Source organism: Rutidosis leptorrhynchoides, chromosome 2, assembly GCF_046630445.1.
Source record: "Rutidosis leptorrhynchoides isolate AG116_Rl617_1_P2 chromosome 2, CSIRO_AGI_Rlap_v1, whole genome shotgun sequence".
Classification (NCBI taxonomy): domain Eukaryota; kingdom Viridiplantae; phylum Streptophyta; class Magnoliopsida; order Asterales; family Asteraceae; genus Rutidosis; species Rutidosis leptorrhynchoides.
Genome location: NC_092334.1, coordinates 539,086,996 through 539,159,084, shown reverse-complemented (window position 1 = coordinate 539,159,084; position 72,089 = coordinate 539,086,996). Strand labels below are relative to the sequence as shown.

At 33.6% G+C, this 72,089-nt stretch overlaps 2 protein-coding genes and 1 long non-coding RNA gene across 3 annotated transcripts; 1 reads left to right on the top strand and 2 right to left on the bottom strand.

The window, feature by feature from the left end:
• Window positions 1-35,500: 35,500 nt before the first annotated feature.
• On the bottom strand, window positions 35,501-36,052 carry LOC139889634 (uncharacterized). The gene has a single exon (XM_071872574.1). It carries the CDS (start codon window positions 36,050-36,052, stop codon window positions 35,501-35,503), a length of 552 nt encoding a protein of 183 aa, XP_071728675.1.
• An 8,504-nt stretch (window positions 36,053-44,556) lies between these two features.
• LOC139893012 (probable WRKY transcription factor 54) lies at window positions 44,557-46,576 on the bottom strand. The gene is made up of 3 exons (XM_071876145.1): window positions 46,197-46,576; window positions 45,763-45,864; window positions 44,557-45,257 (listed from the first exon to the last, which is right to left on the bottom strand). Exons 1-3 carry the CDS (start codon window positions 46,505-46,507, stop codon window positions 44,813-44,815), a joined length of 858 nt encoding a protein of 285 aa, XP_071732246.1. The 5' UTR covers window positions 46,508-46,576; the 3' UTR covers window positions 44,557-44,812.
• A 21,252-nt stretch (window positions 46,577-67,828) lies between these two features.
• LOC139893011 (uncharacterized) lies at window positions 67,829-71,795 on the top strand. The gene is made up of 2 exons (XR_011774308.1): window positions 67,829-68,316; window positions 70,076-71,795. It is a non-coding gene; the product is annotated as an uncharacterized lncRNA (long non-coding RNA).
• Window positions 71,796-72,089: the final 294 nt, after the last annotated feature.

Below are 72,089 nucleotides of genomic sequence, written 5' to 3'. Positions count from 1 at the left end.
AAGTTTTCCGGAATAACCCTTTACCGGTGTTTGCAAAATATTTTTGTGGGTTTGGTGGGTTTCAGATTTGAAAATTTTAGCTCAAAACTTATGATTTTGTGTCACCCACTTGCTAACCTTGTATTTGGAAAGCAACACGTCCAGTTTACTTGTCCCGTATATTAACTTTCGGTAAACTACCGTCCGGTTGTAAAGGAAAGCGTTGAACAAGCAACTGTTAAGGCAATGTCCCCTGACATGCTTTTAATTATGGTCTATAATGTGTCGGATGCAATTACTATCCTTGGTAGGAGCAATAGTAAAGCTCACCCTTATAATTTTTCGGCCTGGCACAAGGTCCTGTCTTTGACTACTATGCAACCACCGTTCTTACGGTTGACACCCGATTTAGTTCAGGTGACCTAATGAATTCCAGGTGAATTCCTAGGATTTTACGTTCAATGGTAATGAACGCATTGAAAATATGGTTTTCAGAAAACAAATCGGTTTGTAATTTTTATCAAAATATTTTCTCGTTCAAGCTCGAGTTTAGATATCATTGAATTCCATGAGTTTGAATTCTCAATCTTTAAGGTCAATCTCTAGGATTGAGTAATATCAGTCTTAAAAGCTGATTTTTAATCTTTAAGGAGATTATCCTTTCTGGGGATCTGATTCATTAGTTTTATCCAGCTAATTTGCATGGTGCCCCCCCATTGTACGAGATAAATCCTTCTCATGGTTAGGATAAATCTGACCACTTGGCGACCCTGTTTAATGCTGAGGTCCGTGGATTTCCTGCTGATTTTAGTGATGACTTTTCTAGATTTTTCGTCAACCTACAGCTGGTCTGGACGACAACTTCATGACCTAAATCAAGAAGCGCGTTTCTTTTTCGGAAGACTTTACTTCCTTTTAATGATGGAATTGATTCATCGTGTAGATCCATCTCTTCTTTTCTTTCATCGGGTAAAACAGTTTAGTTTAGTCCAAAGCAAAAGTATTTTCAGTTATTTGTTACAGATATATGTGACATATGTTTAAGATAACTTGGTAAATTTTCCCACACTTGGCTTTTATTTTCCTTTTTATCGTCCTCTATTCCATTTTAAATGAATTTTAACATTTTGGTTTATTTCTCAATTTATGTCCTTTCCGAGGTAACAATAATTTCGGTGTTAAAACCTAGTTTTATCGTTCATAAATATGTATAAACATGATTTTGAGTTCATTTAATTGAAAATTTTTTAAAAATTTTACTAGAATTGGGTAGTCAGTATATAAGACTAGGGCTGTTCTTTATTATCAGAGAGCACTAGATTCTAATACAACTACTACTTTACTAGTATTTCTAATGGTAACCAAATGTTTAAGATAAAAATTTTAAAATCCGAAATAATTTAACCCCTTCCCACACTTAAGATCTTGCAATGCCCTCATTTGCAAGAAATCAGTAACAATTTATATTATTGAGGGTGATTTGTGTGAAAATGATTAAATTTTACCAAATTTTCCAAACATATTGGCGTTTTTTTGCTGAATGATAAATGGTGCACATCATTTGTTCATTCCGTCTTGTTGTTATTTCACATATATTTTGCATCTTGTCGTCAAAATTAGTTGCTTTTGCTGAACTTAATGCCAGTCTTTGAAAATGCGTTGTTTTACCCTGTTGTGTACATAAGATAAACTGCAAACATATATACATATTTTTGAAGTTTGGTATATTACCCCACATTCAAAAATTATTAAAATCTAAGAATAAAAGTTAGACAATTATAAAAATGATTACAATATTAACAAAAGTATTAAACGTATCAATAATTACAAATTACAAAAAAAATAAAAAATAAGTATACTAGGGATGATACTGGTACCAATAGGGGTTCCAGGCATAACCATAGGTGCTATAGAATGCTTCGGCAGAGTTATACGTAGGATATGGTGGCTGCATCTCTATAGACCAAGGAGGGAAGATGGGTTTCGGTGTAGGAATATAGTTTCTACCTATATATTGGCAATGAGCTATGATTTAGTTCTGATGAACTTGCCAATCTTCAAATGCTCTCTGTCTAGCATTTTCGTATTCCTGAGAAGCTATAAACCTTTGCATTTCTTGCATCTCATTCCCCCCTCCTACATTACCTTGCTGTTGGTTTCTCTCCACCTGTGGATGTCTACCATGGTATTGTACTGCGGCGTTATTTTGCCTCTTCAAAACTTTCGCACCATGGTATACATTTAAACCTATAGTATCGCGGGGTTCCGGTTCTTCTACTAATAATCCCCCCGACTTATATCCACACCGAGATATTCACCAATCAAAGTAATAAAAATACCACCTCCTATTATGCTATGCGGTCGCATCCCCCGAACCATAGCTGATAAATAATAACCCACACAATATGGTATACTTACAGCGCTTTGTGGGTCTCGAATACACATATGGTAAAACAAATCTTGTTCATTTACCTTTTCCTTGTTTTTACCCCTTTGTGTAATCGAATTAGCTAAAAACCTATGAATCACTCTTAATTCGGCTCTATCTATATCCAAATAAGAGTAATTTCCCCCTTTGAAACGGTGATGGCTTGTCATTTGACTCCACACACCGTGTGTATCAAAATTTTCATCTATCTTTCTACCGTTTAGTATCAACCCTCTACAATCGGCAGACGCTAACTCCTCAGGCGTATATATACGTAAATCCTGAGCAATGTCCAGTAAAGACATGTGGCGCATCGAACCGCCTAACAAAAATCTAATAAAAGAACGATCGGTTAAACTAGCTACCCGATCATTCAACTCTATACTACACAAAAATTCTTCACACCATACTTTATATACAGGTCTACGCATGGTGAATAAGCGTACCCAGTCATTAAAAGAAGAATTACCATACCTCTGTACAAGTAATTCCCTAATTGGCCCGGCCAATTCTACAGCTTCTAAGGGTCCCCATTCTATGACCCTCAGTACCTCAACAACCTTAGAATGAAGAGTATGCAAACCCCTTTGATATTTTGGATAATCTATCCAAAGTCTGTCAAATCTCAGGTTCGGGTGCAATTCTTCCAAGTGCATATCAGAAAAGGTCATGACTGGATGAGGTATATCCTGCTTGTAGTAGTTATCCACCTCCTGTTGTTCCACATTCTCAGCAGGAGCATTGCGGGCTTGGGATGAAGATTCACCCCCTTTCAGTCTGCAAAACACATCAAACACAATTTTTGTGCATCCAAATATGCATTAGTGTCAGCAAAATCATCAATCAAAATAATTACAATGACATGATCAATTTATATCAAACTTAAGCTTATTTTCATATTTTTATCAAATCTACACTTTTTCAAATAAGCATATACGAAAATGTTCGCCAAGTTCATAAGCATTCAACTCAAATAACATGTCAAAATAATCATTACTAGCAATTAAATAAGTCTCAAATGGCATTATCTTTCAAAAATCAAGTTCATGAATTTTAGACTTGAAAAAGTCCACTTTAATTCTCAAAATCATGTTTAGGCTCAAAGTTTGAATCATTTAACTACCTAGACATGTTACACTACTTAATTTAGCAACAATTCATGACAAAAATCGGCCATAACCTGTTTATATCAAAAAGCCCCAAATTTGCTCAAGAACACAAACCCTAGATTACTCAAAATTTGAAGTTTATGGCTTCTAATCAAGTTAAACAGCATCAATCTAGGTTATACAAGCATAATACATAAACAATTTAAGCATAATTATACTAAAAAGCATCAAAATCAAATTGGGGAAAAAATTGCTCAAGAACACTAATTTCGGATTAAATGGTGTTTAGGTGTAGAAATTTACCGTTTTTCTTGAGTAATTCCTAGATACCATCCTTCTCAACATGATTTTAGTAAAAGATTTGGTGATTAAAGGTAAAAAATTGTGATTTTGGGGGTTTTTTTTCGGGTTTTTCGTGGGTTTTTTCGCTGTTCTTCGCAGTATTTTTGGGTGGGGGAGTGAACTGCTCTGTTTTTTTACATTTTATTTTTTTCTGGGTTTTGGTCCCTCCGCGACTCGCGGTGAAATACCCTTCAAACTCCGCGAGTCGCGGAGTTTGATATATTTTTTTTTTTTATAATCATTAACTTATAAAACAATTAAGTACTTAATTTTAAAATTTCGTTTCCTTTGTTATTTAGGACGAGGTCGTTTCGGATCGATGTCCTAGTCCGTCCCTCGACAAAATTTTAAAATTTGTCTTTTTGTAGCGATTGTTTTAAAAGCTAAGATTTTTGGGTTTTTTAATGTTTTTGGCATACTTTAAATTAATAAGATTAAAAATAATGATAATAAAAGTTCTCGTCCCTCCCTTGGGTAAAGCAATTTCGGTTCAAAGACCTAGTCTTCAACTTACGACGAATTTTAAAAATCATATTTTTAACTTAATGAAATAAAGTAAATTTTTGTTTTTAAATTCACACAATTTAAATATAAAATTCAAAATTTATATTAAAAATTCACACCAAAATTAAAATTTGAAATGCATAAAATTAAAAATTCATATTTTAAAAATTAAAAATTCACACCAAACTTAATTTAAAAATTCATATTATAAATTCATACCAAACTTATATAACCTTTTCAAATATTTACAATTTTAAATATATTGTTTTTACAAAGTTTACAATATTAATTTAAGATTTAAATATTAATTATAAAAACATGGTAAAAATAAAATTAAAAATCTTTTTGGCTTTTTATCCCACTTTAATCAATCAAATATTATCAAAAATATGCGCCCCTCTTTTCGGTAAAGTAATTTCGGTTCCAAGACCTAATTTAACTCATGACGAATTTTTGAAATATTTTGGGTTGATTGTTTAAAGATATTTATACCTTAAGAATAAACGTTAAATTTCGCAGTGATGTAATAAATTTTTGAATGATATCAATAATTTCGGTCGCCAAACCTAATTTTATTCAATACCAATTTAATACTTTTTAGCGAACAAATTAGCGTTTATTATCAAAAGGTTAATAATAAAAATAAAAATAAAAACTGTACAAATATACCTGTGAAATAGATTTCTTAGTTATATGATCTATCCCATTCATAAGATAGTCGGTTTAATTGGTTTTCCATGGCTACATAGGTGTAACCTCGAGCATTCAGTGTCTTTTCTTCTGAACATATGAACGGTCCGTCTCTGCATAAAGTAACAAATTCGGTATTTGAATAGGTTTGATTATTTGAACATTTACCTCCATGTGACCATTTTCCGCATTTGTGACATCTTTCTAGGTGTCGTGCTCTTCTTTTTGCTGCGGATTTTGATTTTCCTTTACCAAATTGTAACTTATTATCTTCGCATCTGGATTCTTTTCTAACTCCGTCCATTCTTTCTCTGATTACTGATACTATTTCACTCGGTAGTATGTCATTATTACGTTTAGTGATCAAAGCGTGTAGCATTAGACCATGGTTTAGTTCACAGGCAGTCTTCATTTTGTAAAAACCTAAAAAAATAAAAATTCAGAATGGGGGGAGAAGACTAGTTCTTTAGGGTCTGCTAGGGAAAGACCATTCGGGTTCCATTTTCGAGAACTACAAGAAAACAGACAATCTAACTCTAACAGAAATACATATTATCCTTTAAAGACTTGATTCTCCCCACACTTAGTTAGCTGTGGTGTCGAAATTGTGATTAACTTCGTTGTCGACTTCCATTGGTCCATGTATGTAATGTTTAACTCTGTGACCATTAACTTTAAATTCCATCCCATTTGAATTTATTAATTCTATCGTTCCATATGGGAAAACTCTTTTGACTATGAATGGTCCAGACCATCTTGATTTCAATTTTCCAGGAAATAGCTTGAATCGTGAATTGAAAAGAAGAACTCTGTCTCCTTCTTTAAATTCTTTTGAACTTCTGATTCTTTTATCATGCCATTTCTTCGTTCTTTCTTTATAGATTAACGAATTTTCGTATGCTTCATGTCTTAATTCTTCTAATTCGTTTAGTTGACTTAATCGTAGATGTCCGGCTTCATGTAAATCGAGATTACATGTTTTCAAAGCCCAAAATGCTTTGTGTTCAATTTCTACTGGAAGATGACATGCTTTTCCATAAACAAGTCTAAAAGGTGTGGTTCCAATTGGAGTTTTGTAGGCTGTTCTAAAAGCCCAGAGTGCATCCTCCAATTTAATGGACCATTCCTTCGGATTTGATCCTACGGTTTTATCTAGAATACGTTTTAAAGCTCGGTTGGTATTTTCAACTTGTCCACTTGTTTGTGGATGATATGCGGTGGAGATTTTATGAGTTACTCCATATCTTTTAAGAACTTTCTCAAGTTGATTATTACAGAAATGAGTACCCCGATCACTTATTAAAGCTTTCGGTGTTCCAAACCTTGCAAAAAGACGTTTTAAAAAGTTGACTACAACTCGTGCATCGTTAGTTGGGAGAGCTTGTGCTTCCGCCCATTTAGATACATAATCAATGGCTACGAGTATATATAGATTATTATGAGATTTTGGAAATGGACCCATAAAGTCAATACCCCAAATGTCAAATACTTCACATACTTGGATGACATTTTGTGGCATTTCATCACGTTGATTTATTTTTCCGGCCCTTTGACATGCATCACAGGATTTGCAAAGAAGGTGTGCGTCTTTGTAAATTGTTGGCCAATAGAATCCAGCATCATAAACTTTTCTTGCTGTTAGTTGAGGCCCATAATGCCCTCCTATTGGTCCTGTGTGACAATGGTTTAATATTTTACTAGCTTCATCTCCAAATACACATCGGCGTATTATTCCATTGGGACAACTTTTAAACAGATGTGGATCTTCCCAAAAATAGTGTTTTATATCACTGAAGAATTTCTTTCGTCTTTGGTACGATAATCCTTTTTCAAGGAATCCACATACTAAATAGTTTGCATAGTCTGCAAACCATGGGATTTCATTATAATCTATCTTCAATAGATATTCATCAGGAAAGTTGTCTTGTATGGCCGATTCATTTAGAACTTCTAACTCAGGATTTTCAAGACGAGAAAGATGATCAGCGGCGAGATTTTCTGCTCCTCTTTTATCTCGGATTTCAATATCAAACTCTTGTAAGAGTAAGATCCAACGGATTAATCTTGGTTTAGCATCTTGTTTTGAAAATAGGTATCTAAGAGCAGAATGATCGGTATAGACCACCGTTTTTGCAAGAACGAGATATGATCGAAATTTGTCAAAAGCAAAGACAATAGCAAGGAGTTCTTTTTCAGTAGTTGTATAGTTCGTTTGTGCTCCTTGTAACGTCTTACTAGCATAATATATAGGTTGAAATCGTTTTTCAATCCTTTGTCCTAAAACGGCTCCCATTGCAAAATCACTTGCATCGCACATTAGTTCAAATGGTAGATTCCAATTTAGTGTTATCATAATCGGCGCATTAGTTAGTTTTTCTTTAAGAATATTAAAAGATTTGATACACTCATCTGAAAAGATGAATGGAGCATCTTTTTCTAGGAGTTTATTCATAGGAGTGGCAATTTTAGAAAAATCTTTTATGAAACGTCGGTAAAAACCGGCATGCCCTAGAAAACTCCTAACTCCTCTAACATTGGTGGGATGTGGAAGTTTAGCAATTACATCTACTTTATCTCTATCCACTTCAATTCCTTCTTTTGAAATTTTATGTCCAAGAACGATGCCTTCTTTAACCATGAAATGGCATTTCTCCCAATTAAGAACTAGATTTGATTTTTCGCATCTAATTAGCATTCGTTCCAGATTAACTAGACATGATTTAAATGTATCACCGAAGACTAAAAAGTCATCCATGAATACTTCCATGCATTCTTCTATCATGTCATGAAAAATCGCCATCATACACCTTTGAAAGGTTGCAGGGGCGTTACAAAGTCCAAATGGCATGCGTTTGTAAGCAAAAGTACCATAAGGGCACGTGAATGTGGTTTTCTCTTGGTCCTCGGGTGCTATTGGAATTTGAAAATATCCGGAAAATCCATCTAGAAAACAATAGTAACTATTTCCGGCTAATCTTTCCAACATTTGATCAATAAAAGGTAAGGGAAAGTGATCTTTTCTGGTGGCGTCATTTAATTTTCTATAATCAATACACACACGCCATCCTGTTACAGTCCTAGTAGGAATAAGCTCATTTTTCTCATTTGTAATGACAGTAATGCCACCCTTCTTAGGCACGCATTGAACTGGGCTTACCCATGGACTATCAGAGATTGGATAAATTAAACCTGCATCTAGCAGTTTAATAATCTCTTTCTTAACTACATCTTGCATATTAGGATTTAGTCTTCGTTGGCGTTGCACATACGTTTTATGACCTTCTTCCATAAAGATTTTATGTGTGCAATACGAAGGACTTATTCCTTTAATATCATGAATCTTCCATGCAATAGCTGGTTTATGAGCTTTCAACACAGAAATGAGTTGTGATTTCTCATTTTCAGTAAGAGAAGACGATATTATTACAGGTAATTCAGATTCACCATGTAAATAAGCGTATTCCAAATGGTTTGGAAGTGGCTTTAACTCTAATTTCGGAGGTTCTTCTATCGATGATTTGTATCGATATCTGTCTTCTTCTTTTAGCATTTGAATTTCTTCTGTTGTTGGTTCATATCCATTAGCTATAAGTGTAGCTAACATTTCAGCTTCATCAATTGGTTCATTACCTTCTCCTAAAGAGCATTCTCCTGTTCCTTGTAATTCTGGAAATTCTTCTAATAATTCTGCATGTGCATCTATCGTTTGAATATAATAACATGTATCATCTGCAGATTGGGGTTGTTGCATTGCTCTATCAACTGAAAAGGTAACACTCTCATCCTCTATACTTAGGGTCAATTTCTTACCGAACACGTCTATCATTGCTTTAGCCGTGTTTAAGAATGGTCTTCCTAATATGAGAGGAACTTGAGAATCTTCTTCCATGTCCAGAACAACAAAATCTACTGGAAATACTAAAGTACCAACTTTAACTAGCATGTTCTCCATTATCCCTCTAGGATATTTTATTGATCTATCGGCTAGTTGTATGCTTATTCTGGTTGGTTTCAATTCTCCAAGGTCTAGTTTAGTGTATACTGAATACGGCATTAGATTTATACTAGCACCTAAGTCTGCCAATGCTTCTATTGAACTAAGACTACCCAGAAAACATGGAATTGTGAAACTTCCTAGATCAGATAGTTTTTCTGGTATCTTATTCAACAGCACTGCTGAACAATTAGCATTCATAGTAACAGCCGAGAGTTCTTCCATTTTCTTTCTATTTGAGATTAGATCTTTCAAGAATTTAGCATATCTAGGCATTCCTGAAATCACATCAATGAAAGGAAGATTTACATTTATCTGTTTAAACATATCCAAGAATTTGGATTGCTGGGCTTCAAGTTTCTCTTTCTTCATTTTACTCGGATAAGGAAGTGGTGGTTGGTATGGTTTAACATAAGGTTTAGCCTTAACTGTATTATCTTCATTAACCTTCTCAACTACCGGTTCTTTTTCCTTATCTTGATCAGGTTGTGGTTCTTGTGGAGTAGGAATAGCTTCATCAGAAGTTACAGGTATTTCAGGTGGTTTAAGTGTTATACCAGTTCTTGTGGTAATGGCTTTAGCTGTTTCATTCCGGGGGTTAGCATTTGTATCACTAGGTAGACTTCCCGGTTTTCTTTCACCTATTAATCTTGCTAGGTTACTTACTTCTTGTTCTAGATTTTGAATAGAAGCTTGTTGATTTCTAAATGCTTGAGCATTTTGTTCATTGGTTTGTTTCTGAGATGTGAAAAACTGCGTTTGAGTTTCAACTAGCTTCGTCATCATATCTTCTAAATTCGGCTTTTTATCATCGGTTTGTTGTGGTGGCTTGTTTTGAAAATTAGGTCTTTGTTGATTATAAGTATTATTGGATACTTGTTGATTGCTAGGACCTTGTTGGTTGTTGTATGGAATATTTCGGTTATAATTCTGGTTTTGATTGTAAATCGGTCTTGGCGGTTGATAATTATTCTGATAATTATTTCCAGGCCTTTGGTTTATGTATGAAATATTCTCTCTTTGTTCCATTGTTAATTCAATACTGAGACAATCTTTTGTCAAATGTGGTCCTCCACACTGCTCACAACTAATTCGTATTGAGTGAATATCTTTAGTCATCTTTTCCATTCGTCTCTCCACAGCATCTATCTTTGCTGAAATGGAATCTAAGTCATGGCTAGAATCGGCTCTAGCTGCTTTAGATGATCTAACGATGTCTTTTTCTTGGTGCCACTCATGTGAGTGGGAAGCAGTGTTATCAATAATTTTGTAAGCATCAGTTTCGGTTTTCTTCATAATAGAACCACCAGCTGCTATATCTATGTCTTTTCTTGTAGTGATGTCGCATCCTTGGTAGAATATTTGTACTATTTGACCGGTGTCTAAACCATGTTGCGGACATCCTCTTAACAACTTTCCATATCTTGTCCATGCCTCATATAGAGTTTCATTTGGTTTCTGTGTAAACGTAACAATTTCTGCTTGAATTCTTACGGCTTTAGATGCAGGAAAGAATTGTTTAAGAAATTTTTCAACTAAAACGTCCCATGTATCAATCGCCCCTTCAGGTAACGATTCCAACCAATCTTTGGCTTCTCCCTTTAAAGTCCTGGGAAATAACATGAGATATATATGTTCATCCTCCACTTCTCGGATTTTGAATAATGTGCAGATCCTATTAAAGGTACGTAGATGTTCATTTGGATCTTCCTTCGGCGCACCACTAAATTGGCATTGATTAGTCACCATGTGTAGAATTTGTCCTTTGATTTCATAATCTGGCGCATTAATGTCTGGATGAGTAATTGCGTGACCTTGGCCAGTGCGTTTAGCTCTCATTCGGTCTTCCATACTTAAAGGTTCCAGATTCTCCATAATTGAATTTGTTGAATCGGAATCACTAGAGGATTCTGATTTAATGGTTCGTTCCTCAACAATCTCTGTTTGAATGATTGGTGGTTCCGGAGGAAAGTTTAATGGTTCAGAATCTACGAACCGTTCCTGAATATTCTCCGGATTCTCAATTGTGAGGTCGGGTTCAAAAAATGGATTATCGGAAATTTGAACTGAATTACTTGGTCTACTGGATGACGATTCTAAAGAAAAATCAACGGTGGTTATATTTGCTAAATGTCTTGATCTAGTTACAGGTGGTGAACGTACAAAAGGTGATGAACGTCTTGCTCGGTGCATTCACTGAATATCCTATTAGTTTTAAAAAGGAAAGAAAAATTATAATAAGTTATCCAACCAATAGACTTTTCTGATTTTGCCCACGTTTCGAATAGCCAAAAGATGCAGCAGAGGGGCAGGATTCGTTTGGTCTCAATATAATTGAGGACTGTTTGGCTCCAATAACCCGGTCAACGTACAAATCCAACTATTACTACGAACCAGAAAATTTTGATGTCTATTAATTTAACCACTTAAAATAAATTTTCGTAATTTTAAGAAATTTAGATAAGAAGTAGAATAAAAATCTATGTCCTAAAACTAGAATAGCGTGAAATAAGAAAGAAAAAGAGTTCGTCGAAAAAGGTCGAAAAAGAAAAATGGTTGAAAAATAAAAGGTGACGGAAAAATAAAAGAAACTTATAAAAACTTAAAAATACTTGACTAACCTAACCTTATTACTACAACTAACTTAAAATTATAATCGCAAATTGAGATTACTAATTGGAATGATAATTGATACATAGGTAAAAGTCGTCTAAAAATATTAAAGCTTACAGGAAAAACTAAATCCCAAATGGAAATAACTTAAAAAGAAACTAAAACTTAAAAAGGCGTCGCAAAATTCTAAAGCACCTAAATCTTAGTCTAAAGAAAAAGCACTTAAGGAATTCTACGGCAAAGCCTAAACATCTAGGAGTAAAAATAACGATGGCAAAAACTAAGTTTAAAACTAAATATGAGCTAAAAATACAAAAGTTACGCTAAAGCGATTAAAAAGGGACAAAATATAAAAATATACAAAAAGTTGTAAAAATTACAATTTTTATAAAAATATTATTTTTATATTATTTATTTAATAAAACTACTAATTTTACAAATTAATTAAACTAATTTAAACAAAATATACAAAATAATAATAAAAACTAAAAACTAATTAAAAACTAAAAACATAATTAGGGTTTTAATTAATAAATAATAATAATAATAACTCCGTAATTAATGCCTGATTAGGGCTTCTGTCGCGTGTCAGAATACCTCCGCGAGTTGCGGTATTTAATGCATCAAACCCCGCGAGTCGCGGGGTTCAGAATTTCAACTGACAGGTTTAATTTCAACGCGTTTTTCTTTATTTATTTATTTATTTTATTTTCTGTTTTTAAATATGTGTATTAATAAAACTTTATATTTAAAACTTAAATAAAAATAGAATCACTTTATAATTTTATAAATAAAAATCTTAAAACTAGATTTATATATATATATATATTTTTTTTATATTTATATGTTTTTAAATAAAAACAAAATACTTAAATAAAACTTATGTTTTTATAAAACTTAAATATTTATCAAACTCCTAAAAATATTTATATTTTTGTTTTTCTTTTTATATTTTCGAATATTTAAAACGTTTTTTTTTTTTACAAAAACGAATTTTAATAAAAGTAAACTAAAAATCTTTTTTTTTTTTTATATTAGCTTTGCGCTTCCGGCTTTTAAGAGAGGTCCCCGGCAGCGGCGCCAAAAATACTTGATGCGGTAGCGGAGTGGTATAAAATACTATTAAATTTTTGCAGAAAATACTATTAAATACGATACAATTTTACACAAGATATTTATTTATTTATAGAATGTATATACTTAAACCTTGCTACAACACTTATAGGCAGTGTACCTAATCGTACAGTAGTGTAGTTTTTAGTAAGTCCGGTTCGTTCCACAGGGAATCTTTTTTAAACAAAGCTCAACGCTATATTAGTTTACTTTTATAAAAATACAAACATATATATAAGTAATATTATTATTATAAAGGGGGGTTTTTACCGTTTAATGACCGGTTTGTCGATTTTAAAACTTTAGTCGCAGTTAAAACCAAATGTAAAATAATAAATAAATACAAGACTTAATTTTAAGCGTAAAGTAAATAACGATAATGAAATTGCGAATAATAAAAGTGCGATAAAATAAACTTGCGATAATTAAAAAGTACGATAATTAAAAGTGCAATTAAATACAATAACAATAAAAATGCGATAATTAGAAGTGCAATTAAATATAAAATAAAGGAAATTAAATATGAAATAAAAGAATTATGCTTATTTAAACTTCCGTAATCATGATGTTTGACGTGTTGATTTTAGTTTTATGCCCATGGGTTAATTGTCCTTTGTCCTGGATTATTTAATATGTCCGTCTGGTTTTTGTCCATAACAGTCCATCAGTCATAAATATAAAGTGCGAGTGTCCTCGTCAAATTATCCTTATACCCGAAGTTAAATATTCCAACTAATTGGGGACTTAAACTGTAACAAGATTTTAATACTTTGTTTAATAATTACACCAGGTTGTCGACTGAGTGTAATCCAAGGTTTTAATATTTTGTTATCAATTATACCAAGTGTCCTTGTACATAATTTCACCCCTGTTTTAATTATTCTAGTGGCTATTAATCCATTCCCGTGTCCGGTTAAATGAACGATTATTCATACATATAAATACCCCGCTCATCGTGTCCGATTGAGTGTATATGGTAATTTATAGGGACGCCCAATTGTAAATCTTTATATTAACATTAACAAACTATCATTTAGTTAAACAAATATAAAGCCCATTAATAGACCATAGTCTAATTTCCACAAGTGTCGTTCTTTTGTCCAAACCCCAATTATGGTACAAAGCCCAATTACCCAATTTTAGTAATTAGCCCAACATCATGATTACTTCGTTTTAAATAAGCATAATAATAACTTAGCTACGAGACATTAATGTAAAAAGGTTGAACATAACTTACAATGATTAAAAATAGCGTAGCGTTACACGGACAGAATTTTGACTTACACCCTTACAACATTTGCTAACATACCCTTATTATTAGAATTATAATTAAAATTAAAATTAAAATATAAATTATAAATATATATATATATATATATATATTTTACGTATGAGAAGAAGAAGAAAAAGATGATATTTTACGTTCAGAATGCGCGAGCTTTATAGGGGGTTTCTGAATTTGGGGCTCCGCGACTCGCGGCATTTTTGCCTTCAAACTCCGCGAGTCGCGGAGATTGAAATAACAGCTCACAACTTTGGAGTCTTTCTCTGCCGACGGTTTTTATTTATAAATATAATATATATATATATAATTAATATAATTAATTATATATTATATTATATTTATATACATAGTTAACTTATAATTTTTAGTCCGTTGCGTCGAGCGTTGAGAGTTGACTCTGGTCCCGGTTCCGGATTTTCGAACGTCATTGCGTACAATTTAATATCTTGTACTTTGCGTTTTGAATCTTGTACTCTTGTAATTTCGAGACGTTTCTTATCAATAATTGGAACCTCTTTGATTGTCTTTTGTACTTTTGAGCTTTTTGGTCGTTTGCTTCTTCAATTCGTCGAATCTGTCTTTTGTCTTCACCTTTTATTATTTAAACGAATATCACTTGTAAATAGAACAATTGTAATTTTTAGTCCGTTGCGTCGAGCGTTGAGAGTTGACTCTGGTCCCGGTTCCGAATTTTCGAACGTCATTGCGTACAATTTAATATCTTGTACTTTGCGTTTTGAATCTTGTACTCTTGTAATTTCGAGACGTTTCTTATCAATAATTGGAACCTCTTTGATTGTCTTTTGTACTTTTGAGCTTTTTGGTCGTTTGCATCTTCAATTCGTCGAATCCGTCTTTTGTCTTCACCTTTTATTATTTAAACGAATATCACTTGTAAATAGAACAATTGTAACTAAAAGCTTGTCTTTCTTGAGGAATAATGCTATAAAATATATGTTCGTTTTTAGCATTATCACCGTCCCCATTTAAAGACCTGGACGCCGTCCTCTTTTGCTAGACGCCATCACAATATGAAAACTTGGACGCCGTCCTCCTTTCTGGACGCCGTCTAGAGTGACTGACTCAGTAAAAAAATACGTTTTAAATACCTATCCAACCCATTTCTTAACCACAAAAACACATTTTTATCCATTTCTCTCTGCCAAACACGAAACACTCTCCAAAAACCCTAATTTCTACCTCAATTTCGCGATTACTTCTTCAAATCCAAACTTCAAATCATGTTTTCTAGGGTATGGATACTCCATTTTTACACTTTTCTTTATCAATTACTTGAATTGTATGTTTATATCTATAAATTGGTGAAGGATAAGTGTGGGGTGTTTGATTTGCATGATTATTGTTAAGATTAACATGCCTTAGTAGTTTAATTGCCCATAATGTGTTTATTTTGCAAAGATTACATGCTTTTAAGGGTTTGTTCATGATTTTAGGGTTTGTGGAATTTGAATCCGAATTTAGGGTGATTAGTTCATAATGTTGAGTTTGTGTATGATGTTAATGAATCTTGTGAAGTATTTAATTGTGTTGGTGATATTGATGTCAAATTGGCCGGGTCATTTTTGAATGTTCTTGAATTTTTTAGCATATTGTTGAATTGTAATGAACTTATGAAGTATGTATGCTTGATTTTCATTTGTATGGGCCTGTTGAAGTAAATTGATGGAATGGAATGCCATAATGTATGATGTTATAATAGGTCATTTGAACTAAAATTGCGAAAAATGTGTTATGATTTGTGATGAATATCATTAGAATGCAAATTTAAATGTTATGACCTATAACACAACATGCTTGAATCCTTGAGTCATAAGTTGATGCTACATTATGAAGTTGTGAATTTCATTTTTGAAAAGTTATTAACGGGTTTATGTTGACTATAGTTGACTTTGGTTTAAAATTGTGAACATACTCTTTTGCTTAAATGAGTCATAATACTGATGAACTTGAAATGGAATGATTAAGTTCTCTTGCTACTCGGTTATGTTTTAGCTAACATTAACACAACGGTTTCTATGTTCTTTTGGTTTGGTGTTAATGTTTTGCAGGGACATTCAAGCCGAGGAGGACCGGCAAAGAGAGGAAGGACAGCAGGTTTGGCTCCACCACGACAACCACCACAACAGCAACATCATTCATCATCATCGTCAGGAGAAGAAGAAGAGGAGGATCGAAATGATCCTCGAGTTTGGTTGACACAGGTTCAAAACGACGAAGACTAGACAGAAACATTTGAGACGATAAACCGTAGGCCTATTAATGCCACTTGGTATTTTATCTGGGGCCCATTGGAAGAGGCGGGTATGCGCCGCCATGTTTCTAACGTACTCGCCATCCCCTACGGTAGAGTAGTCACCCACGCTTGGGAGCAAGTTTTCAGCATCAACGAACCAATTTATCCGGTGCTGCTTAAAGAATTCTACTCAACTGTGCGGTTTAACAATGTCAGCGATTATTTGTCAAATGACTTTCTTCGATTTCGTTTAGGGGGTGAGTACAGGGGTATAAGTAGTTTTGAGCTATGCCGAGTTTTGGGTATTTTTGAGGAACTCACCGATACCCAGTTAGGTGAATACTTGCGGGCCTCCGATTATGTTGGCCGGCATGAATTTAGTGATGTTTCTTATTGGCGAAGGATTTGTAGGCCGAATGCGGCTGCACAGTTTAGATCAAGCAGGCACAGGTACAATGAAATCGCAGCCCGGGATGATAAACTGCTTCATAGACTTATCGCATGCACTTTTAATGCGAGGGTTGAGGGTCACGAGAAAGTGAAAACGTTGGATTTATGGATTATGGACCAAATAAAGCGGGGTTGCTATACCGACATTCCTGGGTTGATCGGTAATTATTTCCTGGCCATTGCTACCGAGACACGGCAACAGAAGCCGCTTCTGGGAGGCCACTACATCACCCGACTTGCTCGACATTTTAACATAGATTTCAGCAGATTACAGGAGTGTACGAACGTCATGAAACCATTAAAAAAGGTTTCTTATATTAATGCTGAAATTCTTATGAAAGATAGAAATGGGCATTTGGTACCTTTTGAGGCAGGTGGCGCAGGTGGCGCAAGTGGCAGTGGCGTGCATCAAGAACAGCAGCAGGAAGAAGAGGCGGAAATGGAGGCACAGACTAACGTTGGTGATCAGGTTCCGTGGCATCCGTCCCAATCAAGTTGGGACAGTTTGGTTGGTAGTGTTAATAACATGAGGTTGAGCCCGAACGAACAAAGGACGCACAACAACCGAATGTGGGATAGTCAGCAACGAATGGAGCAATGCCAGATTGCTCAAATACACAATACAGGATGGAACAGTTATGGTATTGATTGGAATAACCATAACTCAGAGTTGTTTTATTCCAACCCCGAGCAGTACTATGGAACGACACGTCTGACACCCCAATAGTACACTGATCCTGAACATCCACCTCCCCCTCATCCGATTTATAGCTCTACCGCTGCGTTGCAGGATGCTCGGAACAGATTTGAGCAGGAATATCCACAGGGACGCCCGTACAGAGATGGTTCGGGTAATTATTTTTGGCCGTTTGATAACTAGGCCTGCGTGCCTTTGATCATTTTGTACTTTGTTTTGAGACAATTTAATTTGTGTGGTGTGATTTTAGACAATATTTGGTTTGTAATAACTGGCTAATTGTATGGATTTATGAACGGTTGTGGTTGTAAAAATACCGTTCTTTTTATTATAAAATTGTGTGGTTTGTTAATTTGTGCAGCATGATTGAACTTCAAAGACTGGCATTAAGTTCAGCGACATTTGATATTATGATGTGTGTATAAATCGCGGAATGGACGATGCTCTTATGCTGGCAGTAAGTTCAGCGGCATCTGTCTACATGTTTCACGATTTGCAGGTTAAAAATTGAAAATTTCTACAATCACCCTATCGCTTTACCCTCTAAATTTAATCCTTTTTCTGATTTCATACAATGAGGGCCTTGCATGATCTCAAGTGTGGTGTGGGGAATAGAAATTTATCGGGAACTCGTTTCACTAAAATTAAGGCATTTATTATAAAAATTTTAAAAATTTTCAAGTAGCCTTAAAAACGATTAAAAGTCCAAAAACCATGTTATACGCATTATGATCTTAAAATCTAGAAAATAAATGTTGGTTTATATTTTAAATTATTAATAGTCTTTGAAGTTGCACTATCATTCAATTATTTGAATGAAAATCCTACTAGTTTAGTAAGCTAACTTGTAGGTCACTTGTACCAAAACGAGTGTAAACCGTGAGAGAGCGGTGATTGTATAGAGTGGTCGGAAACCGGATCTCGCGCCAGATCGAAAACCCTAAGGACGGTCCTCATTGTTTCTCCTAACAAGGACAATGTTGCGTCCGACCACTTGATATGACCAATAGGATGTATCTTTTCCATCCTCAAGGAAGTAAAGTCTTCCGAATGACACACTTACTGATTCAATTCAGAAGATGTAGTCCAGACCAGTTGTAGGGTGACAAAAACTCTTGAAAAGTCATTACTGACATTGACTGGAAATCTACCAGGCCTCAACGTCAAACATTAACTAGTAAAACGGGGGGGGGGGCACCATGTATACACAAAATGTTAGTGATTTATCAGATCCCCGGAAGGATAACCTCCAGAAAGGTAAAATATCAGCTTTTAAGACTGATAAACCTCAATCTTCATGATTGATTTAACGGATTAGATGATTACCTCATAATTGTCAATGATGTCCGGACGTAATGTGTATCCTCCTAAAGCACATTATTTTCTACCGACATCTCGTAATGTTAGGTACCGTGGGAGGGATTGGCTTGACCAATAGCGGGAAACCCGCACTCATTTTTAAAAATTCAGAAAATCCGATCAAAATCAGAAAACGTGCATAGTATTAAAAACTAGCATGATATTTTCAAAACCATAAAACGTTTTCATAAGATCCTGATTTCCCTAGGGTCAAATTTTTCGGATACTTGGCTCTAATCTCCCAAAAATGTGTGTGTGTGTGTGTTTCCATTGTGTATATAGCGTACGTGTGATTTCAATAAAAGTGTGCTATACTTAAAGCGTGTGTTTCCATTGTGTATATAGCGTGAGTTGTGTTTCATATCAACGTGTGTGTTCCGTGTGCTTCGAGTGATTCATGTAATGTTTGTAATCTATATTGTGTGATTATGTTTGATATTGTTCTACTTTGTAAAGAAAGAATTGCTTGAGGACAAGCAAGGTTTAAGTGTGGGGTGTTTTGATATTGCTCAATAACATCATATATATCTATCGCAATATCGTGTAAAATGCTCTAGAATCGAGGATAATGAAGGCGTTTCTACAAGTGATAATCCAAGATGCGCAAATTTGTATCGGAAGAGCGATTTACAAAGAGTTTTGATGATTTATGACATTGGTTGATCCCGATACGACTTAAGGTCTATTTAGTGCTCTAAAATGGTAAAACAAAGCTTGTAAGGTGTTAGGCTTCGTCCAAATAAAAGAGGATTGAAAAGAAAGCGAAACAGTGGATTTCAGCATATCTGGACGCCGTCCGGGGATATAGGACGCCGTCCAGCCTCTTGAAACAGGACGTCGTCCTGGTTTTTAAGACGCCGTCTAGATCTTAAGGACGGGACGCCGTCCAGCCTTTTTGGACGCCGTCCCGTAGTAGGTTTCAGCAGACTTTTGTGCTTTTTACCTACTTTCTCCACTTTAAAACTACTGTTTTGAGGGACTGTTTCATAACTTACGAACTAGAGAGTACAGAGACGATTTTTAGGAGCAAAATTGGAGAACTCCAAGCTCTTGGAAGAGGCTCAACATCAAGACATCAAAGATCAAAACCTTCATCATCCAAGAACTCCTTGTTCTTGTAGGTTATTCCTTGTTCTAAAACAATGATTTCAGTTGTTAATCTGATTGTTATGTTGTCTGTTACCATGATTGTTGGCTAGTTTCTATAATGTTTGTCTAGATTAATAACCAAGGTATTGGATGTAATCTTATTGATTGAATGTATTATGTGTGGTAGATTAAAGCTTGAATTAAGAACCATGCTTATTGCTGTTAAAATCATTTGTATCTAGTTAATTGATATGTTGTTGATAAAGAGAACTCTTGTTGATGTATCATATTAATTTACAATCAACTTGTCTTAGATTGATTGTTTACTAAACCGGACCAAGGGGGTAAACTAGATTAAAATGGTTAAACAAAATAGGAATGAATTGTGTAGAGCGAACGCAAAGACAATTGTTATTCAAGTCTTCGATCTAGCTAATCAACTAGTCACAAACGAAAAGGTCTAAGTAATAGGGAACCCTCACTTAGTAATTCTAGTTTGAGTACTCGCTAAAGAGAACTCTTGGCGGGTCGATTTAGGTGATTAGCATGCTTTTAATAGTTATTTGATTACAAATACAAGAACCATAGTGAAAAGGGAACCCTTGATCTTGTGATTGTGTTTGCGTGTTTATTCAAGAGAACTCTTAGTGAACCTATTAGATAACTTACACAAATAATTATTCAATCAGGCCTTAATATCAAAACTTACATCCAATACCGAGGGTAAAATATCTAGATGAACATTTCCTCTCTTTGATTTAAATCAAAACTATCTTACTTGCTTTCTTTGCATTTATTTTCATCTTATAAATTTAAAAGACCAAAAAATATTGTTTTTACATTTAACCTTCTCTGATTTGGCTAAATCGTTAAATGGCCACCAAAACATAAAACTTGTACCTTTAAGTTTCATTTACTTAGTTAATCATAATATAGTTTCTAATTCTAGTTTAGCTAATACAACTGTCCTTGGAACGATACACGGAACTAAACCAGTTACTATACTACTACACGATCGGGTACACTGCCCGTTAGTGTGTAGAAATCTTTAATCGGTATTTTTCCATATTATTTTATAAGACAATTTATACGACACTTCTCGCACATCAACCAGACTGCCATGCGATCGCATGGCTGTTGTGAGGGGACTCCATGCGATCGCATGGACCCCTTTTCCAGCTCACATATGATTTGTAATCTAGTTTCGTCGACATATTAATTTATTAATATAATATATATAATTTATATAATTAATTATATATTATATTAAATTCACGTGCATAGTTGATTTGTAATTTTAGTTCTGATAAGTCGTACGTCATCACTCGACTTATGTCCCGGTTCCGGTTTTTTGAGTGTCCATTCGTACGCTGAGAAAACTTGCATTTTACATTTCGTGACTCGTACCTTTGTTAAAATATAGTCTTAAATTATCAATAAACTATATCACTCAAAGTGTATCTTAAAACTTTCGAGTGTTTTGGTCATTTACTTTTATAAATCATCGTCTCGTAGTATATACATATACATATATATATTTTCATTTTGAAATAGTATTTTACTGTAGCAAAGTTACTGTAGCAAAGTTTTTATACTGTAGCAAATAGTGATTTTTGAAAACACTGTAGCTTTTCGGGTACTGTAGTAATTCGAAAAATACTGTAGTAAATTAGTGTTTTACTAGTTCATCTTAAACGTTTTAGTTAACTTATCTAAATATCAATCGAATCAATAATCAAATGTTACTATCGTTTACTAAATAACTTGAAATCATATATATATATATATATATATATATATATATATATATATATATATATATATATATATATATATATATATATATATATATATATATATATGCACATTAAGTTATATGTATATTGTTCGTGAATCTTCGAGAACAGTCAAAGAATAATTGATTACATGAATATAGTTCCAAAACTTTGAGACTCAACATTACAGACTTTGCTTATCGTGTCAGAAACATTAAATCATTTAAAGATAAAGTTTAAATTTGGTCAAAAATTTCTGGGTTGTCACAATTGATATGATAACAAATATTGAATTTTTAATGTTTGTACATTTTAATATAACTATATATTATTATATAATATGTGTTCGCATATCAGATACCTTATAACCATACATACTAATATGAACATGTAAACCATGTTTTATATATATTTAAGTATTATATCTTTATTTAAGATATTATGTTATTTCATAATAACTATTATGCATTTCGACATGTAATATTTCAAATTATATTTCTAATTATCATTTATATATATACATACATACATACATACATACATATATATATATACACGCACACATATCTATTTACATTTAATTGTTCGTGAATCGTCGAAAATAGTCAAAGGTTAAATGAATCACTGTAAACAGTTCAAACATTTTAAGACTCAATATTACAGACTTTGCTTATCATGTCGAGTTCATATTAAAATTAAGTTTAAATTTGGTCGGAAATTTTTGGGTCGTCACATCGCACCCAAAAAACCCCGAAGTAACTCTGAAACCAGAGAACCACAAGCCCGTCGAAAAAGATCAAATCCCCGTTCGAGTGGAAAAAAGGACCCCGAGAGAACCACTCCAATAAACATCAATTTTTCGAGGTCAACTAACTCAACACACGTCGGCAACGACACCGAGTCTACCCGAACAGACTCGACTACGGGAAAAGTATGAACACAGTAATGTAGCAGCAACCAAACCGTACAAATCGCGAAGTCAAACCAATAAAAGCCAAGCCATCATCACTGATTTTTCGAAAGATCTACAAATCCGTGGACCCCAGAAGCCAACACCCGCCAGCGACCGCCAAACAACAGTCACAAACAACCACCGGCTGGCGGATTCCGGCGCTCGCAGGCCGCCGATAGCCTCCTATGACAGCCAAAAACTAGAAGATAACCTGAATTATCTTCAGCCGCCGGCAACCACAAGAAGCCGTCAGACCGCACACAATCACCAACCTACCACTATACGCCACCAATAGCAGCTGCCGAGGACCGGCTGTGATTGTTAGAGACATCAAGGCCGCCGACAAACACAACCACCTCTTTAACCGCTGTTAGCGGCAGAAGGCGGCAAGCAGCCGCCGGCAAACCGGAATCTACCGGAATCCAACAGATTTCAATACAAAACACACCATCGTCACCCTAACAACCACAATCGACTAAAAACCCCAAAACGAAAACGGAAACATACCAAAAGTGAAAGGTAGAATTCCAACGGAATTCGTCGCCTACCCACACCATCAGAGAGCAACCATCAACAACGAGAGGAAGAAGCGAGAGATGGCAGCAAACCGACCCCACTACCCTGATGCTGGAACCCTAATACCTGCAACCCCAGACCCATACCGAACTCCAGATCCCGAGAGTAAACATCACGGAATCGTCGCCTGGAGACCGAAAAACGAACGGGGAAGCCGAAACAGAGAATCCCGTCACCGGAGAAGGAAAAAACGGCGGCGAAACAACTTATTACACAAAAAGCATTAAAACCGAATCACCGGCGAGATGCCGGTGGCCAAAGAAGGCTAAGAATCAGAAGATAGCAAACCGGTAGAGGATATAGAAATGGAAAAAGGATCTAGATGAAAAGGAGACCCTTTTTTGAAGAAATTCTGATGAAAAAGGTTGGTGGTGGTGTATTGTACGGAGAGAAATTATTTAAGAGAGAGAGAGAGAGTTGTTATGTATTGGTTTTTTAAGAGAGATAGTGTTGTTTTATAAGGTTTACTACCCTTGGTGGTGTTACATATATTTATTATAAAAGTTAATAAATAATTGTTAATTTCATATCAATTGTTATTCAATGTTATGAACCTTCAATTTTATTCTATTCATGAGTTTTATATTGTATGGTGTAGTAATACGTAACGATTCATGTTTATATTTAGAATTTTTTTTATATACTCCAATTATTATATATCCACTTATTGTCACATATGAAGTCATAAATATTCAAAAATTCAATGGTAAATTGTAAAGGTAATATATGTTTTACTATTATGAACCGTACTATAATATGTAAGTCTTATGATGTATTTTGGCATCATTTGTTAACTCATATGACCACCTTTAGTAAACTTTTGTTTATATATAGTTTCATGGTTAGTACATATGACCCGAATGTGCAGATATTCATAGTGGCAAACAAAACATGTGCACAAGATTCTACTAAACCACTTGCATAATGAGACCAACATCAACTTTCACTATAAGGTTAATATGTTTTCAAACAACTACCGCCATGGCTCTAACCATTCGGAACACGAATTTCAAAATAGTGAAATTTGAGACAAGTCGTGCAACGCACGGGCATTGTCTTCTAATGTATTTATGTAACTGACACTCAAGTCATAAGGCGCTAGTCGCAAGCGACTTGGGTATTTTCATATGGTCTACGGAATGTAAACACCATTTTTCAAATCCACCAGCCCTACAGAGCTTGCGATTGGCGACCTCTAATGGCGGATTATAGTGTATTCCAAAGGGGTATCTGCCCCATCTGGATTTAAGGAGAAAAAAATTTATACTAAATTTTATTTTTACTAAAAATAAGGTTTTTTTTTAGTATTCACCCTGATGACAATAAAAAATTAATTAAATTTTATATCCACCCATCTGTATCCGGGTTCAAGTTCCACCGTACTGGCGACCGTGTATTTTTTTTTTGCAATCCGTTCATCACTCTTTGATGAAGAATTCACAAACACACCCACAAGCTCATCAATCACAACCCCACAAACGTAATTATGAGAGCTATAGTGACAATCTTTGTGTGAAGTTTCCAGATCTATTTGATGAAATATTCACTTTTAATTCATTTGGTTTTTTATTCGTTTGAATCCCTATGTATGACGCGATTCTTTATTTGTTCATAGTACGCTTTCATACATCAAATACGGATAAAAAAAATTCAATTCATCATACATAATTTTATACACACCAGTCTACCTCCAATTTTATGTTATTTAATTAAAGGTAATTGGTAACTTTCTTTTTATTTTCTTTTTAATATCGACATCAACAAATTAAAATGGACACCAATCTTAATCAACTATAATAACAATAAGAACCAGCACAAAACATTCGTAAATAACTAATAATCTTAAAAATTATATTTAACATTAGTTAATACATACGTATTTTGCTCAATTAACAAGAACTGATAAACATTTTCGTGTATAAATTTTATTATAACTTTTTATTTACATTTATTATAAATATAAATACTTTAATGATTTCATTTAATTGTAAGAATATCTTAAAAAACATAAGATTCAACGGATATTCTTTACTTAATCCGACGAATATGGACAGTGATGGATGAATTATATTTACATTGATATGGATATGAAAATGGATTTAAGAAATCATATAGATATGGAATCACTCCATTCATATCTGATACATTGACATCCCTACTTTGGCCAATAATATTTTCTTAGATGCACTTGTATGTTATCAAAATATTAGACTATTTGTAGTGGTTGGGGGCGTGGGTTGGGGCGTGAGTTGATTTTTGTACTTTTTTGATGACTAGGACGTGTGGGTTGTTTTTGTGGAGTAGTGGTGCTGTGGGGTTTTGGTGTGGGTTAGGAGTTTTGTGATGATGTGTTAAAATATAATTGTGTTAAGAATTAAAAGAGAATAAAAATAATATTTTTAAATTAATAAAAAAATAAAAACTTTCAACCCACTCCGTGGCTTCATGTGTTGCAGAGCAAAGAATGCCCCAACACTGCCCCCATCCCATTCCTTGATACTCCATAAGTTGGTGTTGGTTGGTTGCCACCTAGGCATCCCACGCCCTTTTTTATAACCGCTACAAGAGGTCTTAATTCCCTCAAGAATACAAAATTACTTAAATCATCCTCGTATTATTTCTTTATTACTATTTGCATCCCTCCTAATTTATAACTGCACAAATAGTCCTTACAGACATTATCTATTCCCGATTATATTCTTAGCCCTAACAAAAGTTAACTGTCCTGTTAAGTTTAACACATGGCGTTTATTTCGCTATGCGTTCTTGATTCCTAATAACATAACCACATCAATATTGTATAATCAATCACTCATTTTGATGTGTGCAAGTGAAGCGAAGTAATAGGAAAATGTCACGGATGCATACACATACAGGCATACCGCTACATAATAATAATAATAATAATAATAATAATAATAATAATAATAATAATAATAATAATAATAATAAGACTACTCACAACCATGACACCTGTCAGCGTCACTTCAGCAACTTCTTCCCAAGACTTAACCCATCACACTCCCTAGTATACGTGACATACACTTTTACTATAAAATGGATCCACTAAAATTAATTAATTAATACAATGTATCACATTTTATGAGTAACGTACAACAACAAAAAAAGCATTTTGCTCCGTCCTTGATTATGTCTTCCCAAACAATAGTAAATGACGGTCATTCAAGGGAGCTCCAAGGAAGCTCCAACGGAGCTCACTAACAATGGTGCTATTCAAGGGAGCTCCAAAGAAGCTCCAAGGACGCTCCCGTTGCTAATAGTCTAATAATAATAATATGAATCACATGAAACCTAAATTACATACATTTCTTGAACAAACAGCACCATAAATCAACATTTTCATCATACGTGTAATGACACTAAATTTAATATGTAGTAACCTGCGTATTCATTTGAATTACAATAATAAGATTTTGTAATATGATACCCAATGCACGTCCATATAGATACAAGACGATGGAAATCAGAAAACTTAAAGTGGATATATTACTTGAGAGAATTACTGTAATAGAAAGAAACATAATGAAAACCTAAATTGATTAAACAAGTAAATATTACTTGAAATATGCATCTGTCGAGCAAAAATTTGGCAATAAAAGAAGCCAGAGCGAAGTAAAGAGCGAAACTAGAACGCCATAAAGTCGGTACAAAACACCACCAACAAATTTGCTGATGAAAATTTCATTAAGCAAGGTGGATTTGAGAAAATCTACTAGGGAAAACTTTTTTATCATGGCGAATTGAGCGATATCGTTGCACGGAAGTTAGATGGAAAGTATGCGGTTGGAAGCAAAAAGTTTTGGACTGAGATTTCAATGCTTTCTAGTCTTATACACGCCCAAATGTTGTAACATCTTGGGTTTTGTGATGAGAATGATAATAAAATTTGATAAAGCAAGGTGACCTGTAAATGAGTTAAAGTTAACGTGACAGTTAACTTTTGTTAGGGGTAAGGATGTAATTGGAAATAAATAATGTTTTAAAGACTATTTGTGCAGTTATAAATTGGAAGGGATGAAAAAAGCGAAAAAGGAATAATATAGGGATGATTTAAGCAAGGGCTATCGACCAAAATGTTCATTTTATCAACGAACTATAAGGATTTGCCCTAAAAAAATTATTGCCAAAATGGCTCGCAAGTCGCAAATGCCTTGCGACTAGCGAATATCCAAAAGACACCGAGTAAATTGAAGTCGCAACATGACTTGTTTAAGACAACACGAGTCGCATGATCGCATGGCATGCTTGCAACTTGCGACATGTTTAGTTGATAGATAATGTTTTTTTACAGTTTTAATTTTCTTATAAGGACTTGACTTGTTTACTTATAATTATGAATGATAATTCACATAAACACATAATAGTATCATTATAAAAATAATCAAAAAAAAATACAAAGGAAAAGACAAAGACAAAGAAAACACAAAGACAGCGGAAAGACAATACAAAGACAACACAAAGAAAAAGAAAAAGACAAAGGTGATTTAAGGGTCAAACATATCCTCCATAATGGGAGGAGATAGGGTATGCTTTGTATCCGTGCAGTGATCGTGGATCCCAATGTATATGAACAGATTAGATAGTTGAAGGTCATATGGGATAGGCTTTGTCGTTATGACGAGCTTGATTCATGCGATTAGCCATGATAAAGGCTATATTGATGTGCTTGTGCTTAAGTAAGCACCACAACACTGCGACTTTAGTGGCAGTCATGTTGCCATCGTCAAGCGATCTTTCAAGTATGTTGCTCCGAATGATGGAATTCATAGGCCAAAGTGTTGGATCTATCATTTGGTCATGAAGAGTTGTTTGACGGAGGGAACCAAATGTGTGTTAAGGACCAAAGATCTTGGTTATCAGTTCTTGACAACGAAATACATCAGGAAGTGCGTCGATTTACTCGTTGAGTAGTGAAAAAGGTGGCATCCGAAGATGGAACACTATGGGCTCTTCCCAATACCTCTAGTGTCCAATTGTAGGTGTTTTTAAATAATTTAAAGGTTATAGTGTTGTCATCATTTAGCTTAAAGTTGGCATAAATTGCCATATGAGCGAGGGGTAAATGTTTACATGAATTATTACGATGGAGAAACATCTTATCCCAATGAGTTTCTCTTTGAGGGCAGGGAAACTCAAGGATATTCACTTCTCTTTCGCCGATTATCCTTCGAGAGTTCATCGTTGCTAGACTTTTATATGGATTTGTCAGTGAAGAAGAAGATGTTGATGAATGAAGACTGATCATGGGTGAGTGCCTTTAAATGCATCAGAAATATGGGTAGTAGGAAAGTTTGGTTGGTGGAGTCATTAAAGTTCCATTGAAGTTTAACCAGCAAGGTAGCTGCAACTACTTCTGTCTGATTTAAAGCCGCAAGTCACAATTTCCTAATATTGCGACTGGCCTACCCAACCAATACTTCTGTCAAAATTTTTAACATAAACATACATACGTATAGACATCTTCGTTAAGGGCATTGTTAACATAAAAACAAACACAAACATAATAAGATTGTCATTAACCATCAACTAAAATTGATACATGCTATCACTGTTAAATATATACAACGGTAAAACTAAATATCTAACTAACTTTTTTTTAACAACCCTAACAATTTGGTTTATAACAACCCTAGCAGCTTGCTGGAGCTTTGACTTTGTTGACTTTGCTGGTTATATATGTTGCAATATCTTAAAACAACGCATCAACTTAAATCAACTACTTTTGTTTTAAGGGTAAGTGATCCTGCTGAAAGCCTCTTTAAGGTCTCGATGATCCACCATTTTTTGCAAAAGCTTATCATCAGGACATAACGCATTCACCTTTTTCCTTGGTACCCCCGCCGCCTCGGTATATGACGAGAATAACAACTCGGGCAACTACCCTTTCTCCATTTGTCTATCATATTAGTCCTCTTTAGTGATTCCGATTTCATTAAATTGTAAGTATACAGTGCATAATTTCAAGTATTTCTTGTTTACACTTAAACTTACACTTAAAAGAATATATATACATTGTTGGTTGATATGATGGTTTTAAGTACATCGTAACGGTCGAATGTTTTGAATACCTTCAAGGATTCGTATGAGTGTCTCATTTATCACAAGAAAATCCATTGAGTCACAATGTGAGTCTTAACCAAGGGAGAGTGGGATAGCAATAAACCAAGTGCATATCTATAGAATTATCCGCAAACTGCTTCGATACGAGGGACTGTAAAAGTAGCTAGCTGCTATAATAACAAACATTCAGTTGGTTTCTCTATTATCATTTACGTAGCAATGATAAAAGATACGTTTTTACACAATATCATAATGTTAACTACTATTCGTCATATATGACCACAGAAATAACCAATATTGGTCGAAAGCATACATATCAATATGATTAGGATTGAGAAAAGACGTATCTCTATAATTTGTACGTAAATGATAATGAAGCACACCTAATGGTTTTTTAATAAACCAGTTAGCGACTTCAACATGCCATGCATATTGAAGTAGTCGGAGGAGAATTCTATAAATATGCACTTGGATTGATGTTATCTCACTTTCCCAAGGTTAAGAGTCACATGATGTACTTGATGGCCGTTGTTGTATAACTGAAGACACACATAAAAGTATTTTAAGGTATCAAAACATTCGACCGTTTGGACATACTTACTACCATCATATCCACCAAGAGTGTATATAGAAATTTTTAAGTTTAAGCAATCAACTACTTAAAATTATCCAGTGTACACGTACAATTTGACGAAATTGGAACCACGGGAGAGGATAAATATAATAGACAGGTCGAGAAAGGGAAGTTATTTGAGTTGTTATTTTTTTCATCTACTAAAGCTACTGACCTGCGAACCTTGCGACTAGTGTTAGATCATTAGTCACACAGGTTGATTCAAAGTCACAAGGTCATATTGTCTGACCTTCAAATCTTGCGACTTGATTCAAACAATAGTCTTCAACACGATGATACACACACACACACACACACACACACACACATATATATATATATATATATATATATATGTGTGTGTGTGTGTGTGTGTGTGTGTGTGTGTGTGTGTATATATATATATATATATGTGTGTGTGTGTGTGTGTGTGTGTATCCTATGTTGGTGGTGGTGATGAAACTGAAGTGGTGATTGGTGTGGTAGTAGTGATGATGAGGTTTGTGATAAAGTTTGTGATGGTAGTATAGACTGTTGGTCGTGATGGTGCGGTTGGTGTTGATGAACGTTGGTGGTGATGTTGGTGCTAATGAACGATGGAGGTGATGGGTGTATAAATGCAGGTATAATAATGAAACCCGTGGAGTGTAAGGTGGTAAGTGATTGGTGATGTTGAAGGGGTAAGTCGTGAATTGTAATGAGTGATTGGTGATGCTGAAGGTGGTAGTATATATGCAGGTTACACAGTGATCCTGTGAAGCAATTGGACCCCACGTGCATGCTTTAAAATCTGAAATTTATCATAAAATCTTATGGGAAATCTTGTACTGATAAGATTTTCGATAATCGCAAGGTAACCTTTGCGAGACTTGCGACTTGTTGATCAACATCGTATGACTCATAAAACACGAACATATGCAACTCGCAAGAGCAATGTGCGACCTTGCGACTCATGTTGTCTCGATCATCATTGTAACTCTCCATTCGCATCTTGAATTTTCCCGGCAATCACCGAGCAAATGGCGAGTCGCAAGGTCGTATGGTAACCTTACAGCATTTTGGCGATATATATTTTTTAAAGGCGAATCTTTATAATTCGTTGTGAAAATTGACGTTTTGGTCAATAGTCATTTAAGCAATTTTGTTACTTTTTATAATAACTTATAAACTAGTACTCCCTAAGTCTGAAATCTATAGTTCAATATTTCTTTCTTTTAAATTTTCTTAATTTAATTGTCCACTCCCGTAGAAAGATAAAAATAGAAAGTTAAAGTTTTTTAACACCCCTAATGATATGCATGTAAGATAAACAAAAAGGTTAAACTGTTGATATGCGTAAAACACACCTAATCTTATTGTAATATACTTACAAATTCGTTCACAGGGAGCAGCGTTTAAGATTTTAAGACTGACAATTATTCTGAAGATTTATGTTGTAAAATGGGGGTTTTGTAATTAAATTAATAACGAAAAGTAAATTAAACGGATAACCAGATGGACAAAGCAGTGTTCACTCAGAAGATTCACTAGTGACGTGGGCTGTTCTTTCAGTTAAAACCGATTTAAATGTCTGATAAGTTATAATTCAATTATTGAAACTTGAGTAACTCACATTAATCTCATTCAAACAATCAAATCATACAGGATAAAACTATTGTGATTCAATCTAGGTTAAATTCACATAAAACCTTAATTACTACGATCACTCGGAGTAACTACACGACTGTGTTATCAAATTACCAATTAAGCACCATTCACACTCACATGCAAATGTATAGATCTCCTAAGAGTTGAAGCATAATCTGTTTATCACTAATAAACTCACGTAAACTAGGTAACAAATTATGTAATTAACGTCAAGTATTCGATAAACACAATAATGGATCTTTTTGTTGAACACAATAATCATTAATCAATTAGATTCAGCTATTAAGATTTGATCCGGATTAAAATCACTTAAAATCCTAACTACAAAGATCATCCAATGTAATTATCACGATTATGAAGCAAACCTACCATTCAATTACCGATTAGTTCCTCAATACAATCACTTGAAATCAAAGCCCTAATCGTCTAGATCACTAAATGTGTTGAAGTACATGTTATTTACCTTCAATTATCTCACAATAACTAATTGATAACATATATAATTGAATTAAAGTAGAAAGCATGCATAACAATGGGTCTTTGACCAAACTTAAATAAACTAAATCAATAAAACATTAAATCCATGAAATAAAGAACAATCCAACAATCAAAAGCTATTACATCTGAGCAAACACTAAGGGTTTTAGCCAAACATGATTATAAAATCAAACAAACAATGGAAACAATAAGAATTCATAGTTTTATCACTAAAATAGATGAAATCTAGAGTACCAATGATGTTTTAATGATCCAATCTTCAATCCTAGATGAAAAACCCTTTTGATTTGGTGAAGAATGGCTTTAAAACCTCTAAAAACGTCCCTTCTAGCCTCTGGATTCGTAAAAATTTGATCCCCCAAAGTTGGGGTTAAATGGGGTATTTATAAGGCTGAAACGGACCTCTAACCGACCCCGAATCGCGATCGCGATGTGCGAATCTCGACTGGGATACATTGCTGTTCGAAAACTGTAAAATATCTGTCTCTACATCGCGACCGCGATCATCCCATCGCGACTGCGATGTGTACACAATCTGAACAGTAGATTTAATTCTTGGTTACTGTAGAGCTCTGAGTTACGGACGTCTGGGCTTTGGATTCACCTTTTTTCGAGTCCGTATGCTCAAGTTATGGCCAAACGGTGGAGGCGGGCAAACCAGAATTTGAACCTTCTTCAACATTCATCTTTTTAGCTCAAATATCACGAATACTGAGCAAGAAACAACCAAAACATTAACCTAAAGACCTCTGGAGCTATATTCGTCATTTTATCTCAATTAATCACAAAAGTCTTCACATTTCCTCAAATAAACGACAATAAAAAACCGATATCGCGATGTAAAATATGTATAATTTGAGCGATATCAAATCCCCCACACTTGAGCCTTGCTTGTCCTCAAGCAAGTCTATCTTTAAATAAAATCAACTAATGTAGAAGTAAACAAACTTGGATAAGTCTTCAACAATTAAGAAATCAAGACATACCGATTTCAATCTTCAAAAGCAATAATTCCATACCGCATCGTCTTCAACAATTAAGCACAAGGATCAAGTCTTCAACAAAACCATTAATCTAACCACAATTCAAGCCTAAATCTACCCATCACAACCATTTCCCCGGTCAAAGTCAACTTCATCTTCGCAGAGGTCATCAAAACATCAATTATCAAATATAAAATGTCATAACTCAAACTTTTGACCTCCTTGACTTTGACCAATTATGTAGGATTCACGGGATAGCCATCAACTTACCAAAATCAACTCAAAATTATCATCAAGATATATATCATAAGCTCCAATCACCATGAAAATCATAAAGTAAACCCCAAAATGAATAAGGGTCATAAATATCACAAAAATTACCGTTTACCAAGGAGTCTATCGTGTACAAAGTATATGCCTTCAAAAAGGATGCTCCTCTAATCAACCCCGCTATGGCTATCCCTCTTTCACCTCCATACCCCCAAAACACCAATGATCGTCAATTCCATATATAAACCGTCAATTACAAAATTTGGGTTAAGGTGGGTGCGCCAAGCGTAGGGGACAGGTTACCCCTATCTTTATGGTCATTCCGGGCACAGGATGATCGGCACTCATCAAGCTTTTTATCACAACTCTATGGTTTCTCTCATAGTAGGGCGAAAGCATTAACGGAGGTTCGTGGAATTAGTGCCCCACGTGGCTAATTAAGAGGTCCATCAATTCCATGATTTGGCTTAAAAGTCGGTGTGCATACAAGCCTTCCCGATTATGGGACAGCCGCACGGGTAGTTGCACTGAAGCAACCTACCTTGGGTTTAAATTTTCGGAGGGTCTATTGCACGAAACCTGAAAGACTTTACTTTCAAGCAATGGTCTTTTGAAACAAACTTAACTTGCAAGACTTTACTTCCTAAGAACAACATGAGAGGACTCGATTCTTCCGGAAGTGTTTAAACACTTTTTATATTTTATTTAAGGTCCTTGGACCCCACTTTCCACGAATATATCTTTTATGCTAGTTTTAAGAAAATGTAGGAAGCAGATACTACATTCCCGTATTTTAAAGGTTACCATGGCTTTTGGTCATGGCGTGTGTTGTCTAAGCAAACGCTAGCATGAAGCTATTGCTCTTACATAATAAGACAGCACGGTTGAAGCTCAAGGCTCCTCTTCCCACAGTACGATACATCGGTGTAATACATCGTGAAATGAAGTACTAACCATTGTCAGTATGAAATGATGTAGATTAGGAAGTCTCCTACACCAAGTAAGACGGGCATTCGGAAGACTTGACTTCCTTTATGGATGGACTTGAATCATCCTACAATTTGGTTTTTTTTTTAAAATCCTGGAAGACTTTGCTTCCTTATTTTTAGCAAAAACTTGTTCAAAAAGTTCATAAAATTTTCAGATTGGCGACAAATGTCCGCGAGGATTTATCCCCCCCACACTTAAGATCATGTAATGCCCTCATTTACATGAAATCTTGTAATTAAAGATAAATTTGCGAGGACAATAGTGAAAAGGGAAAAAGAAAAGAAACTCGGAGTGTTAGGTCCGGAGATCACGGAGATACGCTGCACGATGGCACTGAACTTACTGCCAGCATAAAAACATCAGCATCCACTCGAACATCAATCACACAATTATCATCAAATACAATAAAGTGCTGAACTGAATGCCAGTCTTTGTAAATTAACAGCATGCGAATCATCATAACCTGCAAATCAAAATAAAACCACGCATGCAAACGATGGGGTGGTACCACTGTGGAACCGAAACGCCCCATCAAAATATCCAAGTACAAAGTTTAAGAATATCAAATAAAGTTATCCAAAATACAAAACAGAAAAATTAAAAATAGTCTCAAACAAACATCAAATAAAAAGAAAAACGCATTTTGGTCTGGAGCTGAATCGCGGTCACGATTGGGGTAATCGCGATCGCGATCAAGAATCGCGGTTAAGATCAAGAATCACGATCGCGATTGGGGTAATCCCGATCACGATCAAGCTTGTTTCTGGCATCCCATGTTCTGTCAATGGATCGCGGTCGCGATTCCTTGTGTTGTGGCCGCGATCAATCTCCAGCTATTTTTTTTAAAGGTTTTATACTTTTTATGGGTTTTATGTTTTAGAAAATCAAGCAATAAAAATTAAAATAAAAGAAACAAGCTTACAAACTTTACACGGTTGTGCGATGTTTATTTTGGAGTCGCGCACTTGACTCCTCTTCCTTCTCAACTGATGCCCGGATGGTATGCGATTCCATCCTTCAACCCACCGGAACCTTTAATCGAATATCTATACCCAATTGCATTTAATAACCAAACATCCGCCATCTTTGACTCCTTGGTCAACTCCCTAAGTTTTTCCTTTTCCTTTCTAGAAAGATTTGACACCAATCTGTTCCTAACATGCTCATCTTTCTCAGACATTGAATTTCTAACCCGATTATACAACTTCCTCATGGATTTATCAATAACACTATCCTCGGGCGTATCAACAACTTTTCCTCTACCATTCCCCCACACTTATTCCGTTTACTAGCTTCAGTTTCAACACTAGTAATTACATTAACAGAATCTACAGGTGTGGGTGGTGGTTTAACACTAAATTTAGTCTGAAAGCTTAAGGTTTTACCTCTATCCCTTAAAATCAATTTACAAGTTCTCCAATCAGTGAGTTCACCTACAGTTGCTAAAAATGGTCTACCTAAAGCAATAGGTACAACCTTATACTCTGGCATATCAACAACCACAAAGTCAGCTGGGAACTCTAATTCACCTACCTTAACCACCAAATTTTCAGCAATCCCTATGGGTTTACTAATTGACTGGTTAACCAACCTAACTCCGGTATTAGTAGACTTAAGTTCACTTAAACCTAAACGTGAATAAACAGATAATGGAATAAGATTGATACTCGTACCTGAATCAGTTAAACACTTAAAAACTTCAAAGTCATCAATCCTACAGGGCACTATGAATATCCCAGGATCACCTAACTTTGGTGGCATATCACTCTTCTTCAAAATAGCAGCTCATTCCGCTTCAAGAAACGCGGAGGATGCCTGCTCATGCTCACCCTTCTTCGCCATTAAATCTTTCAAAAAATTTCCATTATTGGGCATACCTGCAAGAACATCAACCAAAGGTACATGCACATAAATATTATGATTAGTATTAATAGACTTACAAACAGTGTCCTTCGGTTGCTCAGATTGAATAGCTCTCGGATATGGAATAGGCGGCTTGTAAACTTTCAGTTTAGGTGAAGGTTTCACCTCTTCTTCCACTTTAATCCCATCAACACTAAACTCAGGAGACTCAGTAGTCTCAAAACTTTTCACCCCCGACTCTTGATTACCCGAACTATAAGAACTCCCCGTCATCAAACTCATTAAATAATTACCATACGCGGGAGTTATATCACTGACTCGAATCCAACCGTATTCACCATTATGAGTATAAGTCGGTATAACCTCATCGGAATCATAACCCTCATCACCAGAAATAACATTCACTTGCGAATAAGTAGACTTGAGGCTCTTTATTCTTCACATCACTTCGGTTGTTATTAGTCAAGATTGTTCGGGGTGGCCCATTGACATTCGAATTAGTTTGCGTATTTGAAGGGAGAGCACCTAGTGGTCTCTCCGTTAGCGATTGAGCTATACGCCCTACATCCTGTTCCAAATTCTGAATCGAGGCCTGCTGACTTCGCACTTGCTGTTTTGTTGATTCACTATCTTGCATCAATGCCGTGATGCTTTCATCTGTATTTATAATAAAACCTCGCAATAACTCCTCTAGTGAAGGACCCTTATCCACATACGACTGATTCTGATTTCGATTAACGAACCTCGACGGTCCGTTCCTTTGATAACCCGAACTACCTCCTTGATACTGATTATTGTATTGATTATCTAAGTAGTTCACCTACTCTTCCATCATTGACTGATTACAATCTTTGTAAGATGTGGTCCCTGACATAACTCACAACCAACTTTCATAGCGTGCATCTCTTTAGTCATAGATTCCATCTGTCGTTTCATAGTTGCAAGTTGTGCTTTAACAGATGCGAGATCATCACTAGTTTCAGTACTAGCGACATTAGATGATCGAGAAACATCCATCTCTTGATGCCAATCGTATGAATGTGTAGCTATTTCGGAGATGATGTTGTAAGCTTCATCCGGAGTCTTTTTCATTAACGAACCACCTGCAGCAATGTCGATTTCTTTCCTTGTTGGCACATTAACACCCTTGTAGAAAATCTAGACCTTGTTAAAATTGTTCAACCCGTGTTGAGGACAATTTCGAAGCATTTTACCAAACCGTGTCCAAGCATCATAGAGTGTTTCATTTGACTTCTGCACAAAGTGATTTATGTCACTCTGTAATTTAGCAGCCTTAGAAGCGGGAAAGAAGCGTTGCAGAAACTTATCTTCCATTGTAAGCCAACTATCAATTTCACCTTCGGCAATGATTCTAACCAGTCCTTGGCATCGTCTTTCAAAGACCAAGGAAAAACTCTCAAATAGATAACTGTGTCCGCAACTTGGCTGATTTTGAAAAAATTACAGATGCTCTTGAAGGAACGAAGATGCTCGAATGCATCCTCTTTCGGTGTACCCCTGAACTGGCATTGGTGAGTTATCATATTTAGGATCTGCCCCTTAACCTCAAAATCTTTATCGATTACCGGTTGGGTAATGACATGTCCATTACCAGCCCTCGTGGCTTTCATCAAAGCTTCCATGGATTGACCTCTCGCTGGTTCACCCATCTTAACCTCTTCCTTAATATACTCAAAATCCGGAATATAAAAAAGGTAAAACTGAAAAACTTTCTGCGATTTCTTGCTCAACTTAGCTTTGCTGCGTGTATGATAAACTCTAGACGGTTCCAGAGTTATAAGTACCTAACCTGCATTCACAACACCACAAAACCAAAGCGTACAACTGAAAATAAAAATACGAAAAGTAACTTCCATGAAAACAAGTTTCCACGAAAGGATCGAATAACTAAAAGCTTTTAAAACCCTAAGACACACCGCTCCCCGGCAGCGGCGCCAAAAGTTTGATATGCGTAAAACACACCTAATCTTATAGTAATATACTTACGAATTCGTTCACAGGGAGCAGCGTTTAAGATTTTAAGACTGATAATGTCTAGATCTAGGTTAAATTCACATAAAACTATTGTGATTCAATCTAGGTTAAATTCACATAAAACCTTAATTACTATGATCACTCGGAGTAACTACACAACTGTGTTATCAAATTACCAATTAATCACCATTCACACTGATCACTCGAAGTAACTACACGACTGTGTTATCAAATTACCAATTAATCACCATTCACACTCACATTCAAATGTCTAGATCTCCTAAGAGTTGAAGCATAATCTGTTTATCACTAATAAACTCACGTAAACTAGGTAACAAATTATGTAATTAACGTCAAGTATTCAATAAACACAATAATGGATCTTTTGGTTGAACACAATAATCATTAATCAATTAGATTCAGCTATTAAGATTTGAACCGGATTAAAATCACTTAAAATCCTAACTACAAAGATCACTCAATGTAATTATCACGATTATGATGCAAACCTACAATTCAATTACCGATTAGTTCCTCAATACAATCACTTGAAATCAAAGCCCTGATCGTCTAGATCACTAAATGTGTTGAAGTACACGTTATCTACCTTCAATTATCTCACAATAACTAATTGATAACATATATAATTGAATTAAAGTATAAAGCATGCATAACAATGGGTCTTTGTCCAAACTTAAATAAACTAAATCAATCAAACATTAAATCTATGAAATAAAGAACAATCCAACAATTAAAAGCTATTACATATGAGCAAACACTAAGGGTTTTAGCCAAACATGATTATAAAATCAAACAAACAATGGAAACAATAAGAATTCATAGTTTTATCACTAAAAGAGATGATATCTAGAGTACCAATGATGTTGTAATGATCCAATCTTCAATCCTAGATGAAAAGCCCTTTTGATTTGGTGAAGAATGGCTTTAAAACCTCTAAAAACGTCCCTTCTAGCCTCTGGATTCGTAAAAATTTGATCCCCCAAAGTTGGGGTTAAATGGGGTATTTATAAGGCTGAAACGGACCTCTGACAGACCCCCAATCGCGATCGCGATGTGCGAATCACGACCGGGATACATTGCTGTTCGAAAACTACAAAATATCTGTCTCTGCATCACGACCGCGATCATCCCATCTCGACCGCGATGTGTACATCATCTGAACAGTAGATTTAGTTCTTGATTACTGTAGAGCTATGAGTTACGGACGTCTGGGCTTTGGATTCACCTTTTTTCGAGTCCGTATGCTCAAGTTATGGCCAAAACGTTGGAGGCGCGCAAACCAGAATTTGAACCTTCTTCAACATTCATCTTTTTAGCTCAAATATCACCAATACTTAGCAAGAAACAACCAAAACATTAACCCGAAGACCTCTGGAGCTATATTCGTCATTTTATCTCAATTAATCACAAAAGTCTTCACATTTCCTCAAATAAACGACAATAAAGAACCGATATCGCGATGTAAAATATGCATAATTTGAGCGATATCAACTATATATTAAACAAAAAGTATAGTGTGATTAAGGTTGTAAAAGACGCGAGTCGGGAACGCGTCGGTAGAGACCCTAGAGGAGTCATCGGTCGAGATGGGGACGCGACGGGGTTCGAGTCGGGAGCTGTCCAACGCTGACTTTTAAATATAAATACATTGAATATACATATTTCAGACATAAATACTGTGACAATCGCTCCAAATCTATATGGACGAACACGTCATTCATTGATTTCATTGCGAGGTATTTGACGTCTATATAATACGTTTTGTAAACATTGCATTCTTTTGAAAAGGCACACCATAAATGAATATTTAAATCAAAGGTTTTCGACATTTGATTATTTCTACATATAGACAATCACCGTATATAATAGTTTACAATAGTACTTCCGTTGACAATGCAGTCAAAATAAGGTACATGATGATGAATTGGTGAATGCAACGTTTTCTTGAAAAATATGCCATATAAGACTCCATGCACATAGCTTGTCTATCATATAAGCAAACATCGGAAGACTTCTAGAGAACCTAAGAATAAACATGCTAACAAGTGTCAACACAAAGGTTGGTGAGTTCATAGTTTGTATGTTTCGCATAATCTGTATATAAAGATGGATCACAAGATTTCAGTTGTTTCATCCAGAAACGTTTATCAAAATATTCTACGAAATTGAGCACCCTGGTAAATAAACTTAACGTATATATAATTTGTACCCTTTGTATAATCATCTTAAAAATACACGCAAACCAACGTGTACGCTTCTCAAATAGCATACGTCCGTTAAAAGGCTAGTGCTCTAGCTCGAACGGGGATATCAAGCCCTATGGATCCATATATAACTACTCGCGCCCACCAGTTCTTATAACCGGCAGTTACTAGTTACCAAAGCTAAGGGATTTTCGGTTCAAACTCGGTGTAGAATTTAGTGTGTACTTGTGTCCATTGTTTTTAAAATAAAGTGCATGTATTCTCAGCCCAAAAATATAGATTGCAAAAGCAATTAAAAGGGGAGCAAATGAAACTCACGCATATAAATCTAGTATTTTCAGTATTTATAAACAGTCGCATGTATTCTCAGCCCAAAAATATATTGAGTAAAAGGGATCATATGAAACTCACGCATAAATCTAGTATTTTCAGTATTTATAAACAGTCGCATGTATTCTCAGCCCAAAAATATATTGAGTAAAAGGGATCATATGAAACTCACCTTAGCAGCACATACAGTTGTTCATCGTAATGTGACCGAAACTCGGTATATCAAAGAATCGTAGATCTCAACCTAGAGAACATATGTTGGTCAATAAATGTCTATCAAGCTAGGTCAGGTCATAGTGTATCACAATCCTAATGCTCGAGATCGACATACAGAAGTTATCCAAAGTCGTTTCAAAAAGTCAATTTTGACAATAGTTTAACAAAATGAGACGTGCCTTATATAAAGATTCATTTACTCGGTTGGTAATATTTAAAAATTCACTTTATCAATCTCGTAAACAAGTTGTTTAAATCTTAATTGTAGATTCAAAAGCAATTTCAATTAACGTCAATCATAATTCAGTTGATCATATCTTTTAATCCGTTCATCGAAACTATTCGGTGTCTAAATGAAAAGTTATCGATTTTTCGCCAGCTTTCCAAAAACATGTATATCATATACCTTTTACCAGTAATATATGGATTTAATTCGTGATTCATTATAAACTGTTTAACGATAAAATTTAGCATACAAGCATATGTATAAATATATATACTCGAGTACTAGACATGGATACACTATTAATATATAATAGATAAAATATAAGTACTTACGTATTAATATTGAGATTCAATATTGTAGGAAAGTACGTAGACGTAACGGAGATGATAAACACTAGGTTTGATTCATAAATATATCCCCGAACATTACCCATAACCTCCTTGGCAATAACCCATAATTTCCTTAGCTCTATCCCGCTCGTAAAACTCATTTTTAAAAGTGACATGCTCATAACCTCGTCGTAATATTTTATGTATAATATTACTAAAAATATTAAGATTAATAATAATTTAATAATATAATAATAATAATAATAATAATAATAATAATAATAATAATAATAATAATAATAATAATTTAAATAAAATAAATACGGAGTAATAAGTGTGTAAACTGAGCAAAAACGAATTCAATTTATAGACCTTTCCTGAAATCTGACCCCATACGATCGCATGGGTTTTATGCCTATTTTTCATGCGATCGCATGGCCCCAAAATCCAGCTCACATTTTTTTGTATTTTTGTTTGTCGACATAATAATTAATAATATATATAATATATTTAATTTATATAATTAATTATATATTATATTAAATTCACATGCATAGTTAACTTGTAATTTTTGTTCCGATAAGTCGTACGTTGTTACGCGACTTATGTCCCGGTTCCGGTTTTTCGAGTGTCCCTTCGTACGCTGAGAAAACTTGTAATTTTCATTCTGGGACACGTATCTTTGTCAAAATATAGCCTTAAATTATTCCTAAATTATACCACCCAAAGTATATCTTAAACTTTCGAGTATTTTGGTCATTTACTTCTATAAATCATTGTCTCGTTATTTATTAATATAATAGTATTTATCAAACGTTTCATAACCAAGTTAATATCTATTCTCAATATTTATAAACACGTTTTAAAATACGTATCGCAAGTTATTCATAAAATAAATTCTTAACAGTTAATATTCCTTATTATTGTATGTGTCCAAATTACGTTATTTAAACAAATAATTCACCATTTATTCCGAATACCGTTAAAATGAATGATTTCTCAAATCAACGTGGACCTCTCAACAGAGACACGTAATAATATCATAATTCTTAAGAGACTCAGTAAATATCTTTTACTTGAATCGTTTGGCATAATCTTTTAACTCTGTAGTTAAATATATCAATCAGATAATCAAACCAATAAGTTTAATGCACAGTATCATATCCTCAACACTTTGTTACGTTTTCAAGTTATAGTATATGTATCTATATATAATTGTTCGCGTTTCGTTGAGAACAATCGAAGGTTAATTGAACAGTTCAAAATTTTGAGATTTAACTTCATAGACTTTGTTTATCGTGTCGGAAACGTTAATCATACAAGATTAAGTTTAAATTTGGTCAGAATTTTACGGGTCATCACAAATACTTTATATATTAATATTTTAAAAATAAACGATTCACACATAAGAGGACATGACTGTAATTTACATAATATATAGGCTTTAATAATGTTTTATAGGATTATAAATCATTTATTAACTTATCTTTAAGGGATATTATGTAAGTCGGTGTGTTTCTCATCAAATTTTAGATGGGTTGAGACTTTTGTTAAGACTTTTAACCAACGTTGACATGACTTTTCGTAACTTTGACCTGACTTTTGACCGTTAACCGACTTGTTGGACGTTTTTCTTCGAGTCGGGATTGACCAAACGCCGCACCGACTGCCACAACAGTCAAGGCGGCCGCCATTTCAACACTGAATGTGATAATGGCATTTTATCAAACTACGTGTTTGTTTAGGGGCAATAGAATTGAGACGGAGGTAGTAGTATATAACCTACGACATCGAAGATTATCCTAAAAATTATAATTAATAAGTAATTAATACAATATTTAGTAATAAATAATAAATTTATGGCTGGAATTTAATCAATAGTTTAAAAGTATGATATCTATCGATACATTATATAAAGCGTGTGCCAATAATCCTATGTGTCAATTCCTGATTAATTCTTGTCACATGTCAACTCCTCCTTTATTCTCTCCACGTGTCAGCCTATCATTTATTTCCATATATTAATTGAAATATTAAATTTCCTAATTTAATTTAATATACAAATTTCATTACCTAAAACATTATGTATATTACTATATATATATATAATATAATATTATAAAATAGATATTTCTTTATTAACATTATAATATTATTTATGAATGATATCTTATATAATATAAAATTATTTTACAGTTTGCGCATAAACTTAAAATATTAAAATATTACGCTAATATAATATTTGTAGAATATTATATAAACGCACGGGCTCATGGTTGTCAATTGAAGTTAAAATAATTATTTGATAATCATTATAGATATTTAGATGTATGTCTGCTATGGTTCGTTTAAGATTTTGACATAATGAGATTAGTTTGTACTAAAAACATATATACTTAGGATTGTACATAAAATATTATTCTTAATTATCGGTCTTAAAATAACTTTTTAGAGGCTCATGTTTCGATTATTAGTCTTTTGAAGTTAAAATGATTTCAACGCACGGACTCATAATCTATGCGTTAATATTAAATATAATACTAATGTTTGCGATATAAATGTTATTAGTAATAAAGATTTTATATTGTAACTGTATTATACATTTGATAAATATCAATATTAACATTATCGACTATTAATTTATACAAATGTCGTACAACGCACGGGCTCATAAAACTAGTAAACAAATATGGCGTCATCACTTAAATCAGTAGTGAGTTTATGATTAAAATAATCACTTAGATGTTGTAATTGAATACGCTTACATAATTATCACGTTCTTTTAATATTGGGAAGTGATATTTCCACATTTGAATTTTATTCTTTCACCATGTTTTTATACATTGTTTCCAATTATATCCTTGATTTAAATTATAACAAGAATTTGTATAAGGTATCATTAAGGGCAGTTTAGTACTTTTAAGTGGAAGTAGTAAAAATCAAAGTGGAAATATCAATCCCCTCTAATATTTAGTAAAATTTTAAGATGACATAAAGCAAGTGTTGTACCTGTATTTATGCCTCATATGATCATAAAGTTACACCTTTAGTCCCTAATATTTTTTATATTTTAGCCGCCCCTAAAATTATTATCAAAATATCAATTCAGTCCTCAAGATAACAACATTATACTTTTTATCGTACAATAACTCATAAAATAGTAGCATATAGTTCGCGGCATCGCAGATTTATCAATCTTCCGTAGTTTTCTAGTACAATCTTTTGTCATATATTGACCCACTAACCCTGAATAGCGTACGCACGTTTATAGTTTATTTACAAGGACATCGCATCACCTATATAAATTTGGATCAACAATGTACATACACTTTCGTGATTAAACTTGTAAGAACACACTCTCGTCAAATCCAAAATCATCCGCAGATACACCACTTACGAAACTATCACCGTGGGATGGCTCCAAACTATCGACATTTATGTCATTCCATAAGGGAGTGGATGAAGTGTCATGATTACTAGAGACAGTATGATCACAACTTTGTGCATTCGAGTCATCTTCTTGTTTCATTGAGGGGGTAAAATGCGTATTCGTGATAGTTGAGAGGCTACTTGGCGATTCTTTAATTTTGGAGTCCTCAAAATTAAGTAGAAACGAATTTAGATCCCCTGTGCTTGAGAACATTTGTGTGTTTTTGTGCATACTTTGGCATGTGTGAAACCCAAAATATGTGATTTGAAACAATTCTGACCCATCATCCATTTTTTGAACTTGTTTTAATGCTTTGCACCCCTCACTTTTGTATGAACATCTAAAATAGCACCTGCGTATTAGGGTATAAAAACTTTTTTTAGATGATACGGAGTATGACGTTAAAAGAAATTAAGCTGGTAAACACTAATTTTTCATATAGACAAGATGGTAACCAGTTAATGTTTTCTTTCTTAGGCTAGACCTTAAGATGAAGTATTTTAATCAAATGTTTTTTTAGAACGGTAAACTCACGCACCCAACATATTTTACACGAAAAATGTCCTAAACATGACTCGAACTCATGACCTTAATGATAAGGGGCTCCTCAATACCGCTAAGTCAAACGACCTTTGATTATAGTCTTTTGTGATTATTATTTTGTTTAGTCAAACGGATCATTTTCACTGATCACACACAAAGATATGTTGTTGTCAAATATCATGACCCTAGTTGAGATGGTGCAAAGAATTGAAGTACTACGTATGAAGTATATATTTTGTAAAATACAATTGAAATTGCAATAAATTTTTAATTTAATTATGTAGTAAAATACTAAAATATATAATGAATGTGACCTTGGAAATTTGGTATCCAAAATCTCCTTCTGTCCGTATTTCCTCCATGAATATCCGTCTTCCATTGTTTCAACAATTATGATCCTTGAATCTTCAGTTTTTCTGCAGTTCATAAGAGTTTTAAAAAGATGTACCTACTGCATCCGTACTTGTACGTTAGCGTAACCATGAAACATATGCATTTTTTTAAAACATCTACACAAATGTATCCATCCATTAACACATAATTATGAGATATGATGCAACTGTTAAGTGTTAACTTATCTTGTTTTATGTGTCACTAATAATTAGGTAATAGATCCGAAAATTTTGACTATAAATAAAGATTCACACAAGAGATATATATAGAAATAGTATATAATATACACCATTAATTCTCAATCAGAACAATAAATTTATATGTTTAAGTTAGAAGATAAAAATTAAGTATGAACCTTCTCTTGTAACATCCTCTCCTTTCTTTCACAACGGGCAATGGCTTCTTTTCACTTTCTTTTAAATCCAATGCCCGAACATTTAAACGAACGGCACCCGACCCAATAACTGGGTCGGATCCCCAAGAACTCAACTCCAAAAGACTATTAGAAAAAGATCCCAATATATTCATCACAAGATCATTAGTTGAACTTGAGTCGTCATTAACCATTCTTTGACGAAGTAGATTTTGTAGTTTTCTAGTACAATCTCTACCTCTAATTAGCTCACCTATCAACCTTTTTTTGTTGGATGTTATGGTTTTCTCCATTTTAGATGAAGGTGAACTAAAAAAGAGTGTTTATTTGATGATTAAAGTATAGGGTGGTGTTAGCTACTAATCCACAATATATAGTACAAGTGAACTTAAGTGGATCTCATTTATATTTAAATATTTATATAATAATAATAATTACTGTGTATTATTAAATAATTAATTATATTTTGTTTATATTTATATTTTATTTTTATATAAATGTAAAATGTAAAATGTAAATGTAAAAGTATATGTGGGTACGTTTATGCAAATTATTGTTTTGGGATAAGGTGTGGTGGGACTGAGGTTGGGTGTGTGGTGTGTGTATCCTAGGAAGGTAGTGAGAAAGAGCTTAATAACTTCTTAGAAATTTCGAGGTAAATAAATACGACATGAAACTTCCGGAGTGACGTCAACCTAATGATGTCATATTTTATGCTATCTTGATTGATTTTTCCTCAAATGCTATAAGACTACAGTGCTATAAAACCTACTATGAAACAGTTCATCAAAAAGGAAGGCCTAAACAACATACAAACAAATTAATAAAAAGCACGAAATACACTAACACAACAACTCTACCAAAATAAAAGAAATTAACTGAAGAACCTAACCAACAAACGGGAAACATACCTGAACCGACCTAACAAAGAAAACTACAAGTCATCTAAAAGAAGAACAAATGGCAGCAAACAACAACCAATACAAAAAAAAAAGACTACAACAAATTCAACCGATGAAGAAACTACCAAATCACCCGAGACACCTCAAATACCCTCTGTGTCAAAATTTCTCAACTCCTCATCATGAATTTTTCTTGGCTTAACCTTTTTACCTTTTGGTATTAATTTAGTAGCCGACATCGATTTAAGGACCTTTTCTTCAACCCAACAATCTTTAAAATCTTTCCTAGCCTCTTCATGAGTATTATATATTCATTATCCGTCCATTACCAATCAACAAGTACAATTTTTACCAACACCATATCGTGGCTAAACTATTTTGAATTACCCACTCATCATGGATATAAATTTGTTGAGTCTCAACTTAATTATACACCCATTGTCATTCCTAAATCGTATGTCACATGCTTAATCACATTTTTTATAACTATGACTTACGGAGTACTCCGTATATGATTTTTCTCTCTCTTATTAAATGCGAAACCAATCGTAAAGTATATTGAAATATTTGTTATTAATTAATAAATATAGATAGATATATTCCATTCGTCTCAAGAAAATACTCTTGTATGACTTTTTGTTAGATCTCTTCATTTAATATAGTTTTTTTTTTTTTTTTTTTTTTGACCGAGGGAGTAGATATTAATTATTAAGATTAAAGACTATTTATTTCTCCCATTTTTTTTTCGTGATTAGTCCCCTCATACCAAAATTTTTTTACCATGTTTTTACAAGTAACATGCGTAGCATTAATTTTTTATGACGATAAGTAGAATTTAAATTATAATAGTCCAACAATCTAATTCAGAATTAAATTGATTCAAAGTCAAACGCACCTGATTAACAAAATATAACGATCCTATTTGATTTTATTCTGTTTGACCTTTTATTTTGGTTTGTTTAATAAATGTATAATGTATAATTAAAGTTAGTGGAAACAATTAGCTCTGCCATTGTAATTTGTCTTGTTTGTTTTATTCTAGTAGCTTAATTACTAGAGGTTCACTATTAGAAAATGGATTGTCCCTAATCCATCCCAAAATGGGTTTAACGACGGATTTTTGACGGAAATAAGCCGACCCTAAAAACGCCGATAGTATAAGTGTATTCCAAGACATTTTGGTACTTATACGTGTTCATTCTTGTTCGTAAACTCGATAAAATCTCAATTATAAAAAACATTTGTCCCAAATCCGTCCTTAAATCCATCGCAAAACACTATATTTAGGGACAAATTAGTGACGGATTTTTGGACGCAGCAAATCCGTCGGTAATCTGTCGCAAAAGTTTTTTTTTTTTTTTTTTTTTTTAGAGACAGATTATATTTAGAGACAGATTACCGACGGACGAGTTACCGTAGTTAATCCGTCGTTGAACCATCGCTAATGTGTGTTAATTTTTTTTATGAGTTCATTGGAAAGTCGTCTGAAATCTGTCGGTATTTAGGGACGGAATTCTAGGCCGTCGAAAATCCGTAGCTAATTCCAGATTTTCTAGTAGTGTTTTCTTACAAAAGTTACTTTGCCATTCAAAAAGAAAACTAGATTATACAAACTCTAAACGTGCACCAGCAAAATAAATGAAAACAACAAAACTCGTGTCTTTGCACAACACAAACAGAGAGATTTACCTAATAATAGATCGTCAACTTGTATTTGACGATGTGAACATGTGACGATATAAACGTAAAGCATCTCTAATATTACATATCGTAGTGGTCTGCCTTGTGACTAGTCTAACACCTTGGTTCTGTTAGGAATTTGAAAACGACACTTGCATTGAGGGAAAAAAAACTATTTGATACATCGGGAATCGAAGCAAAATTTCATTCAGTTGTACGATACTTTTGGGTTAGCAGGTGAAAGTAGGGGTTCGATATTATTAGATACTCCCTCCGTCTCATTCCAATAGTTCACAGACAAAAAACACACAGTTTTAGAAAATTCCACTAACTTCATTTCTCCACCAATAAAATATCTTCTATTTCCAGATACACCAATAAAATATATTCTTTCCTTTCTATTTATGGAAGTGCACTATCAGAATGGGATTGCCCAAAATGGACTATCAGAATGAGATTGTCCAAAATGGAATACTGCCCTATTGAAATGAGACGGAAGTGGTAACATTTATAGAACCGTTGACATTGTTGGTTTAAGTGATGCAAATTATTGGATACAAAGAAGCCATGCGCACGACACTGTTTTTTTCCGCTTCAAAATGTCTACGTAGTAAGATTCAATGATAAGATGACATCAAACGAATAAGAAGAAAAATTCAATATGATTATTAATGTGCTTACTGTATCCATGCGATCAGTTTAACAGCATAAGAGCTGAAATTAATATATGGAAAACACCACCTTTACTATCGAATAACAACCATAGCTAACAGTTAACACAGTAATTTATGAAACAATTTACCTATACACTGAATGAGGGCAAGATTTTGGTCGTTGCAACTCACCCAAACCACATCCAAAAGAAAAAAACAAAATCACCCCAAAACTTTAAACATCTTACATTTCTAACCCTCCAAAAATGGGTCATAATTTTAATAAAAAAATCTTAAATAAACTTCTCCCAAATTTTCACCGGGACATATCTTCTCGCTCGCCATTTCGTTAAATTTTTCCGACATCACCGTTCAACTAAAAATAATTTTACGAACACAACACAACTAACTATACGCGAAACGGACGTATTCTAAAAAACGCTAAACATTTTGGGTTACCTGTATAATAAACAACTCAAACTAACTACATCATATTGACGTTTTCGTCCCATTTTGTTAAGACAATCTTTCTGCCGTAAAGACGCGCAAACCATTATGTATACTAGGTATTAACCACGTGTATCCCAATGCATCCATAACAACGCGTTTTTAATTTAGTAAATACATAACGCTATGTTAAATATGATTATGCAGCTCAAAAGACGCCGTCGTATCGCGCGGGCCACTTTTTCTAGTTATTGACAAATATCACTCCGTGTCTCCGTATCTATACATCTGGATCAAACGTTATAATTGATCCCGGAAAGCACATTGCAGTTTTCCTACATACTACAGTTTCAACAATTCTATTTATTACACAAAATTATTAATTCTACTAATATACTTCCATCCAATTATACATGAATATTAACTATAATTTAAATTATTTGTGAGAAAATGAGCTTCATTAATTGTTGTTAATTTTTGTTCATAAGACACTAGTTTGCATTAGGCTTTGGGGTTAGATTCGGGATCGGGTTGATGTGTATGTATTAGGCTTAGGTAAGGTGGTACTTGTTGTTTGGCATTTCAGGTGTAATTTCTATTGTATTCGCTCTGTATTTAATGTAGTCGTTTAGTGTGTTTAGAACGAATATAGTGAGTGTCATGGAGTTTTGGTCGTCTGTGATCAAGTACTCCTGTTACAGATCATTTTGATCTGCTTAATGTTGCTCCACCGAAACCTCGGTTATCGTAATATATATACATACTAATATTTTTGACAAAAAAGACACTAATTTGCATAATCAAGTGTTTTTTTTTAAGGTGGTGGCATGATAAGACCCTGACCTTCCAATGCGGAGGTCAAGGGTTCGATTCCTGTCGTTCACAAAGTTATTCTCCTTCATGGCTACGGAGGGTCGCCTGCAACGACTTCGGGCTGCTCGCAAAGCGAGTAGTCGCTTTGGGATAGTTAGTTAAAAAAAAAGTTAGATACTAAGGTTGAAAAAAGACACTAGTTTGCATTTCTCTAATAATAATAATAGTATAAATAAAATAAAAATAATAAATAGATAAATATAGAATATAAATTGGATTATTGGACATGGATATTGGATTATTGGAAGATAGAAAATGAGAGTGGATATTAATAATTAATTTACTATACAATTTTTCCTAACTGATTAGATGCTTTTCGGATTTTTCTTCCATAATCAACGAGCATCTTAAATTAACACGTGACACAGTCACACTAATCTATGGCCTATGGGAGCACGAAAATACAAAATATATACTATATCATTACCTATAATAAAAGGCGGTAGATTTGTGGTTCGCGCTCCGCAGCGGATTAGTGTCATTTTAACGCTACTATATGGTTATACAGTTTTCGGCTTAAAATTCATCGAAACCACAATATAAACCCTCGATATAATCTATAATCTCTTTTATCTTTAATTAGAAAAAAATTATGATGATATAAAAATCTACATGGCAAAATTTCAACCTTTAGATGAGTTTTCAATCATTTAATCTCAACCATCTAAATTCACTATGGCGTCATTACTGAATTTAAGGGTCAGTTAACGATAATAATTACCTAGCTAACCTTGAAACCGAGTTATTAGGAGGAAGTTATTGGAAAAAATACGTGCCTATAATTTGGTTAACAAATTGATCGCCTTCTGATTCAATTCTGCGCCATCTTTTTTCAATCTTCATTTCTGCTCCATCTTTATTCAATCTGATCGATGTTTAAAAGGCTTTGGCTTTTGATTCCAGGTTTTATTTCAATTTCAACTAAATATGTATAATCAGTGATTTATGTATCGTTAATAATATTGGTGATTGTTTTCGGTTTTTCAAAATCTGAATACTTTTTGAATATGTGGCTATGCATCTATCAATATCGCATGAATCATCTGTTACCCGGATGAGGTAATTAAACATCCAAATTCACCCTTTTCTATATGTTATTTGTATTTATTTTCAAATTTTATTTTACATGTTTATGTCCTGTTTATTATAGGTTATGTTTTTTTTATATCAAGTATACTATGATTTTTGATGTTTTTTATGCACTCAAGGTGTTAGATGTAATGTCAATAAGAATTTTAGTGAATGTAGCCTAATAATGTTTGTACCGCCTTGAGGTAACATAGTTCATCAACATGTTAGGTTTCACTATATATGGTATTACCGGACTGGAAAAACTGTTTCTTAAAGTTGGATGTTCTTTACTCGTCACTTTTTCATGTTGGGTTGTTGCTTGAATCAAAATATCGTCGGTTGCTGGTGGCCGAAGTTGATGGTAAGCTGGAGAGTATCCTTTCTCTTTGACTTCCGTGATGTAAGAGTTGATCGGTTTACAAAAACAAAAATCAAGTAGACGAAGAGTGTTTTACAGTTCTATAAAAATGATGGGACGTATACCACTTGTTCATTAACTTTAAGTTTTTCGTATACATGTAGTGTTCTAATTGTTGACATTTTGTACAGTGGTCAACGTTCTAGGATGATGTAGCCTTGTTTTGGATATAAATGCTTTGAAGAATGGAGTATTCTATGGGGGAGTGGGCCACAACTTGTCGAAAGAGGTATATATTATGTTGTGAACTTTAATCGTGGTATACACCATTATCCTTTTATTGAGGTGATCTAATTTCTTGATGATACTTGATTTCATGTTTGGGCATTTTTATTGGGATACTATCCATAAGTGGTGATTACCTTAAAGGGTATATATGCAGAAAGGCAATATGTGGTGACAATTAGAAGTAAAATGTTTGATTTCAGGTTTGGGCTACTAATATGTTTATGCTTTTATCATTTTATGAAGGAATTTAGCATGTATTATGAAAAAGGAAAAACTTTCCCCATACAGGAAACAGTTTTGCAAAATTCAGATAAAGGAAGAGTCTTATCGAAAAGGATGTCGTATAAGCACTAGATGTGGAAAATCAGAGGATAGTTTTCAGGGTCAAAATGATTACTTTATATAGGTGTAGAACCGGGTCAAGTTGAACCAGACGCAAGTTTTGTTCAAATATTAAGACCTCTTTTACATCGATAATAGGTTTGTCACATATGATTACAAAAATAATATTATCCCGGTAAAAATACTGCATCTGGAGCTGCAAATAGTTTTGTTTGTATTCAGGAAGAAGCTAAAAATCTTTGATCAAACATGATTTCAAGAACCCCAACATTTTCCTATTATTAATGCAGTATGCAACACATGAATTTCAAGCTTTAGCCATTTTTTAATTTTAGTGCAGGCCCAAATATCTTTTAGTGAATTCAATTTTCGCAGGAGTCTAATGCAAAGCTTTTCGATTTCGATCTTGCTAAAGATGCCCGTGAAGGGTGATAAAACTCATGTATTTTCTTCAGTCATCGAAACCTACGGTTATACAGCCCAAAATACGTAATGACATGTTTGACTTTTTAAACTTTAAGGCCTGGAACCAATGCTTATATGTGCGATATATGTATTACTTATGACCTATATTAATTCTTTGTGTGTGTTTTTTTTATTCTGATTACCATATACGTGTGATATAACATAAAATCAGCGAGACTTGGAATATTTTGGGTTCAATTTATTTGTGAAAACAACATCTAATTATATGAAGATGGTGGCCGGATCTACAAGTTTTTGCAGGGAATAGTAGTACATTTTTGAGAAGCTAAAGGTCTGGTATTGTTCCATCGGTGTAGATGGTTTGTATCTTACAAAGATAAATGAAAGGCTTATGAAGCCTCGTGAAGACACAAATTCGAATGGCATCTTCCAAAAAATTCCCACACATACGTCTGATGAATCCGATTTCGTTGGCCATCTTCAATTCATACGATCAGATAGTTTTATGAACAATCGTGTCAAATAATCGATGGTTCTTTTTCAACACGGAAGGTAAATAACCATCTTTTTTTATTTATTTATCAAATTGCATATTCAAATGGAAATGGGAAATCAAAGTAGTAATATGGGAAAGAAAAAATGGAAAATGGATGATTGAAGAAGTGGAAGCTCTAAAAAGTGGTATTCAAAAACACGCTGTTAGCAAATGGCGACTTATTCTCAATGATCCTTGTGACGATCGCTCCAAATCAATATGGACGAACACGTCATTCATTGATTTCATTGCGAGGTATTTGACCTCTATATGATACGTTTTGTAAACATTGCATTTTTTGAAAAGGCACACCATAAATGAATATTTAAATAAAAGGTTTTCGACATTTGATGATTTCTACATATAGACAATCACCGTATATAATAGTTTACAATAGTACTTCCGTTGACAATGCAGTCAAAATAAGGTACATGATGATGAATTGGTGAATGCAACGTTTTCTTGAAAAATATGCCATATAAGACTCCATGCACATAGCTTGTCTATCATATAAGCAAACAGTGGAAGACTTCTAGGGAACCTGAGAATAAACATGCTAACAAGTGTCAACACAAAGGTTGGTGAGTTCATAGTTTGTATGTTTCGCATAATCTGTATATAAAGATGGATCACAAGACTTCAGTTGTTTCATCCAGAAACGTTTATCAAAATATTCTACGAAATTGAGCACCCTGGTAAATAAACTTAACGTATATATAATTTGTACCCTTTGTATAATCATCTTAAAAATACACGCAAACCAACGTGTACGCTTCTCAAATAGCATACGTCCGTTAAAAGGCTAGTGCTCTAGCTCGGACGGGAATGTCAAGCCCTATGGATCCATATACTACTACTCGCGCCCACCAGTTCTTATAACTGGCAGTTAACAGTTACCAAAGCTAAGGGATTTTCGGTTCAAACTCAGTGTAGAATTTAGTATGTACTTGTATCCATTGCGTTTAAAATAAAGTGCATGTATTCTCAGCCCAAAAATATATATTGCAAAAGCAATTAAAAAGGGATCAATGAAACTCACGCATATAAATCTAGTATTTTCAGTATTTATAAACAGTCGCATGTATTCTCAGCTCAAAAATATATTGAGTAAAAGGGATCATATGAAACTCACGCATATAAATCTAGTATTTTCAGTATTTATAAACAGTCGCATGTATTCTCAGCCCAAAAATATATTGAGTAAAAGGGATCATATGAAACTCACGCATATAAATCTAGTATTTTCAGTATTTATAAACAGTCGCATGTATTCTCAGCCCAAAAATATATTGAGTAAAAGGGATCATATGAAACTCACCTTAGCAGCACATACAGTTGTTCATCGTAATGTGACCGAAACTCGGTATATCAAAGAATCATAGATCTCAACCTAGAGAACATATGTTGATCAATAAATGTCTATCAAGCTAGGTCAGGTCATAGTGTATCACAATCCTAATGCTCGAGATCGACATACAGAAGTTATCCAAAGTCGTTTCAAAAAGTTAATTTTGACAATAGTTTAACAAAATGAGACGTGCCTTATATAAAGATTCATTTACTCGGTTGGTAATATTTAAAAATTCACTTTATCAATCTCGTAAACAAGTTATTTAAATCTTAATTGTAGATTCAAAAGCAATTTCAATTAACGTCAATCATAATTCAGTTGATCATATCTTTTAATCCGTTCATCGAAACTATTCGGTGTCTAAATGAAAAGTTATCGATTTTTCGCCAGCTTTCCAAAAACATGTATATCATATACCTTTTACCAGTAATATATAGATTTAATTCGTGATTCATTATAAACTGTTTAACGATGAAATTTAGCATACAAGCATATGTATAAATATATATACTCGAGTACTAGACATGGATACACTATTAATATATAATAGATAAAATATAAGTACTTACGTATTAATATTGAGATTCAATATTGTAGGAAAGTACGTAGACGTAACGGAGATGATAAACACTAGGTTTGATTCATAAATATATCCCCGAACATTACCCATAACCTCCTTGGCAATAACCCATAATTTCCTTAGCTCTATCCCGCTCGTAAAACTCATTTTTAAAAGTGACATGCTCATAACCTCGTCGTAATATTTTATGTATAATATTACTAAAAATATTAAGATTAATAATAATTTAATAATAATAATATAATAATAATAATAATAATAATAATAATAATAATAATAATAATAATAATAATAATAATAATAATAATAATTTAAATAAAATAAATACGGAGTAATAAGTGTGTAAACTGAGCAAAAACGAATTCAATTTATAGACCTTTCCTGAAATCTGACCCCATGCGATCGCATGGGTTTTATGCCTATTTTTCATGCGATCGCATGGCCCCAAAATCCAGCTCACATTTTTTTGTATTTTTGTTTGTCGACAAAATAATTAATAATATATATAATATATTTAATTTATATAATTAATTATATATTATATTAAATTCACATGCATAGTTAACTTGTAATTTTTGTTCCGATAAGTCGTACGTTGTTACGCGACTTATGTCCCGGTTCCGGTTTTTCGAGTGTCCCTTCGTACGCTGAGAAAACTTGTAATTTTCATTCTGGGACACGTACCTTTGTCAAAATATAGCCTTAAATTATTCCTAAATTATACCACCCAAAGTATATCTTAAACTTTCGAGTATTTTGGTCATTTACTTCTATAAATCATTGTCTCGTTATTTATTAATATAATAGTATTTATCAAACGTTTCATAACCAAGTTAATATCTATTCTCAATATTTATAAACACGTTTTAAAATACGTATCGCAAGTTATTCATAAAATAAATTATTAACAGTTAATATTCCTTATTATTGTATGTGTCCAAATTACGTTATTTAAACAAATAATTCACCATTTATTCCGAATACCGTTAAAATGAATGATTTCTCAAATCAACGTGGACCTCTCAACAGAGACACGTAATAATATCATAATTCTTAAGAGACTCAGTAAATATCTTTTACTTGAATCGTTTGGCATAATCTTTTAACTCTGTAGTTAAATATATCAATCAGATAATCAAACCAATAAGTTTAATGCACAGTATCATATCCTCAACACTTTTTTACGTTTTCAAGTTATAGTATATGTATCTATATATAATTGTTCGCGTTTCGTTGAGAACAATCGAAGGTTAATTGAACAGTTCAAAATTTTGAGATTTAACTTCATAGACTTTGTTTATCGTGTCGGAAACGTTAATCATACAAGATTAAGTTTAAATTTGGTCAGAATTTTCCGGGTCATCACAGTACTTACCCGTTAAAGAAATTTCGTCCCGAAATTTGAGTGGGGTTGTCATGGCTAACAATAAAAATGTTTTTATGACGAATATGAGTCGATAAATAGAGTTTTATCACCGTTGAATAATATGGATAAAACAATCCAATTATTTGAAGCGTATGAGAGAAGCTGTCGTAATAAAGTGAAATGGAGAATAGAGAAGCGTCTTATCTCTTGACGTAGTAACGATTGATTTCCGGAATTTAAGAAATAGAAAATCTTCATAATCTAAATAAGATTTGATTCTTCGGGAATTAAGGAAATTAAGATTTCCTTTGATTAATTGTGTAATCTGCCTCGATTGTTATGTCTGATATTTTGCTATAAATTGCCCACTTTCGTTTCATTATTTTCACCACTCCCACATCTTCTTCCTCATTTCATACTTCCAAAAGATTGTGAAATGCTTCATCCAGTTCTGATTCTTGATATACTCCTAACCTTCATATCTGTCATTCTTCTCTTTCATTTACCACCGGAGGATTTTATTTACTTTTACTTTTATCTTGGGGTTATAGTGTTATTAATTTTCTCGTGTCTTTACGTTGCACTACATATTGATATACACGGTTTGTAATTTTTCGGGGTTGTTATTGGGCCTATATTCTCCTTTATATTTCGGAGCTTCATGTTTTCGTTTTCTCTTCCCGACTTCAAGTCAAGCGAATAATGGTCCAGAATTCGTAGGTATGGAGTTTCGAATGATCATAATATACAAAGTAGAAAGGAAAGGTAATAACAAGATTTGATTTGCCAAATTACCATAATATCTAGAAAAGACCGAATCATCAAGAAAAATATTTTCTTGATATTTTTAGAGATTATATAGAATGAAAGAGTTATGTAACATGGTTCATGATGAGGGTATGATCTGTGAACCTTTATCACGTTCCATTAGAAACTCAGCATGACTTACTGTAATATAATCACGTTGATCAAGTGTCATTATATTATACTAACTCATGCTTCAATTCCTAACACTACTTCAAAAACTTCCATTTTTCGAAATTTTCAGAAATTAAAAACTAAAATAGTTTCTTTTATGATGTAACACAGATAGCGTGAAGAGATAAATGATTTCAGATAAGAATAGTTATGAAAATATCTTCAGAAATATGGAGGATATTTATAATGGAAGATACGATGATATCTTAGAATTTCTAATATCAGAGGATGATGCGAAAAATCTGTCTGTGAAGGTTTAGAATAAGAAGTGAGATTCTTACTAATGGTTTCAGCAGACACTGAATCATTTGGATTCTTTGAAGGTAGATTTCGTCCTTGTGATTTGTCTACAGCTTCCTGCATACTTTGCTCAACCCGTTTTCCAGTTTCAAACCTTCTCTTTTTCTGTGCTTTTCCAACACACTACTCTTTATCATCAAACTTTCTACTGTTAAAGTCGTTTATAGTTTTTGTTGCTTCATCAGCATTTTTCCAAAATTCGTAGAACTAGTTTCGTAGTTTGGGGTGTTTTTAGAAACTTCACATTCGAAGTATGTAAGTCTAGAAGATAGACATTATATGTATATATGTATATATATATATAACTGTTGGCGTAGAATTGCTGCGAAATTCAAAATACTGGTTGCTAATTCCCGGTAGTTGGTATGGCAATTATTGTTACATGATGTGGATGAGTACATGATAGGGTTTTAATGAGTATAATGATTTTTCAGAAGGTCAAGGATTAATGAAGTTGTTGGTAAATTTACTGCTAATGTGGTGGAACATAAAAGGTTTCCCGGTAACAAAAACGTATATGTCAAGGTTACAATAAGGTTAATCTGAAAAGTCGAGGTTGACTGGTTGAAAGTGTGATAAATCTGGATACTTTGAAAAGGATGGCAAGATTATTTTCGATATTAACAACGCTAAAGGATCTTGCACAGTTTTGAAGTCAAAGTATAGCTTTGAAAGATGTAGAGATCTATGGATGATGTCACTAATTCAGAGTTATGACTTGGATTCTGATCTGTCAATATCATAATATGTAATTGATTTTGTATGAGAATGATTGTGTATCATTGTGAAGATAGTGAGTATAGTTAATGATTTTTGAATCAAAGTTGAAGAATGTACAGTGTAACATATTAATTGTGAACTTATATATTCCCGAGTATTACCTACCCGTTAAAGATTTCACAATTAATATTTTGTACAAAAGAATTTTCATTACAGTCTTTATGAAAATATATGTATGTATATTTCTTCAGATGTAATACATATTTAATGAGTTAATATCATATTAAGCTCATTTGATTTTTAACTTGAATTAGAAATGAATAATCTCTAAAACATTAGAGATTACATAATCTTCGAGGAGTATTTCACTAATGAAATCAATACTTCATTATTTATTCTTATTGATATTCCTTGGTGAAGGGTGTTGATATTCGTGGAATTCTTGCAAACTTCGCAAGGTGCAAATGATGTTTTCTAGAAAGTTTCGAGTGCATCGAAGATGAAAGTGTAAAATCAACCATGTTATTGAATAATACACTTGGTTTATTATGAAATGAAATTCATTGAATTGAAACAGAGATTGTAGTTATCGATGATTAAGCCGTTAACGAAGGATGTACATCATTGCATATTAGTAATATGAACTAACCGAGTAGTACCTACCAGTTAAGATTCACACGTAATAGCTTAGTAGGAAAATATTTATTTTGATTTCAAAATTCATATATATTAAATATACATAAAATTTCTTCAGGGGAAATGAGTTAATACTTCATCGATTATTGTTGCTGGTATTTCTTGGTAACTACGGTGCGTATGACGTTGATGCTCGTGGAACAGATTGTGAAGTTGAAGTTTGCGATGCGGATGTTGTTGGTGGTGGTAATGGTACTGTTGGTGTTGTTGTCGGTGGTACTGTTGATGTCAGTGATGCTGCTGGTGTTTGTAACCTTTGCACCATATTCTCCAAAGCCACTACCCGAGCACGAAGCTCGTTGACTTCTTCTACTACACCGGGATGATTGGCGGTTCGGACGAGCGGATGAATAAGATCCAGAATTTGAGATAGTATATTATCGTGACGAGATACTCTGGAAATGAGAGAGAAAATAGTGTCTCGAACAGGTTCGCCGGTAAGTGCTTCAGGTTCTTCGCCAAGAGGGCAATGTGGTGGGTGAAAGGGATCGCCTTCTTCTTGTCTCCAATAATTAAGTAGGCTACGAACCCATCCCCAATTCATCCAGAATAGATGATGGCTAATTGGTTGATCCATTCCGGTTACACTGTCTTCGGAATTCAGGTGAATATCCATATCGGAATAGCTGTCAGAGTTTGAACTAGATACGGGATCCATCTTGTATAATTAGGGAGATGATTTTTTTTATATGAATTAGATTATAGAATTTAGTTTGGTATTCTTCAATACATAATTTACATATGTATATATAATACCAAATTCTATAAATCACGGAGAAATTTTCAGAAGATGTCAGGAAAAGTTTACAGTAAAAGATACGCTAAGATATGAATTTTGTCTATACACTATTCATGCAATCAATGCAGTAAAACATGTCTAGACTAGGAATGATAAGCAGGTAATTTCCGACAAAAATGATAAGCAAAACTTTTGACACGCAAACACGGTCGAAGTCCAGACTTACTAATGCATCCTAACAACTATCAGTTAGACATACTCATACAAGACCTGGTTCGCTAGGACCAACGCTCTGATACCAACTGTGACGATCGCTCCAAATCTATATGGATGAACACGTCATTCATTGATTTCATTGCGAGGTATTTGACATCTATATGATACGTTTTGTAAACATTGCATTCTTTTGAAAAGGCACACCATAAATGAATATTTAAATCAAAGGTTTTCGACATTTGATGATTTCTACATATAGACAATCACCGTATATAATAGTTTGCAATAGTACTTCCGTTGACAATGCAGTCAAAATAAGGTACATGATGATGAATTGGTGAATGCAACGTTTTCTTGAAAAATATGCCATATAAGACTCCATGCACATAGCTTGTCTATCATATAAGCAAACAGTGGAAGACTTCTAGGGAACCTGAGAATAAACATGCTAACAAGTGTCAACACAAAGGTTGGTGAGTTCATAGTTTGTATGTTTCGCATAATCTGTATATAAAGATGGATCACAAGATTTCAGTTGTTTCATCCAGAAACGTTTATCAAAATATTCTACGAAATTGAGCACCCTGGTAAATAAACTTAATGTATATATAATTTGTACCCTTTGTATAATCATCTTAAAAATGCACGCAAACCAACGTGTACGCTTCTCAAATAGCATACGTCCGTTAAAAGGCTAGTGCTCTAGCTCGGACGGGAATGTCAAGCCCTATGGATCTATATACTACTACTCGCGCCCACCAGTTCTTATAACTGGCAGTTAACAGTTACCAAAGCTAAGGGATTTTCGGTTCAAACTCAGTGTAGAATTTAGTATGTACTTGTATCCATTGCGTTTAAAATAAAGTGCATGTATTCTCAGCCCAAAAATATATATTGCAAAAGCAATTAAAAAGGGATCAATGAAACTCACGCATATAAATCTAGTATTTTCAGTATTTATAAACAGTCGCATGTATTCCCAGCCCAAAAATATATTGAGTAAAAGGGATCATATGAAACTCACGCATATAAATCTAGTATTTTCAGTATTTATAAACAGTCGCATGTATTCTCAGCCCAAAAATATATTGAGTAAAAGGGATCATATGAAACTCACGCATATAAATCTAGTATTTTCAGTATTTATAAACAGTCGCATGTATTCTCAGCCCAAAAATATATTGAGTAAAAGGGATCATATGAAACTCACCTTAGCAGCACATACAGTTGTTCATCGTAATGTGACCGAAACTCGGTATATCAAAGAATCGTAGATCTCAACCTAGAGAACATATGTTGGTCAATAAATGTCTATCAAGCTAGGTCAGGTCATAGTGTATCACAATCCTAATGCTCGAGATCGACATACAGAAGTTATCCAAAGTCGTTTCAAAAAGTCAATTTTGACAATAGTTTAACAAAATGAGACGTGCCTTATATAAAGATTCATTTACTCGGCTGGTAATATTTAAAAATTCACTTTATCAATCTCGTAAACAAGTTGTTTAAATCTTAATTGTAGATTCAAAAGCAATTTCAATTAACGTCAATCATAATTCAGTTGATCATATCTTTTAATCCGTTCATCGAAACTATTCGGTGTCTAAATGAAAAGTTATCGATTTTTCGCCAGCTTTCCAAAAACATGTATATCATATACCTTTTACCAGTAATATATGGATTTAATTCGTGATTCATTATAAACTGTTTAACGATGAAATTTAGCATACAAGCATATGTATAAATATATATACTCGAGTACTAGACATGGATACACTATTAATATATAATAGATAAAATATAAGTACTTACGTATTAATATTGAGATTCAATATTGTAGGAAAGTACGTAGACGTAACGGAGATGATAAACACTAGGTTTGATTCATAAATATATCCCCGAACATTACCCATAACCTCCTTGGCAATAACCCATAATTTACTTATCTCTATCCCGCTCGTAAAACTCATTTTTAAAAGTGACATGCTCATAACCTCGTCGTAATATTTTATGTATAATATTACTAAAAATATTAAGATTAATAATAATTTAATAATATAATAATAATAATAATAATAATAATAATAATAATAATAATAATAATAATTTAAATAAAATAAATACGGAGTAATAAGTGTGTAAACTGAGCAAAAACGAATTCAATTTATAGACCTTTCCTGAAATCTGACCCCATGCGATCGCATGGGTTTTATGCCTATTTTTCATGCGATCGCATGGCCCCAAAATCCAGCTCACATTTTTTTGTATTTTTGTTTGTCGACATAATAATTAATAATATATATAATATATTTAATTTATATAATTAATTATATATTATATTAAATTCACATGCATAGTTAACTTGTAATTTTTGTTCCGATAAGTCGTACGTTGTTACGCGACTTATGTCCCGGTTCCGGTTTTTCGAGTGTCCCTTCGTACGCTGAGAAAACTTGTAATTTTCATTCTGGGACACGTATCTTTGTCAAAATATAGCCTTAAATTATTCCTAGATTATACCACCCAAAGTATATCTTAAACTTTCGAGTATTTTGGTCATTTACTTCTATAAATCATTGTCTCATTATTTATTAATATAATAGTATTTATCAAACGTTTCATAACCAAGTTAATATCTATTCTCAATATTTATAAACACGTTTTAAAATACGTATCGCAAGTTATTCATAAAATAAATTCTTAACAGTTAATATTCCTTATTATTGTATGTGTCCAAATTACGTTATTTAAACAAATAATTCACCATTTATTCCGAATACCGTTAAAATGAATGATTTCTCAAATCAACGTGGACCTCTCAACAGAGACACGTAATAATATCATAATTCTTAAGAGACTCAGTAAATATCTTTTACTTGAATCGTTTGGCATAATCTTTTAACTCTGTAGTTAAATATATCAATCAGATAATCAAACCAATAAGTTTAATGCACAGTATCATATCCTCAACACTTTGTTACGTTTTCAAGTTATAGTATATGTATCTATATATAATTGTTCGCGTTTCGTTGAGAACAATCGAAGGTTAATTGAACAGTTCAAAATTTTGAGATTTAACTTCATAGACTTTGTTTATCGTGTCGGAAACGTTAATCATACAAGATTAAGTTTAAATTTGGTCAGAATTTTCCGGGTCATCACAATCCTCAATTTGCTTCTTCACTGGCTAATCGTAACAATATTTATGTTAATGTTTTTTGTTTGTTTTTTTATTGTTTCATCAATTACCATTACCATTAAGTATAAATTTTGAAGTTAAACTAAGTATTAATCTGATTTGATTTTATTATTATTTGCAGGACAAATGGCGCAACTTGCTTAAATCCGGTGATAGGTTAGTAGTTACTTTTAAGTATTAATCCACCTTTTATTAATCTCGATTATATGATTTGTAATGTGAGAAATAATATGCGAGATGTTGAGCAGACTGTTCAACAAAGTATAAAATAAAGTTCATGTAGGGAGTGAACTGGTAATGAATGAATGAAAATTTTTAGGTGAATAAAGACTTGCATCAAGTAGTCATTGGGTATGTGTCATTAAGGAAGCTTCATCCTGGTCAGGTATGAGCAGTTCAGTTCACCAGAGAGTCGTCAAAGTTCGGATTTCGATCCACAAGCAGTGGGTCAAATATTGTAGGAGCACTAAACACAAATCAAAGTTTGGATCTTTTGGCGGTTGGGAACCGCTTAATCTTTGGATAATCATCTACATTTTATAGGTAGAATTTCTTTGTGAAAACTTATGATTTAAAATTGTAGTTACATATGAACCACTTAACTGATATGCTTTTATATAAATGTTCGTTTCTTACTTTTATCGAATGGTATGTTACGTTGGCCAAGAATTCCTCAAGACTAATGTTGAGGTTAATACATAAGAGATTTCGGTTATAAAAAACTCATTTGCACTTATCATTTGTATTAACTTATCAAACTTTGTTTGTATCAAACGGTCATAGCTCAAGATGCTGGAAAAAGAAATACTTTATGAAGTGCAAATCCATTGGAAAAAGTAATGCGTTATTACTTGTTTACACAGCTCACTTGCAAGTCAGAAAAATGGAATTGATTGGAAAAATATTGTATAAAAAAAATTCAGTCTTTATAATCTTCGAATGTGTTCTTCAAATGTTATAAAACCAATAGATGGTCATCAGTTTGTTATTTAGCTTGTTGATTTCAAGGTTCGTATTCAATTTCCCATTTTTCTTATTCTATCAAAGCAAGAGTGTGGTTTATATATACATGATTGACATTATTATTTTGTATTGATATTCAATGATGAATAAGGACTGTGGCAGATCTATATATATGTGAATTCAAACTTCACTGATTGATAATATGGATACATTTATTAATCCGTTATTAATCTGTTATACTTCACTGTTGTTGTTCTTATTATTAATCCGTTACTTTTAAAGTTGATAATATGCTCATGTTATGGAGTTGAAAGATGGAAGCATAGATCAGACGCAGCGTATAAGGGACATCGACCTAGGTAATATCAATCAATAATAATTTGCAAGATGTTTTTGTGTCTAATTTGGATCTCATGATATACAATAAGTTAAGACTAGAATCATTGTTTTGTGGCATTAAAAATGGAGATGATGTTAAGAACTATTTCTTAGGACAACTAATACTTTGGCATAACCAAGCTTATGCAGAGCTATATTCTAAACTCATCAGACCCAGCAGAGGATGCTTATCGTTACCGGACATTGGTTCCTTTTATGCAAGAGCTCAGAAACATTCACCAAATCGTGCTTATGACTCAAGACCCGTCAAATCCATGCTGACTAGGAGGGTTAGTTTTCTTTTTCCCTTGTATCTGTTTTATTATACGTCTTGCATACTTGCATCATACGCCTAGCTGTCTTGGATTAGAGGGGGTGAAATAGACGAGATGGAAAACGGGACAGAGTGGTTTTGGATCAAAATGGGTTGGGTTTACCAGGCACCATTCTATGAATTTCATTTCATCAAAGATGTATTCAATGTATTGAAAATTGAAATTACAATTATAATTTTGTTAAATTATAATGATGTGTACACAAATAGTATATGAACAATCAGGGAGATTTTTAACTATTACGATATGTGATAGTTTTTAGCCATTTTTGTACATAACAGATATGTTTTACATCTTACCTTTTGTTGTCAAAGTATAACAATAATCAACACATTTGAGGAATTAGCTGAAATTCGAAGTCTCTAATATATGGAATTGTGTGTTTTTGTTTCAGGAGAAGCAAAGACATATATGTTACTTTCAGTATTCTTTGGCTTCAGTAATTGAAACCATAAAGGGCCGGTTGTCAAGTTACCTTTTGTAGGTAAGGATGAATGAGGTTAAAATGTTGGTAATAATAATGGCCATATCAGTAGTTTTATGGGTTATGCAAATTTACAATGGAAAACATTATCAACTACTATTTTGTTGTAATATTTGTGTGTATAAATTTAATATTTTTGATATTTGTTGCATTGTTTATTACTGACGTATATTTCAATACTATTACTTATGTCATTAACATAAATAGATAACTTATTAATAATAGATTGTTAGAATCTTGTATGAAAAAAATACCCGCGAATGCGCGGGTTATAAACTAGTCTACTATTAATAGAAAAAAAAGACTAATGTGTTGAGGGTTACACACCGCAACTTTCTTCTCTGTTAAACGTTCTTCACCATCAACAACATCCTTCAAATAAAAGTTTTATAATACAAATATAGCAACAAACAATAAAAAAAGCGAAAGTTGAAAATAAATGTAGACAATACTAAATACAAAGGAGTATATTACGGAGTAGTATAAAAGATGGAAAGAACAAAAATGAAAAAAATTATGAATAAATTAGTTGTATAGGTAGAATTTATTTATAAACGTTTATAATGACATGTTAGAAATAAAATATTGAAAAGAATTAAGAGTAGTTATAAGTGAGGGAGAGCCAATAGGGAAAAAAACGCTACAATGCTACAGTAACCAGGTCGGGCCAACCCACTTGCAATTCGTTTTCAACAGTAAAAAAATGATGACGTGGCGGGTGATGGTTGGTGGCAGTATGTGGGACTCAATACACCAATTAATATGTTGTATAATGTGTATAAAATATAAAATTTATTTTGAGATGAAGGAGAAGCCACGATCCTTGGTGATATCGTGTTGTGTTCCGAACAACCTGACATCGTGTTGAAAGTTGAGACGGATAAGGTTTGTGCTTTTTGGGTTTTTACTTTTTAGTTTAGTATCTGAATTTAGGGATGACAATGGGCGAGAAAAAACATGTCGCGGGTACCCAATTCGTGATGGGAGGGTAAAATCATAAAATCTTACCCTGCGGGCACGGGTACCTGTGAAAAATTATACCCGCAAACGGGTTGCAGGCGGGTCTCGGGTACATACTATCCGTCGCTGATAAAACCCGATCCGCTAATTCATGAGACTTTTTTTTAATTTATCAGCGAGTTTATACGTACACACAATTATTAATTTAAAAGAAATTTGACTTGTAATGCAATAATGATTAAAAATATAATATTATATATAAGTAAAAAACTTGACTTTTACGTCATTTTACACATGTTAACGTACATATTGTTTATAATTAATAAAATTTTCTAACTTTTCTAGAAAAAAATTAACGAAGTTGTATATTATTATTACCCGTGGGTCACGGGCATGAGCGAAACGTTTTTACCCGCGGGCGGGTAACGAATCTTAACGAGAAAAAAAACAACCCGACGGGCGGGTCGCGGGTATATAAAACCCGTTCCCAATGCCCGCGGGCGCCATCTCTATCTGAATTTTGAATGAGATAAAAGACCGATCAAATCCTTCTAATAATCTTATGAACCTTTCAATTTCCATGTCTCGGTTTTTATAGGCCTTTCATATTCCATATTTCGGTAGTGTAGTTCGGTTTTTCTGGACCGTACTGGTACCGTACCTATTTATACCGAAACCGAATAAGCTTAAAATCACGAAGCAAAACTGATACCGGATACCGAATCTCCATCGATTCCCATTTTCAGTACCTGTACTGATTTTCAACGGTTTCTTCGATATTTCCGGATTTTTCTCATCTTGTATAAACTTTCAACTAGTGAGTAGTATTGAATGTTATCCTTTCCCCCGCTTAACCGTTTTCATCAAAAATTGCTCTTTGTCCTTATTGCCGCTAAGAATGTTATCTTCGTCATCTAACCCTAACTGTAACCCTAATAAAGCCACTATGAACCTAAAATATAATTCATCGTCATCCTTAACCAGAAACCCTGAATTACTTCCTAATTCCCTTTAATCACTAATCAACAAATTCCTCAAATCAATTATGAAAGTTTACCTCAAATTGTTACGTTCTCCAACGGTTTTTCATCTTCTTCGTGTTCTGTAACCGAGAATTCAGTTTCGGTAGCTAGAATTGAAGATTCAAGTGCTGATGAGGAGTTGCAACTTGTAGTGGTATCGTTTAATAAGTTCGCTGATTCTCCTGATCATGCCGATTTTCGTAAACCGTTGAAAGACCTATGTGAAAAGCTGGTAACTTGGTAAGTGTGCAGTACATAATTTTTTGTTGGTTCTAAGTTCAATTATGCTAATGATATTAAGCTATCGATTAGAAGAAATTGTGTATTAATGATGGTTATTGTCCTAATATTGAATGTTTCTATTTTTATTTTATTTTTTAATAATTAGCTTTCTTTTTAGAATCTAATAGTAAGACTTTCATGTTGTTTGAAACAATACACTAGGGGAATTTGTTTGTTGTAGCTAGCATAATGACCCCATGATGTTTGGACATGAGCAAAATAATATTGGTAGACCTAGATGCAATATGTTTTATACAGTAGCATAAAGTTATGTTTGTTCGCTATTCGGATAAAACCAAATTATCTGATTGTATAATTGAACTGGACCGTATGGTTTGCATAGTTACTACACCCATACAAATCATGAGTCGAGTTACTTTACCCCGAAAAGAGTCGACACGGCTTTTGAGTTGCAAGCTTGCTTGACTTGTAGTTGCCTCGCAAAAAACAACTAACTCTTTCCAAGTCGAGTCGACATGGAACTCATTCGAGTCATAAACAAAAACCTAGCACTCTAAACATTACTAGCTGATTAAAGTTATTTATAATGGGTAAGGCCCTATTTACCGGAGTATTACTTATTAATCAACTTAAGCTAATTCTGTAAATTGAGATCATACTAGTAATAAAATTTTAAATATTTTTTCTGTATTTTAAAAATTATTCTATATAATTGTATTATTGTGAGTCTTGCTAGTCGAGCCACTATACGAGTCACAAGTCGATGTTAAACGAGTCACGATACGAGTTACTAGTCGTTAAATGAGGAGTCACAACTCAATGTTAAACGAGTCACGATAGGAGTCACGAGTCGACAACTATGATGGTTTGGATAATTGGATATCGGATTGCCTTGGACCAGAACTGAATCACTAATTTGGATCATGTCTAGGTTTGGTTATTAAATTTCAAATCCAGTTACCCTAAAAATTTGTGTAAAAAATAGTTTTATAATTTCTTAAAGATCATAGTTGGTATATTATCAATTTGTCACAAATATCTAAATGATTTTTGCATTAACTTGAGATCCAATTATAAAGGTAGATATAAAGATTCATTAAGTTGCATTCCAGTGTATACATTTATGCTCACTATCATCATTGATAAGTAGTTTAATTGGCAAAAGCTCTAACATCATGCTTTTGGTGAAAATGATGTTGAAGATCATACTAATTTTGTAAATGTGATAGATAACTACACAAAGTACTATATTCGTGAAGCAGCAACTTCATTTTCATTTTGTATATTATTATAAACTAATATAAAATCTTACATATTGATTTTAAAATCTTCACATTTATATAAACCTCAATGAAAAACAACTAGTAGTCATTGATACTCCTCGTGACATTATCCTTACAAGTATGAATGATACCTTCCTGAAGTCGACTGGGGAACCGAATGGTAAAAACTGATCCATCCAAATAGTCATTTGGGTTGATTCATTTCGGTTCGGGCTCAAAATTTGTTTGGATGGATCATATTTGCAATTTAGGAACCAAATTCCAATTGGATTCATGTAACTGGATCGGATTTGATCTTATCCATCCTAACGACACCCCTAAATATATAAATGTGTATGTGATTACTTAATAAGTTAGTATAGCTTAATTTTTACTTTAAGATGTATTAGATCAAGTAATGCATTTTTAATAGTATAATAGAGATGGGGGATAAATGCATATAGTTTTGGTTTCAAATTTTTTTTTTTTTTCAGTACATTTCAGATGGTATCATTCTTGCACCGGAGGAAATTAATGGCAGCATGTGGAATTAGGAAATCAGTTGAAGAAGTTTTTGATTTTATAGAGTCTGATGATCGGTTAAATGGCCTTCGACAAATAGAATCACCTGTAACCCTTGAAGACGAAGCGACTCACCATGGACATACGAGCAGTTGTCCACTTGTAGCAGGGAAAGACGCCCCATTCAGATGGGACCATGTGAGAGTCAAGCTAAAAAAAGGAGGTAATTACAATAACAATGTTGTTAAACTCCCCGATTAATGCCGAGTACTCCCCGAGTACTTTTTTAAGTACCGGCTTAGCTGATCTTCCAAACTCCAAGTTATTAATTGGTCAACAACGGTCAATGGGTCAAAACTGGAATTTAGTTGGTCAAAAGCGAATTTTGTCCACCAAAATCAGTCAAAGTGAATACTGGTCAACATTTTAATATGAATTGAATTTAGAATTCAAGAGCTTTTGAACAAATGAAAATTATATTTATGTTTCTAGACAAATATGTTAAGTTGTTAACGTTTATGTTCATGTTTATAAATTTCTCGTATATACACACATATAATATAATTTTGAAACTTAATTTTTATGCGTAAAATGTGCAATCCGATTACTCCCTCTCATAGTTGCCGATTACTCCCTCTCGGAGTTGCTGATTACTCCCTCAAAAGTTCCGACCGAGTACTCCCCGAGTAGCGATTTTTGCAACCTTATACAAGTAATCAGATCACTGAATGAGTTTTCTTTTGGAGTTTGTAAGCTGCAGGAATAGATTGTGTGCTGATGGTTTTTATTTGCATTTTTTTATTATCATCTAATTATATGTGTGGTGCAGATAGTTTCCCTTAGAATGCCATCGGTATCGACTAATGAAAGATTTGGGAAGTATGTCGGTACCCAAATGAGTGGAACTCATTAATCAATGATCCGGATACAGTAAGTCTATTCAGATTGTTCACTGAACGGTTAATTTTTCTGTCTTGACTGTTATTTTATTGGACTGCCATTTAAATATGTTATTTCGATGTGTTTCTTTTTGATTTTATCAAATGGTTTCTGCAAATACTGAATTGCCTTGGTTTATTCGATTATGAGTTGCTATGCTATCTATTAGCTTTTGGACTTGAGATACATTTACAAGATAACTGAATGCCCTGAATGCAGTAAGAGATATTTTTAAGAATGCACCCAACAAGTAAAAGTAGAAACTAAAGACACATAAACAATAAAGTGAACCCAAAGTGTGCAATAATCCCCGAAGATTTTTTATACCATTATGTCATCCATGATATATATGACCTCTAATGTTGATACGGTTGTCATGCCTAAGTAAAAACATATGATTACACAACCTGATATGTCGACGGATACAACTCAAGCTATATGGTTGTGATCCCTGGTATGTGATTGTAGTAGTTTTATTTAAGTTATGTAGTTGGTAATGAGCTTAGAATGCCAAGGAATACAAAGGAAGATAGTGACAACAATCAAAAGAACGTGAATGGCAGCAGCAGGAATTGGTCCCAACAGCAGAAAGTGGTCCCAGAACATGTTCCTAACTGATTTTATGTTTGTTATTTTCTGTTTGTTATTCTATTGGTTAAAGATGGTTGTGCTACGGAACACCTCTTGTACTTTCCTTATTTTGTTAATAGAAGGATCTAGAACTATGACTCATCTATAAAAGAGATCTTATGATATTGGTAGTTTGAAATGTTTCCTTTATCTTTAATCTTGGTGGATGAACATCCTTTAGAGATTAAAGTGGTGGATTCTCCCATCTTATTTGCTGTTTTATATTCTTAAAGTCAGCAAGTTCCATAATATGTTTGTTATTGTTTCTGATATTTAAATTAACAAATCTGTCCAGCAAGGCTATAATCTGTTTTAACTTGATTTCACATCAAATGTCCACCTCGTGTTGCAGTGCATTGTACTGGTGGAATTCGGTGTGAAAAGGCCTCAAGTTTCCTCCTCGGCGAAGGGTTTAAA

What these genes read in the sequence shown, in the direction of transcription:
- LOC139893012 (XM_071876145.1), bottom strand. Translation starts at nt 46,507, where the DNA reads ATGGAGAAAACCATAACATCCAACAAAAAAAGGTTGATAGGTGAGCTA. An exon ending in AGAGGATGTTACAAGAGAAG is followed by an intron (nt 45,865 to 46,196) that starts GTTCATACTTAA and finishes TATGAACTGCAG; the next exon opens with AAAAACTGAAGATTCAAGGA. An exon ending in TTGGATACCAAATTTCCAAG is followed by an intron (nt 45,258 to 45,762) that starts GTCACATTCATT and finishes CCTAATACGCAG; the next exon opens with GTGCTATTTTAGATGTTCAT.
- LOC139889634 (XM_071872574.1), bottom strand. Translation starts at nt 36,052, where the DNA reads ATGCCACCAAAGTTAGGTGATCCTGGGATATTCATAGTGCCCTGTAGG.